This window comes from Ambystoma mexicanum, chromosome 7q, assembly GCF_040938575.1.
Source record: "Ambystoma mexicanum isolate Mex_15411 chromosome 7q, UKY_AmexF1_1, whole genome shotgun sequence".
In the NCBI taxonomy this organism is placed as follows: domain Eukaryota; kingdom Metazoa; phylum Chordata; class Amphibia; order Caudata; family Ambystomatidae; genus Ambystoma; species Ambystoma mexicanum.
In genome coordinates this window covers 730,755,356-730,827,444 of record NC_090941.1, presented here as the reverse complement: position 1 = coordinate 730,827,444, position 72,089 = coordinate 730,755,356, and positions in this window count along the sequence as shown.

The following is a 72,089-nucleotide window of genomic DNA, read 5'->3' as shown; positions in this document are numbered from 1 at the left end:
ACCTTTAGTGAACTATCAGGATTCAAGAGATTGCCTTTCTGTCGTACATTTGCGGATCTGACCCTTTGGATGGCCAGCAATCCTTGTCGCTCTGATGGGTTGTGAAGGTGCAAAATAAATCTGGCGGTTAGGAAATAACTAATTGACACTGACTCTGAACAATTGTTGACTTACCTTGCTACGAAGGCCAGTTCAGCCACTATGTCGGTCATTGGCAGTACTAACTGTTTGATGGCCTATCCCTATAACCAAATCATAGCCACCTACTTACGAATTAAGGTTAACGTAATAAATGCCTTATTCATTCAAGTGGGGATTCGTGGAAGTCACATTAACTGTCGGCTGAGCTGGGATAACACTTCTGAAAGTTTGAGACATCTTTTGATGGAGTGTGAGGCTCTGCGACTATTTCGCTTTAGGGCATTATTGCCATCTGGCTATGATTTTGATGAGGTGGGCTGTTTTATTGTATGGCAGTCTTATTTTGATGGAGACGATGTATGGGACTTATCTATCGTATGACCAAGCTTTGGAACATGGTGAGTGAAATTGTATTGTTTTACAGTGTTGAAAGAGTAATATGGTGCACTCTTCATGATATGATAGGTTATTTATAAGGTGCTTAATACCCAGAGGTTTCTAAGCGCAGACCCGGGGATCGAACCTGTGTTGCTCCATGTCGTCTTGCTTCCAAGGCGAGCACGTTGCCCCTGAGCTATCCACCCGATATCCATTCACGAGCCTGATGTTTGAATGGGAACATTATTGACTGTAATTTAAGAATGTAATGCTTATTTTTTTCATTTTATATTTCGTTGTATCCACTGGTCTATGGATTTGACTGTATGAAAACCATAATAGGCTAAATTATGCGATAAATAAATGCAAATTAAAATAAATATAGCCAATATAAAAATATGCTTTTGGTGACTACCCATAATAATGCCATCATTGCCATTATATAAGCACAGTCCCATGGTGCCTTCCCCTAATAATGCCAATAAAAGGACATACGTATGGTGGCTGTTGTGATGCTGGAAATGCATTGGAGGAACAGGGCCTCCAGATCCTTGTCCTTTAGTGCTTTATCATGTTTGTTCTGTCTTGTTTTCCACGCAGGAGTTCATGTGGGACTCCTGGCAGTGCGGCACTTCCTCTTTTTGGTTTGGTGAACAGACCCTTGGGATACCCTTATGGCACCCATGGATGGGAGTACGACCATGTACTCCTAGTGTATGTTTTTGGGCACCTGTGTGTGGCCCACAGAGCAGGGTATGGGCTGGTGGCAGCTCCATGCTGTATTTCACAGGTGCTTGAGTTTCCTCCTTTCTGGGATATCCAGGCCCTGCCATTGGAATCAGTTGATAGAAGACAAGATGGCCCCTGTGGCCTCTTGCTTTCTATTGCCTGTCACCTTGTTTTTTCCCAAAGTCCTGGGAAGCCCTGACTCTGTCCCTCCCTGGACATCAGACCCCTGTAAGGCTGCCGACCGGAGACGGGGACTGCCGCGGAATCATGAAGCGAAGCGCCAAGACATTGAAGTCCACCACCGTCGATAACCGTTGTCGCCGACCAGAGCCGCAGTGCTCCTTTGCCTAAGACATGTGATCCAAGGACTCCCTTGCTCATCACCGTCGTCCGCTTTCATCCTGCCAGAGAAAGTCAAGGCCGGCGACGACCGAGGAGAATCCGCTGGTCAGTTTCCCGCCACCTGAAGACCACAGAGACGCCGACAACCTTGCTGGGCCAAAGTTCTTCATCACCTCTCTGCGGCAATGATCGCTCATTGTCGAGGTGCCCGGCAAGCCTCAGCTTGCAGGATGTTTTTGACCGATCGTCAACGAGCTCTGCAAGAACCGAAGCTGCTGCCGCAACAATAGTGTTCACCCTTTTTCTTCACCGACTCTCAACAACCCGTGGCTCGTGCCTTAAAGGGAGTGCACTCAAGAAGGGACCATCGACGACTCACTGAAGAACTCTATGAAACCGGGTACTTTGGGCTCGTATAACCTTTAGAAGGAATTGGGACTATATTAAGCAAAATTGGACTGCGCTTGTCAATACTCTTTATTTATAGGTTGCCCAGGTGGGGGAATCCTTGCACCGAACTGTCTCTAGGTAGACGGGAGACTGTTCTGCCATTGCTTGATTTAACTTGCATTCTTTCTGTGTCTATCGTTGATTCATCTTACAATCTGATTCGTATGCTATTTGGGGCCTTTAGCTGTGGTCGCATTTCAAAGGAATTGATAGTTAACAATGGTACCACGTAGACCTGTATATATTTGCCATTATAGTGTTACCAGAGTACAGCGTGTATTATTGTGATTGTTTGTTTGTTTATTTTATTTATATAGCGCTCAGGACCCGGGAGTAAAAAGGTGCTGGTACAGGTTACAAAGCACAATACATGGTAATTAACAGTAATACTTTTTAGCAAAGGTTATATACAGAGAGTACAGGCAATGGCAATGAAGACAACCAATTAAAGACATAACTGGTACATGTACAGTATATACAGATAGTAACTGTGTCTAATGTACTAATTGACTTTGTGCCAATAGTGGTAACACTATAATGGCAAATATATACAGGTCTACGTGGTACCATTCTTAACTATCAATTCCTTTGAAGTGCGACCACAGCTAAAGGCCCCAAATAGCATACGAATCAGATTGTAAGATGAAGATCTGGTAATTCTGCTGGACTGCTTCCAGGTGAATTTATTGGTGAGGTAGGGGGGGGGCTAAGTGGTTGAGAGCTTTGTACGTGAGGCAGAGAGTTTTTAGGTACATTTTTTGTTGGATGGTAAGCCATTTGCATGTGATTCTAGTGTCGGAGATATGCTCTCGCCTAGGATTGTTTAGTGCTACTCGTAGCACATTATTTTGAATGACTTGGAGTTTACTATTTATAGCTTGGTTGGCACCTAGGTAGAGACTGTTGCAGTAGTCTAACTTGGACTGTATGAGGGCTCTCGCTAGAGTAAGGCAACTGTTAGTAGAGAGAAAAGGTCTGCAGGCCCCAATTAGTTTTCCTGTGTAGGCGGTGGAGGAAGCGGTAGAATTGACTTGCTTGGTGAGAGTGATGTTGGCATCAAGATAGAAACCAAGAGTTTTCACGTTTTTGGCGACAGGGATGGTGTTGCCATCGATGATGATTTTAGAGTAGTTGGGGCTCAGTTTTTGTAGGTTGTTAGGTGAACCAACAATGAGCAGTTCGGTCTTCTCGTCATTCAGGCAGAGGCCATGTTTGGCCATCTATGCCTGAATGACAGAGAACATTTCATTGATCCTAGTGACATCAGTATTGTAATTGCCAGATATGGTGAGGAGTATCTGGGTGTCATCTGCATAGTTTGTATAGGTGACACCCAGACGATCCAATTTATCAAAGAGAGGCTTTGTAAAAATATTATAAAGTGTGGGGGAAACGCATGAACCTTGTGGGACACCACAAGTAATGGGGATGGGAGGACCCATGACTCTTTCAAATTGTTAGGTACTGAGTTAGTAGAGAATGATACGTTTATAAGTTTAGAAATAAATGGGGAGAGGTCTCTTGCGGCATATTTTATAATCTGTGCGGGACAGCTGTCCCCTTTACAGTTTGACGGTTTGAGAGAAGATATCATTTTTTGCACTTCTAGTGCGGTTACCTTTTTGAAGGTGAAGCCACAGTTGGTATTGGATGTAGTAGGTGAACTCGGGGTGGGTAGGTTACTATTGGAGAGTTGTAGTCTTTTACTTTCAATTTTCGTTTGCAGGTCGGTAATTTTATTCGTGAGGGCGTTTTGGATGCTGGTGCACCATAATTGATCTTTCACGGACATGTCCCTAGGTGGATTGGGGTTTTATAGCTCCTTCAAGATAGTAAATATTTCTTTAGTATTGGAGCTAGCATTGTTTATTCTTACATTGTAGGCTTCCTTTGTGGTGCAAATTATTTCCTTTTTATAGAGGGAGGATGCATTGGTGAGATTATTTTTGTGTTCCTCAGATGGTTTCATTTTCCAAAGGGTTTCCAATTTAGTTTTCTTATTTCTTAGTATTTTAAGTTCTGGTGTGTACCAGGAGTTAAGATGGGCTCTAGGTTTACCTTTACGTAATTTTAAAGGGGCAATGATGTCAATGGCTTTGGTCATGGCGTCATTGTAGGTGTCTACAAGTACGTTGAGGTCCGATGTGTCAGGGATCGTGTTAAGGGTACATAGAACCAGTGGAATGAGGGTTTCTACGGTAATGTTACGCTTATTTCTAGTCAGACATGCTGGTGCCGGGGGGCACTGTATGTGGTTAGGGTTGTTGGTGCTGATGTCAAATGAAAGTAGGAGATGGTCAGTCCATATGAGAGGTTGGGGGTCCTTACAGGTGATGTTGCAGTTGTAGGCAGCGAGCCAGTCTAAGGTTCTGCCCTTCTGATGCGTGGGTAAGGTGATGAGTTGAGTGTAGTTGTGTTCGCAGAGGGCATTAGCAAGGGAAGATGCAGGGGTATCGTGAGGATCATTGTAACCCAGGTTAAAGTCACCTAGGATAATATTCTGTGAGAGAGGTTTGGATTTCTCTGTTATGAGGGAGGTTATATCTTCCTCAAAGGTCCCTGTTGGGCCAGGGGGCCTGTATATTAGTTCCAAAGTGATAGTGGTTTTAGGTGTAGTTTGTATTTTAATGGAGAGGTGTTCACATGAATTTAGTATGGGGGTGGTGACAGATCTAATATCAAGCGAAGATTTGAATATGAGAGCTACACCTCCTCCACGAGCATTGGGTCTGTCGGCCCTAAGGATGGAGTAGTTGTCAGGAACCGCAAGGGCAGGGCTAGATAGGGACCTGCTGCGGCATGAAGCCAGGTTTCTGTGGTGGCAAGGAAGTCCAGGTCTTCTGAGCAGATGAGGTTGGAGATTTCAGTAGGGTGAGCAACAAGGGATTTGACGTTGAGTAAGGCTCCTTTTAGTGAGCTGGTGTTTGCATGGGTATTTTTGTTGGTGGCTTTAGTCGTGGGCGTAGTTAGTATTTTACTCGGTAAGGTGAGAAGTCTGCAGCCTAGTCTGTTGTTGCGGGTGGTGATGTTGGGGTAGGCTGTAGGGCGCTATTCTGTTATTTTGGGCGCGTTTTGGTTGGTGTCACAGTGGGCATCTTTGGCAAGGTCAATGCTGTTAAGTGGAGGGTGATCTAGAGTGACGCCGATTTTAGCAGTATGGTCTGTAGGGGCATTATGGGGGAAGGGAGGCAGGGTGGGCAGGAAGGGTGTGGGGCAGGGAATGGGGTGATGTCTAGGACAGCCAAGCTTGGCTAGACCATTGCTAAATGGGATGTAGCTACTTATACTACAAGGCGTGTGATTGGGCATGACACAGAAGGCGAACATGATGAGGATGAGCCAGGCTGGCATAGTTCACGGCAATGGAAGGGCGTGAATACAGCTAGATTCGAGTTGTGTGTGAACTGGCAAAGTCACTGGTTAATGGAGCAGACAACAAGCTGGTTAAGGTAGCAGCTAGGCACAGTGCAAGTGTACAGTGGTCAGTGAGTGACCATAGGGCACAACGCAAGTCCACAGTGGTCAGTGAGTGACCATAGGGCACGACACAATTGCACAGTGGTCAGTGAGTGACCATAGGGCACAACACAATTGCACAGTGGTCAGTGAGTGACCATAGGGCACAACGCAAGTGCACAGTGGTCAGTGAGTGACCATAGGGCATGACACAATTGCACAGTGGTCAGTGAGTGACCATAGGGCACAACACAATTGCACAGTGGTCAGTGAGTGACCATAGGGCGCAACGCAAGTGTACAGTGGTCAGTGAGTGACCGTGGGGCAGAACGCAATTGCACAGTGGTCTCTAGACGACCATAGTGTACAGCACAGTTACATTTAGGCACAGGGCACATCAGACTAGGCAATGCGAAAAACACACATAGGCAAGGTGCAATTTTGGCGCGGGGCACATCAGACTAGGCAATGCAAAAACACACATAGGCAAGGTGCAATTTTGGCGCGGGGCACATAAAGACTAGGCAATGCAAAAACACACATAGGCAAGGTGCAATTTTGGCGCGGGGCACATAAAGACTAGGCAATGCAAAAACACACATAGGCAAGGTGCAATTTTGGCGGGGGGCACAATAGACTAGGCAATGCAAAAACACACATAGGCAAGGTGCAATTTTGGCACGGGGCACATAAAGGCTAGGCAATGCAAAAACACACATAGGCAAGGTGCAATTTTGGTGCGGGGCACATAAAGGCTAGGCAATGCAAAAACACACATAGGCAAGGTGCAATTTTGGCGCGGGGCACTTCTAAGCTAGTCAGCGTAACCTGGTAACAGTAATGGATTCAAATGAGTGAACCTATTTAAACAATGAGAGTACGTCTAAATATAGTGTACACAGTGATGCTACGAGTGCATGTAACTAGTAAAGCAGTGGTGGTTCAGCTAGGTGTTGTGGTCCACTGTGAGGGTTAATCATAGAGCAGTAGTAAGGGCTCTTAGTTTCATCATTGTAGGGACAATAGCTGGTAACAACAAAACGGGAAAGTGGCAGCAATTTCACAAAGTTCAAATAGGCAGTAGCTTCAGCAATAGTTTGACGGTTGTGATCCTGGTGGATGCAGCATATGCCATGACAGCGTGATAGTGCATCGGGTGATGGTGCCTCAGGGATCCAGATGCGTGATTTGGGCAGTCTACATTCTTAGGTGGTAAAGGCAGAGTGTTATGCCATGGGTCAGTGCAGTTAGGTGCAGGAAAAGGGCGGCAGTAATGTTTTAGCAGAGCAGGCGTGATTTAACAGTTCGGAGGGCAGGGTAAGCAGAATAAGGCAAGTATGACTTACCGGCATTGGGGTGACAGCGCTAGGTGCCCAGAGCCCATACGGCCTCAGACAGGCTCAAGACAGGGGCTGTGCCTTTGTATGGGTGCCTTCGTGTGGAGCCGACTCGAGCCTGCCGGCTCGGGATTGGCTGCTTAAAGGAGGCAGGGAGCCAATGGAGCAGGGCGAGGGGGTATGTTGTTCCTCCTCCTCAGAGCCGGGGAGTGCAGGCAGGCACTACGAATTCCGGGTCGGCCATTTTGGAGTGGCGGTCTCCTTGTGGGTGCTAATGGCGGTTAGCACAGATCTTTGGTAAAACGGATCTGGTTAGCAGGCGAGAGGGCTGAAAGGGGCATCCAAGTGCATACAAACACTTAGATGATGCAGCCTTGGTAATTAGGACGGATGTTGGCGGCGGGCGTCCAGCTTCGTGATGTGGTTGGCAAATTAGGCAGGCAGCCTAGCGATGAAGCGGGTGCACATCAAAGCACCTCTCCTCTGGCCACTACTCCTGTAGTTTGTGTACATAATGTGAACCTTATTTATCTAAAGACTGTGCTTTCACTAACATAGTGTGTGGACATTCATTTGGGGTGCTTGGGGACTAGACTGTACTTAAGAACCAGCCCGCATCACCTCCTGAGAGCTAAGCCTTGATTACCCATCCATTGCTACCAACAAAAGAGAATCTTGGCTGGGGTACTCTGTGCTTCTACTCTGCCATATAGAGAGCAGGAGTAGAGATAGCCCCCCAGTCTTTACACTGGTGGCAGCAGTGGGATGCTTATCGTTTTAAGAATCAGTGCGTAACCTTGCCACTTACAACATATGTACACTTTGTTAAAACTGAGGTTTATTTGTGTACTAGATAACTACATTACAAGCAATGGAATCTATTGCAAATGGTAAATTGACTAGGATGAGCTTAGAGGCTCTTCGGAGTGCTTGTAAAGCCAGGGAGCTAGACTTTGAGGATAGGTCTAGGGCTGAGCTGATAGCTGCCCTGGTGGACAACCAGACTGATTGTGAAGCTCTTGAAGTAGGGGATGCAAACACCGAGGCCGATGCCCCTGGGTTTTTAATTGGATCTGATTCTGGGAATGCCACCACTCCTGCTGCCTCTGTTCCGACCTCCAGCAATGCTTCTTCAGGGAATTCCTTGGAACTTGAATTATTAAGGTTGAAATTGGCCTTTGAATATAGAAAGTTGGTAAGTGAAGCTGAACTTAAGAAAAAGGAGTTGGCACAAGAAGTGATACTCAAAGATAAGCATCTTGAACTTAAAAACAAGGACACTGAATGTCAGAAAATCCAGTTAGAGAAAGCTAGAGTGGAGACTTCAAAGAAACCAGTCGAGAGTGTCAGGTTCCCTGTCATCAAGTTTATGAAAGATTTGGTTGCTGTGTATGTGGAGGGTTCTGATATCCTCCAATGGATTGAAGTATTTGAGATGGCTTGTGGAATCCATGATGTTGATAAAAGAGATTGGGCTAAGTGTTTGTTAAGCAGAGTGCCTCAGACTGGATATGACTGTATTCTGAAACTGAGTGTGGAAGAAAGGAGTCAGTATGAGTGCATGAAGTCTGCTTTGATTGCCAAGCTTGCCAAGACACCGACCCAATACCTTAAAAGGTTCAGGGAATTTATGAAAAGAGAGAATGTGTCTTGGGTTGACTGGGTGAGTGCTGCACATATGAACATGATGGGTGGATTGATGGATAGAAGGTGAAAACTTTTGTTGAATTGTCCCACCTTTTGTTTTTTGAGCATTTTTCTGAATCCTGTTACCAGAGCTGCGTCAGTATGTTGCTGACCAGAACATTTTGGATCCATTTAAGCTGGCCAGACTGGCTGACAAGTCGGTCTCCCACCGTGTGTCCCCTAAGGACTCCAGTGGTAAGGACAAGGACAGAGAAAAGGGGACCTCTCAGAATTCTGAGGAGTCCCAGAAGCAATCACAGTCGGGTAAACCAAAACCTTCCTCTCCTAAGAACCAAAAATCTAGTGGGGATAAGTCCTATGTGGGTGGAAGTAAGAGTAGTGGTCCACCTGCTGAAAAGCAGGCTCCCAGTGGTTCTAGTACCGTACCCTGCATTCCTGGCACGTGTTGGGACTGTGGGGCTTTGGACCACATGAAGGGTGACCCCAAGTGTAAAGGTAAGGCACTTGGAGTCCAGGCTGTCAGTCTGACCTACCCTTACCCCATGCCTGAGGTGGAGGCCACTGTCCTCTCCTCCTCTACAGCAATCACATTTGGTGCTCCTGTACAGATTTCCCTAGTGTCCCTTGGGGCCTGGGACCAGTTCGGAGAAGTATTGGCGACAATCCCACAAAACACCTGTAGGTTTTTGAGAAATGTCCTCTTGAATGGCCAGCCTTCTACTGGTTTGAGAGACACTGGGGCAAGCATGACAGTGGTGCACAGGACCCTGCTCAAGCCAGAGGACTATGTGGGTGCTACTCTGAGAACCACCAGGTTAGCTGGTAGGCCTCCCAAATTATCGCCTGTAGCCTTAGTCAACATTATGATTGGAGACAAGACAGCAAAGTTTCCCATCCTGGTTCAGGACAATTTACCTGCTAACATTTTGTTAGGCAATGATCTAGTGGAGTTGGGGTTGATCTCTGATTGTCTTCCCCTGACTGCTGCTGCAATCACTAGGTCACAGGTGATACCAGGTCTGACTGTGAGTCAGGTACCCGAGCCAAAGGTGAGACCCAAGGCAAGACGGAAGAGTACAAGGCCACCTCTGTGAATGGGGGCTCCTTCTCTTCCTGCTGCTTCATCAGCTGCCCCTTGGATTCATGCTCCAGACGGGCAGGGTCCAGTGGTGGACCCAAACTCAATTCCTGAGGGAGAAGAGGCAGAAGACCCTCCTGTGGGAGATTTGCTCAACCCAGAGGATCACCCTGAGCTTCAATGCCTGCTGGCTGAAGGGGGGCCCTCTAGGGGAGACTTCTGTAAGGGTCAGGGAGAGTGCCACTCTCTCGAGAGTCTGAGGAAACAGGCCATCGTCCAGGCGCAAGCAGAAGTGCCTAGGTCATTCTGGATTTATTGGGAGGGTGAGCTCCTTTGTATCCTTTGTAGTGAGCCCACTAAGGCTGAATGTGGTGCCCTCAAGAGGTTGGTGGTACCCCAGGTTTACAGGTCCTTCATACTGCAGTTGGCGCATGAGGTGCCCTTAGCTGGTCATCTTGGTACCAAGAAGACCAAGCAAAGGCTCTCTGCCCATTTCTACTCACCCTGGATGGGAGTAGAAGTGCAGTCCCACTGCAGGACCTGCCCCACTTGTCAATTGTCTGGCAAGACTGGAGGCAGTGTCATTGCCCCACTGCAGCCATTGCCAGTGGTTGGCACACCATTTGAGAGGGTGTCGCATCGACATTGTCGGTCCCCTTGATCCTCCCACTTCAGGTGGACATTGGTTCATTCTGGTCTTGGCACATCATGCCACCAGGTACCCTGAGGCTATACACCTTCGCACTGTTACTGCCAAGGTGGTTGCCCAGGTGCTCCTGGGCATTTATTACCAGGGTTAGAACCCTAAGGAGGTTGTTTCTGACAGAGGATCCAACTTCATGTCGAGTTATAGGAAAACAAGTCAAAAGAGTGCGGAGTAACCTACAAGTTCTCCACCTCTTACCATCCCCAGACCAATGGTCTGGTAGAGAGACTTAACAAAACTCTCAAAGGCATGCTTGGTGCTTTGGAAGAGCCACTAAGGAGGAAATGGGATCTCCTGCCATGCCTGCTGTTTGCTTACAGAGAGGTACCTCAAGAGGGTGTTGGTTTCAGCCCTTCTGAGTTATTCTTTGGACATCCTGTGAGGGGACCCCTTGCCTTGATCAGAGAAGCTTTGGAAGCCACCCCTCCAGGTCCTGCCAAGCAAGTGGGGTATCCTTCAAACATCTGCTATCCTGTTGATGTTAGTTACTACAACACACCAGATTGTGTGCATTTCACCATTCCCCTGCATCATAGCATTGGGAAAGACACAAGGCAACCTGCCTCCAAGATGGCCACCTCCCCGATCTAACCCTTTGCCTGTTTGTGTCCCTATTGTGTGCCTGTCCTACCCTGGACCGGATTGGCTGCAACATGTACATATGTCGATACACCAATAGCCGGCAGGCTATTAGCCAACCTATGAAGTAAGGCCTAGAAAAGAAGGCCTTTTCTGACCGAGCTGACAGAGCACTACAGGCGCTAAGAGCCATCATGCTGCCCGCATAATCAGCGGATCATCTAGAGGTTTAAGTGAGTCTCCACTACGCCTGCCCATCACATAGACTACAACCCTTTCAGGAAGACTCTTCCCGCTACACCTCCACAGACCATTGTACTTTAATGTCAATGAGTAGCGATATGTAAGCAGCCGTACTCGAAAACCAAAAGCATTCCCCTGACTCCTTTGTGATTCTCATATGTGATCAACATTAATGTCTATGCTATATCCACAACATTACGAAGGAGCATCCGCACTACCATAGTGTCTAACTTTGAAAGCCCACTTTCTACCAACAGCAGTCCGCAACATGTCTATGATAATGTGATTGTTTGCTAAATGTTTCACCGACTCGGACATGCTAGCGCTGACTACTGGCAATAGTGCCTTGTACATGCATTGTTAGTCTTCATTACTGCCAGCCTTGTACACGCATTGCTATTCTACTATACTGCCAGCCTTGCTAATCTTGAAAAGTGCTTCTAGTACTACCACAAAACCAATTTAAAACTGATCCTACCTCCGCTAATTTTACACTTTTCCTTAGTTGAACACCACATGCCCTTTATGGCACTGCCTAATGAATGCAATGTTATTGAATCTGCCTAACTAGATATACATTAAGCACTATACTGCAACTGTATCGCACAAATACATTCCTCCAGAACCCACTCAACTGCGCCACCATTCCTGCGCACCACACCTCACATTCTCTTCCATCTTTCTCATCACTCTCACCCTTTGGGCAACCTGCAGCATGTCCCATACGCACACATACCTCACACCACCATCAGGCCTCTGTCACATCGCACCTACCACTGCACTCCAAATTAATCACAGCTTCAACACCACCAAACTGAATCGACAGTCCCCTCCATAGGCTCTGCAGACTCAGAACTCGCACTAAGCCTCACTTGACTCACCGTAGCATCCCACCCACCACATACCTTAGGAAACACAGACTTAGCTCTCGCACCCACACACCATCTACTACACCTCCCACACCGCCCACACCATCCCATCCTCCAGTGCTCCGCACCCAACCCATACCACCCACACCCGTGCATACACTCACCCACTACCCCTCACGCCCCCAACACTTGCATTCACACACAACTCCCACCGATACCATCTCACACAGATTTAAAATGCATGCTCATCAACGCCCAATCTATCCCAGCCCACGCTATTGAGATCAATGACCTCATCTCCTCCCACAAATTAGACCTACTAGCCATATCCGAAACCTGGCTCCATGAAGCTTCCAGCCCATCCATTTCCCTTGCCCTCCCTCAAGGATACGCCATCCTGAGACAGTACCGCAAAACATTGAAAGGTGGTGGCATAGCCCTCATCTTTAAAAACACCCTATCCATTAAAATGTGCAAACAACAGTGGGAAAACAATGCTGATCTTCTCACTGGCAAACAATCACTCTCCCTAATTGTACCATAAACATCATAATCACCTATAGGCCACCAGGATCCCACCTGGACTACCAAAAGCAACTCCTCAAAATCATAGGTAACAACCTTAAAAGATCAACTAAAACCATTTTACTCGGTGACCTCAACCTTGGTTGACTTGACCCTAAGGACAAAACAGCCACTTCCCTAGCCAAAGAACTCCCCCGCATGAGGTTTGAACACAAAATCACAGCACCTACTCACTGCAAAGGCCGATCCAGTCAACTGCTCATCATCCATCACTGACATCTCAGCCCTCCCGTGGACAGACCACCACTATATCCAATTTGTTATTTCTACCACTCCCACCAACAAGACCCTCACTTATGCCCCACCCGCTAAAGTCAGAAGCTCGAAAAAACTCACAAAATCCAACCTCGCCCCTCTTCTCAATATCCCTGAACTCAAACCTCCTTTTAATAATGACCCCCACCTCTCTTACTAACACCTATGCCCACGTTCTTACCCAAGCCATTGAGTCCATAGCCCCCATAGAGGAAAAAAAAGAAAAAAAATCTATACACTCAAACTCTTGGTTCACAGAAGAGCTATCCGTTCTCCGCACCAAGAAACATAAAGCTCTAACCAAATGGTAATCAGCGCCCAACCAATCCTCTCTTAACGAATTTAATGATATCTCATCCGCATATATATCCTACAACCAAAGAATCTCTAAAGCCAACTCTAAATCAAGAGAAATGTTCTCTATTTTTAAAGAGCTCACCACTCCCATTTCCAGCTCAGATGAAATCATTAAGGACGAAGCCTGGTGCACTGGCATCCAGACTGCCATCATCAACAAAATTAAAACGCTTCAAGATAAAATAGCATCACAGTGCAAGGCTCTCTCTAACCAAGGCAGTCCTCACCCACCCTCCTCTCGCAGTCCTTTCCCTCAAACACCCCTCTTTGCCTTCACAGACGTCACAGAACTGGAAGTCACTGACCTTCTCAAAAAAAATCAAACCCCCACATGCAAAGGGGACATCTGCCCACCGACCATCATCAAAGAATGCGCAGACTCACTCATCCCCATCATCACAACATTTATGAATGCCTCATTCTCATCAGGAATCGTACCACAATGCTGAAAAGAAGCCTGGGTTTGCCCACTCCTAAAAAAAACTCCCTTGACCCTGCCTCCCCCAACAACTTTCACACCATCACTACCATCCCCTTCCTCCTTAAAATCTTAGACAAAGCCGCCCACAATCAAATCCAACACTATCTAGAAACTAATGCCATCCTAGGCAAGACAATCAGGCTTCCGCATGGGACAGGAACCGCCCTCTTAGACTTAAAGAATCAAATCACTAAAATAATGGACAATGGCAAACCTGCCCTCTTGCTCCTTCTCGGTCTCTCCGCCGCGTTTGATCTTGCTGACCATGACATCCTCACCTCCCACCTATTCAATGCAGCACACTTCTCTCACAAGGCCACCACCTGGATAAATTAATTCTTAGAAGGAAGGACCATGAAAGTGTACTCAGACCAGGCCAACGCACCCCCTGCCACCTTTAACTGTGGCATCCCGCAGGGGTCATGCACTGCACCTACCCTCTATAACCTGTTCATCAAACCACACCAAATCACTCTTTGACACAATACCCAAGTCCTCCTCCCTCTCACCGGAGACTATGACCAAGACACAGAAGCTCTCCTCCAGATATATGCCACCATCCAAACATGGATGGCTATTAATGGTCTCTGTTTAAACAGTGATAAAACCGAGATCATTATCCTAGCCCCCAAGGAAATTCTATCCAAACTCAGCCCTGAATATTCACATATCACCATTGACCAGACTAACATACCTGTCTCCACACCTGTGAAGACCCTAGGAGTATACTTAGACTCTACACTCTCAATGACAAGACAGGTCAGCACCATCTCCTCTGTCTCTGCGCTCACCACCAAACTCATTTATGCCATAAAACCCTTCCTAAACTCTCTAAACTGCCTCTCCATCACCAGAGCCACAATAGGAGCCAGACTTGATTACTGCAACGCCCTCCTAGTAGGCACCTCAACCAAAAACATAAACAGGATCCAAATAGTGCAAAATAACATGCTTCGCGCCGCCCTTCACATCCCCAAATTTGATCATTTATCTCAGGCCAAATGAAATGCCCACTGGCTCCCTGTCAAGGAAAGAATTAACTTAAAAATCCTCATCCTCACACATAAATGCATCAATCTCACTGCACCATCATACTTATCAGGAACCATAACCAAAAATTCCTCTGACCGTCCCAAAGAAGCCACTATGTGAACCAACTCTGTATACCCACCATAAGAAGACCCAAAGCCGGCGCATTGGCTTTCCCCATATAGCACCTAAGCTCTGGGACGCCCTTCCCAACTCACTCGGAGCAGAACCCTCTTTGTGCTCCTTTTGCAAATCCCTCAAAACCACTTTATTCATATAACCCATACTGCTGCCCTCACCCCAGCTGCCTCCCTTCCTACCTTAAGCTGTACTGTAACGCAACCTGCCTGTAATGCAATCCTGTGTAACCAAAATATGCTCTTGAAATGCAAACTTACATGTAACCACTTAGCTTTCCCCTGTAACCAGCAATGTTGTTATATCTGTAACAGTGCCACGATGCCCCAGGTGGGGGGATCCTTGCACCACACTGTCTCTAGGTAGACGGGAGACTGTTATGCCATTGCTTGATTTAACTTGCTTTCTTTTTGTGTCTATTGTTGATTCATCTTACAATCTGATTCATATGCTATTTGGGGCTGTTAGCTGTGTTCGCATTTCAAAGGAATTGATAGTTAAGAGTGGTACCACGTAGACCTGTATATATTTGCCATTATAGTATTACCAGATTACAAAGTGTGTAATTGTGATTGTGTACATAACGTGAAACTTATTTTTTATAAAGACTGTGTTTTCACTAACATAATATGTTGTGGGATGTTCTGACCCACTAGGCTCTGCCCTGCGACATCACTGTGTGCTGCTTTCATCAGAAACAACAGAATAGCCACCAAAAAGCTCTATGCATAAAAAATCTCTGAGAAGTGCGCAGGGAAACCTGAAAAATAGGCCGCCAATCCATTTTGCCGATGTCAGTGGTAAAACAGGAGACCACACTGCCAAAACCTGTCACTGGGCTGCCCGCAGAGTGAAATGAAACTACTTGAAAAGGCAGTGTTGCATTGCCAAGGAAAACCCAGAAGTGCTTTAAAATCTGTTTTTCCTTGGCTGTTGAAAGTGCAAAATCATGGTTCCCAAACATCAGAAAAAGATCCAACATCCTTGTTGGGTGTTAAACATCACTTTATTTAAAGAATCCACCTAAGAACAATGTCAGGAGAAGCACATTTCATCACATAAATATCCCCATTCAAAAATGTGCTTGCCTTGAAAAATAGGTCAGAATATGGGCGCAGTACCGCCGCCTGCCTGTGGCAAAGCTGTCAATTACTTATACTGACAGTTTAAAACGTGTGTCTTAAAATCAAATTCGGGAAAAGCAGAGACTTGCCATCAAAAGCAATATAGGTTGCTACAATTCAATTTCTATGTTTTAAAAAGACTGGAATGAAGAGATCTGAGGGTATATGTGTTGAAAATGTAAGGTTTATTTTACCAAAAGACAATGTTGAACAAAGTGTTTTACAGTGAAATGATACCAGCCAGAGGACTTCAAAGGCACATTCCAGAGTTTGCTCCAAATAAAGGGCATCTTTCCCCTGCTCTCTGCTCAGGAATGTCATTGAGTTGTTAATGTAGGTGGGAGGAGATGTTGGCCTGTTGCTCTGGGAGAGAAACAAAAGACTTCCTGCACTGAAAGGAAATGCAAATTTGGGTGTCAACAGAAACCAAATGCTAGCAGGAAGAAAGCCTGGGAGTGCTCTGGGCCCAGCCAAACCATGGAGGCGGGGCCTTACAGATTTGTGTATCTTAGATTACAAGAAAATATCCTTTTGGAAAAAGACTCATAGAGAACTATGCAAAACTGGTTAAAATCTGTAATTTATAGGTTGTTAATATGAAAATGCTGCTCACAGTTTGAGACTACTCTGAACTCTGTGCAATGTTCATAGACATGACTATCGAAATGTTGATGTTGTAGCAATTGTGATAATGCTAAAAATATGAAACTTCACAGGATTTGAACTGCATTGTAGTATCTCTTTTGCCTTTTCTGAATCTTTCCCTCAACCATATAGTCCTTTGTTAATTGTAGTGATAAATTCATCTTTGCGCTAATTTATTTGCTGAAGAAAGACAAGTGTCTTTATGGGCAAAAGTCATAGCAGAGGTGCCGCTGTTCTGGTGGCTGTCTCGTTGGGTATCTTGCATCTTCATAGCCTCTCTTAGTGTAAACAAAATTCTTGTTTGTAATTCAAAAGCTCATCTTTCATTTGAAAATCTTGACTCTTTCTGAGAAAAATTGACCTCTACTAAAACCTCTGTAACTTCCATACCGTACATGCTAGAGACTGAATTTAAGTGTCAGATTGAAGCTAATATCCTCAGCATTCAAACAAACCACATTCCAACTCCTTGTAGTTTTTCTGTAATCAAGTTTCTCACACGCTGAAAAGTGTGCCGCGGATTTGCATTTGGCTCAATTTCAACACGTGTAAAATAGCTATTCTTTGCATCTGATCTCAGAATTCAGTTTCCAATCTGCTAGTTATTCAATCATCAGTGCTAGTGTTTACCTGAACCCATCCAAATCGGCTCACACTAGTTTTGAATCCAATTTAGAGAATTTAATTCATTTTTCAGTGTTTTTCCCATTCATTACAAGCCACATTTAAAAGCATTCGACCTGCTTTGAAATCATTCCTGTTTCTCTCTATGCTTGCTGGGGGGAACTGGGACTGAAACTGTATTGGTTGAGATTGTATATTCCTGAAACCTGTTTTCTCTCCTTCCATCTCCGTATTGCATATTGGGAATTGAGTAGTGTACAGGGGGAAAACGTGACATTGCATTTGATTGAATCATTATCAAGCATTATTCTATGCTGCATTGTTTTCCTATCCATATCAGGTATTATTCTAGGCTGCATTATTTTTCTTATCCACACTCATTCTGATTAAAGAGATTGTTGATTGTTGTGAGATCACCCAATGCTGATCATTGTATAAAAATTAACAGTGTGATATCTAGATGTTGTTCAAATTCATAAAAGTGTGATATATATATTGTTCAAATTCCTAAAATAAATCTTTTAACTTTGCAAAACAACTTCTTCTTGGTTCAGTGAGACGGGGGGATTCAAAGAGAGGGGCGTGATATAAGGGTACATCATTCAGAAATAAAAGAACTTATAGACACAAATATATAATTAAGGGTTCCAGCTGTGCATCACTCGCTAGGCATTGACTTAGGTGGAATGCTGGGTTGAAATCACTTACAATGTGGACTTTCCTTTGTGAGTGCTTGGGGACTACACTGTACTTAAGAACCAGCCTGCATCACTGCCTGAGAGCTAAGCCTTGATTGCTCGTCCATTGCTACCAACAATAGAGAATCTTGACTGGGGTACTCTGTGCTTCTACTCTGCCATATAGAGAGCAGGCGTACAGATACCCCTCTCCCCCAGTCTTTACAGATATCCCTAACAATGCCGATATAAGAACATGCTTGAGGTGGATGTGCCCAATAATGGCAATAAAAGAACACCCTTTTGCTGAGTGTGTCTAATAGTGCCAGTATTTGCACAATACAAATACAAACTTGTGGTGGCTATGCCTAGTGATGACAGATGTGGTGGTTGCGCCCAATGAACCCATTATTGCTGCTATAAGCACACACACCTGGTGGCTCTGCCAAATAATGCTACATTGTAACTGTATTAAACCATTTTCACGCTTGCCCTTTTTTTTTTCCCAGTGACACTCTAGTCCTTAGATATTCTAAGGTCATGAACCCCCCGTACCTTCTTTACTTTCCTTCCACAATATCCCTCAGGCCCCTTCTTTCTGCCCCTGCAAGCACTGATGTTGGAGTCCAGCAAACACACAGGATCCTCATGCCCATACACATACAGTTGCACACAAACACATACACACACACACACATACACAGAAACTGAAACAACCACTCAAATGCAAGCCCACACACACATGCACGCACACATATGTGCGCGTGTATGCACACACACACACACACACACACACACACATTAATGTACCATCCGCTCCAGCCTGCCTTAGTCTTAATTGGTGCATTGCAAGCCAGCTCCCAGTCCAATCAGAAATGAGTACTGGCAGCATAAAGCTGGCATCCCAGACACCCCTAAATCAATGGCTGGTTGATCTCTCCAACACAACCAGGTCATCACCTGCCCGACATCTTCCATAGGATTCTGCACAACCATCTCTGCCACCACAAACTCCCCCCAGCATTCACACTTTGTCCCAAGTCCCCACCCCTGCTGCATCAGTTGCTGTAAGAAGAAAAAAACTGGTATGATAGTGTGCTCTCTCTCCCCCATTTCTGCTGCAGCGGAACCCTGCTCAACCCAGGTCGGAACAGAACATAAAGGATACATGGGACCAAGACCATTGTCATCATCAGGTTTGTATTTCCACTAGTCCAGATGATGATGATAATGTGTGTGTGCTGCAAAATTGAACGTCCCTTTTGATGGCATCACCACTCCACCAGAAGGAGAAAGGAGAAGAGGTTCTGAGCGGTTTCCAGCCTTTACCCTGCTTCACAACATCACACAGAGATGAAGAGGTTCCAGACTACTGGGTAACAATGAAGTGACCTTGAGTTGCTAAAAAAAAGGCAGGGGGAGGTGCAGCTGAGAAATCAGAAGAACCTTTGCTGAAAGAAAGGCACATCTGGTAAACTAGAAGACCCTTGCCCACATGACAAATTAGGTGTACTGGAACTGCCCACAGCAATTGTATGCACGGATACTCCTACTTTTTTAAACGGTGGGACCAAATATTGAACCACTGTTCGTTGGATTTGATTTTACTTACAATTGACTAATTATCTCTTTGTCTTAATAGAATTGAATCAGATAGCAAAGCATTGAAAGTGCTTAGCATTGACTTTTTTTACGAAGAAGGAATTAACTTCCACCCTGTAATCGATTAATTCAAAATTGGAATCTTATAAGAAAGAAATAGAGTAAAAAAAGATAGAACATTTGGACGAGACACATTGGACTATGAACATGATATACTAAAAGGAGGGGAGAGCACTAGAATGAACAGACAACTGCGCTGATCATGGTGGTTAGAAGTATGCCCCGCTGCCAGTGTGGGGTTCTTGTAAGACAGTGCTCCTCTGTCTCAGTGAGTTACCAGTTGATTTGAGGTAAGGGCCCTTTTCACCCGGGTGCTCGATTGCTAATAGTGTTTTTTTTTAGACTTGACTTTAGTTGTCACACATTAAATGAGGAGTCCTGTCATTTGTAGTTGTAGTATAACCGTGATTTATTACACATGTAAAGCCAACACGCATTCAGACCATGGGTCTTTTCAAGGCTGTGGTGTATTTATACAGATGTGCAAAAAATGTCATAATTATATGTGAATAGTTGAATGGTGCAAAGTAAAATGTGTTTACCTGTGTTGTACATTATTGTATTTAGTTGTGTTTGTGACATATTAGTGTGTAAGTGAGTCACTCTCTGCTCGGCCTCTTTTGGCCCTCTTCCCACTCCTACCTGTGAGGCTAAAAACCTTGGGGTTATCGTCGACTCCACACACTCCTTCTCTCCTCACTTCTATGATGTTTCTAAGAGGTCATACGTCCAGCTGCACCTCCTCAGAGGTTTTTTCCCACTCCTCCCCTTCTCCCTGAAGCTCACTGTCTCCAGAGCTCTGGTTCTCTCTAGGCTGGACTACTGCAACAGCCTCTTTGTAAATCTGCCTGCATCTACTCTCCGCCCTCTGCAACTGATCCAAAACAGGACTGCAACACTTGTCCTTGGCCTCAAGCCCAGGGATCGTATCTCTCCAAGACTGAAATCCCTCCACTGGCTCCCAGTGGCGGAGAGGATTACGTTCAAACCCCTCTGCATTGTCCACAAGGCTTTCTGGGGCCTGGAGCCTCAATACCTTCAAATCTCTCTCCCTAAATATCTTCCCTGTCGAGCTCTTCGCTCATCAGCCACCAACTCCCTCAGGGTCAGTCGCTTCAAGCAACGAGTTGCTGGTAGATCTCTTTCTTATGCTGAGGCCTCCCACTGGAACAGCCTCCCTGCCTCTCTGAAACTTGAGGAGAACCACCTCTGGTTCGGGAAGCACCTCAAGACCTTCCTCATTGCTTCTGTTTCTCTGCCTCCCTCCCCTGCTGATCTCCTGGCTGAAACTGATATTGCACTGGTTTACCTGGCTACCCTCTGATCACGGGCCCAAGTTGCACACCTGCACTGCCCCCCTGGCAACCCTTTCACTCAGGGACTGTTTCTGTATCCCTACAGCCCCCTACCAGCACTTTACACCTGATGTCTGCACTTACCCCCGCACTTGTTACTAGCTGGCCGCACTTCTATTTATTGTTTTTATTTATTTATTTGATTGTTTATTGTATGCACTGCACTGGCCCCTCTCCCTTTCCCCTTCACTTTTCTCCTTCCCCCCTCTCCTGCACTTGCACGATCTCAATGTCGCCTGGCCTTTTAAGATCGTTGTCTCTCTCTTCCCTTTGTCCCCCCTCCCTTGCTCAACGCACCTTGAAACACTTGTGTATAGGTGCGTTATAAATGCCATAGCATATCATATCATGTGGTGATAGTGACAAGAATTGGCATACAGAATGAACACATTGCATGAGTGTCATGGTGATGGTTGTGAGTAACAAGGAAGGTATGATAGCATTGTAAAATATGAGATTGCATACATTCGACAATACCAAGTTGGGATAACAGGGTTGAAAGCAAGGAGTAACGCATGTAAAGAATGGTCACCAAGCATGGAGGAGTAAAAGAGTGATACGTTGCGTTAGTTGTGACTTGTGTCAGTACCGGGCCAGAAAGCACATAGACATAGGTAAGTTGGTTGGACTGTTAACTTACCGTGTGTGAGTAGCATGAGAAATTTGAGGTGGAATGGAGCTTTTGTTTAAGGGCTCATGTTGAGTAATGTGAAGTAGTCTATGCATCGCAAAAATATTATTCTAAACTGCTGCAATCAAACCTGAGAGGCCATTCAAGTAACACCTCTTTGTATGTGTCTAGTAATGAATTAGAAGAGTATACCAGACATTTATTACCTCAAGGACAAACGCTATCTGAATCCCAACCTACACAGCTTATGTTGCCATGTTCAAGGGGCAGGAGAACCATAGACAGGAGAACCATAGAACCCCTTGACCTAGAAGGTGATTTTTTAGATTACGACAAACGCAAATAGGGCAGAAAAAGAAATCCACTCTCCAAACTACAACAGACCAAGGAAACTTTATTGTTAACATGTAAACAATAAAGTTAACATGTCAGACTATCGACTCACTAAGTTTCAAATAAAGACCCTACAGAAAGGACTCTCTAACTAGCTATCCTGCAACTCATCCTTTTTTCATGAAGCAATTGACTTCAATAAACTGATAAAGACAATTAAATTGAAACTATTTTTTGCTATTCTTCACCACTCTCAGACTGGTGAGTCAATCCATTTTCTGAAGAATTCAAATTTAAACCAAAGAGCGAGTTTACTCCTTCCATCCAAAATATATCTCTTGATCTGTTTGAAGAACTTAGAAAGTTTCAACGCCTTAACTTTAGTGAGAAACGTAGAGGTTACCTTGAGAGGAATCGAATATCTGCACTAAAATCGTTAGCTAATGACCATAAACTCGTGATCAAAGAGGCCGATAAGTGAGTGGGCCACTATCGTTATGAACTCTCAATATTACCATGGTGAATGTGTGCAGCAATTGATAGAGAGGGATTCTTTTTTACCTATATCTAATGATCCACCACAGGATTTTACAACATTGATGCAAACAACCTTGGAAGAAGCTGAACATCAGGAAATGGATTTTGGATACAACAAAAGCTTTTAAACGAACTCAATCCCAATATACAGGTGTTCTATAATATGTTTGACAGTAAAACATCTTTGTTTAATCCACCAGGCCACCATATTATAGCAGCAGCAGATAGCTTACTTGAGCCTTTTGCTCAATATGTTGATGATATTCTTCAACCCTTTTTGTTGAATAACGATATAGAAACAGCAAATCCAATTACTTACTGTTCTGAAGTTGATTCTTAATAACAATTTCTTTCATTATTATATTTTTTTATTTATAAAAATGTTATAGTTTAATAAAGAAACTTTTCATTTTCTAAGTACTTAATTCATTCTTTCATTAGTATTATTTCAACTTTATAAATCTCAGCATTTCCTCCAAATTCTGGGTACCTCAATGGGGCAATGATTGCACCATTATATGCACACATATTCATGTATTTCTTTGAAAATGGTCTCATCATTAACAATTTGACGTGGCAACACCACTTGAAATTCTATCGGAGATACGGTGACAGCATATTCGTTGTATGGCATGGGTCTCTAACTACACTCCTAGCCTTCTTTGAGTATTTGAATACAGCACATAATCACATCCAATTTACTTTGAACTCTGACAAGAACATGGTTCATTTTTGGGTGTTCAAGTGATGGTTATTAAGAACAAATTGGAAACAACACTCTTCTCTAAACTGACTGACCACAATCATTCTTTGTATGTTACTAGTTTCCATCCCCCACAACTTGTACAAAGTGTGCTTCTTAGCCAATGTATGAGAATTAAAAGAATGATATCAACTACTGAAAATGTAGCCTTTGAGAAATTACATAATAAGCTCCTAGCAAGAGGCCATCAAGAATCATGACTGACCAATACGGAAGTGAGGGTGGTAACCCTTGAACAGACCTCTCTGTTACAACCTAATCCCAGAAAGATTTCTTCTGGATTGGTTTATGTGATGACCTATTCACATCCGAGTTACAATATTAAGAACATTATAAGGGGGAATTGGAAGTGTTGTAATATGACAATTTAACAGCACAACTATTTTCAGATCTCCCAATGTTCGCCATTTCGTAACAATACCTTGCAAAGGATATTGTTTATTAAGGTGTACAATCAAATAATTGAAGCGATAAGAGCTGTCAACATTGAAACAACATAATGGAACCACTGTAGGACATCCCTACACAGGCCAACATGTATTTGTATGATACTATGCTAAATGCGATTCAACTATTGTTATTTATGGGATACAGTCCTCCGTGGCATCTTTTATTTTGGCTTGACTTCTTGCACAGCAAAAATCTGTTGGACGAAACATAAATCGGACATCAGACTCAAAAATCTAAATCTCCAGTTGCAACTCACTTTACTGAATTTCATCATACAATTGCACAAATGTAATGTCTGTTTTTTTAAGTTGTTTCTGCATCACTGAAAGGATGTAGCCTACAAAAACCTTTGGCACAAAGAGAATCTTTTTGGATCCACAAAATGTCAGCTCTGGTGCTGAAAGGGATGGCTATTGAACATGACTTTATTTGCTTTGTTTAATGAATTGTTTGCACTTTTGATATTTCCTTGAAAAACATTTAGAATGTTACATGGTTCTTTTTCTTTGATATCACCATTAACCCAGTGTTCCAGTTTTGTGAAGAGGTACATGATCTGAGCTCTAAGACTGCTCTTTGTTTCATGAAAAGAGACCCTATTGAGAACTAAACACTATTTTATTAAAACACCCTACATGGGCTTCTTTATGCATTTATTTTTTGGTCAATGCACATCATTTTTTTATTTTTTTAAAGTTTGGCAGCATTATACTAGAGGTTTTTTAGAACCAAATTCTTACATTTTTACATTTTTTGTCACCCATTGCCTTCTATTAGACTTACCATTTACCGCTAGACGGTGGGTTGTTCTCAGCGTGAATTATACTTAAGATGACGACAGTGGTTTGTAGAGAGTTCAAATTTCATTTACTTACTAGCTTTTGATGTAACCAAGAACGTGGGAGATTATCTTGCTTTATGTAAGCTCAACTCATTGAAATGATGTGGCTCTTACCTGTGGGTAACACTGCCAAAATAATGTAGAATGCATAACTAGAGTTTGGGGATGAGGTTGGTGTTGTAAGGAAAGACTATCAGCCACTTCAGATGCGTTACAGGTAAGAAGCTTTATTCCAGTTCCTCTGAAGATACAGAGAGGGACCCACTGGCTCCCACCACCCAGGCTACACATCTCCAACTGCCTAGGTATTGAACACCAGTGTCCCAACACTCACCTACGCATCTCACACTGTCATAGGAGAAGACTGGGATGAACCAGACATGCTTTCAGCTGCTCCCTAGATTCACAGGGAGAACACTACCTGCTCATGGGTGTGCAACTATTTCTCTGGTAAGATTAAGCCAGAGTTTCAACCACAAGAGCTTGTGCTGTGCTGAAGAGGAGACCTAGGGACAGGTCCTATCCCCAGAAATTGATACCAGAGGTGATGCCTGACGACAAGGTGCTTCCTCAAGGAACCTGAGAAGAAACACTTGTGACAGAGATGGTGTTTTACAATAGTGATTCTGAAGTCCCCATGTGGAATGGAGTCTGAAGCCCTTGCAGGACAAGGCTGCAGTGTTGAGCAACACAGGTTCGCAGGATACGCTGCCTGACGGCATGTAACCCGTTTGGTACGTCCACGCAACCGAGCCTATAAAATCTGAGGTTCAGACCCTCTGCAGCAAAGACCTCACAGGACAAGGCTGCGGTGTTGAGCAATGCATGATCGCAAGATACGCTGTCTGACACCATGTTACAAGTTTGTTACATCCACACTACTGAGCCTATAAAATCTGAGGTTCGGACCCTCTGTGGCAAATCCCTCGCAGGACAAGGCTGCAGTGTTGAGCAATGCAGGTTTGCATGATACGCTGCCCAACGACACATAACACATTTGTTACGTCCATGCTACCGAGCCAATAAAATCCATGGTATGGACCATCTGCGGCACAGCCCTTGCAGGATAAGACAGCAGTGTTGAGCAATGCAGGTTTGCAGGATATACTGCCCGACGGCACGTAACACGTTTGTTACGTCCATTGTACCAAGCCTATAGAATCTGAGTTTCGGACCAACTGCGGCAAAGCCCTCGCAGGACCAGGCCGCAGTGTTCATCAACGCAGGTTCGCAGGATACACTTCCCGACGACACGTAACACGTTTGTTATGTCCACGCTACCGAGCCTATAAAATCGTAGGTTCAGACCCTCTGCAGCAAAACCCTTGCAGGACAAGGTTGCAGTGTTGAGCGACGCAGATTTGCAGGGTAGACCGCCCGACGACACATAACACATTTATTATGTCCACACTAACCTAGCCGATAAAATCTGAGGTTCAGACTCTCTGCGGCAAAGCCCTCGCAGGACAAAGTCACGGTGTTGAGCAACGCGGGTTCGCAGGATAAGCTGCCCGATAACATGTAATACGCTTGTTACGTCCACGCTACCAAGCCTAAAAATCTGAGGTTCGGGCTCTCTGTGGCAAAGCCCTCGCATGACAAGTCTGTGGTGTTCAGCAATGCAGGTTTGCACGATACGCTGCCGATGACATGTAACATGTTTCTTATGTCCACGCTACTGAGCCTATAACATCTGAGGTTCAGAACCTTTGCGGCAAAGCCCTTGCAGGACAAGGCTGCAGTGTTGAGCAACGCAGGTTCGCAGGATATGCTGCCCGATGACAGGTAACACATTTACTACATCCACGCTACCAAGCCTATAAAATCTGAGGTTTGGACGCTCTGTGGCAAAGCCCTCGCAGGGCAAGGCCGCAGTGTTGAGCAACGCAGGTGCTTGGTGACAAAGGGGTCTACGGCATAGACAGTGAGTGCAGACGATTGACCCTCCTGTCTGTGGCTGCCAGGGAAGGAGTTGTGGAGTTAGGTTGGAGTGCACTTCTTAGCTCCTCTCCTGAGCCTTTCACCTATCTGCGTCCCCTACAACCTTTGCCTCTGTCCCTGCCCTGCTGTGTGCACCCATTCCCTGTTGCTCCCTACCTGCACTGTCCCCTCTCACCTCTCCTTGACTTCCCCTCTCGCCCACTCCAGCCTGAGCCCCCCTTTTCCCTGTCCTATCTCTCCCATTCACTTGTGTGTTTGTATTCACGCCACTTCCATCCTTGGCTATGCACACACTGTGCGTACCTGACTTGCGTAACCCCTCGCATCCTTCTATCACGTGTGCCTCTGTGCTCCTTCCATCCCGGTCTGTTTGCACTGCACGTTCTCTCCCTGCGTGGTCTCTTGCATTCTCTTACATCTGTGGGTCTGTGCCACTTCCATCCTTGGCTTTGCACACGCTGTGCATTCCTGATGTGCGTGGCTCCTTGAATTCTTCAATCACGTGTGCCTCCATGCCCAATCCATCCCTGTCTATTTGCACTGCGTGTCCTCAGCCTGCCTGGCCCTGCCTGCTTGTCTGCTTGTGCTACTAATCCTCGGCCTGCGTTGTCCCTCGCATTCCGATAATCGGGTGTGTTCCAGTGCCTCCTCCATCCATGGCCACTTTTTGTGCCTGCGCATCCTAGCCCACGTGGTCCCTTGTGATCCTCGATTGCATTGGTTCCTTGCACCCACCTTCCTTGGTTGCTAACACTGTGTGTCCTTTGCCCGTGCGTCCCCTCCCAATCGCTTGATCTCTGATGCCTCAGACCCTTCCCTCTCCAGATCGCCTATACCCATGCTCCCCTCCTTGAGCGTCCTTGCTCCTCTGCTGGCCCTTTCCCTTGCCCTCCCCCTGCCACTTCTCTGGCCTTCATGTTTGCTCTGTGTCTGCTGGGCTCTGCCCCTTCTATGGTTTCTTCATCAACAGCTCTGTTTTGCTCGTATTGCTCTGTTTTTCTGCTGCTCTCTTCTTTCTTCTATGTTCCCTGGTCAACTATCCTATTTTGTTGTTTTTGCTGTGCACTGTTCTGTGTTCTGCTTTGTTTTTTTTCCCTCTTCTAGGTCTTCTTCCGCCATCTGTTCTGTTTTTTGCTGTGAATTGTCTTTTGTACTGCTGTGTTCTTCCTTCCTCTAGGTTCTCTTTCATTGACTGCTCTGGTTTCTTTTTGCCCTGCTAACCTGGTTGTTGTTCATCATACTGCCATGTGTTCTTTTGTGCTCTCTCCCGAGCCCTCCATCTTGTTCAGTTTAGTTTATCTATTTACCACTTGTTCTTGTGTTGTTCCATCTCTTCGGCTTGCACCCCCCGGTGTTCTCCTCCAGTGTCTCCCCCCACCCTTTCCATTCTTTTCTCACACCTTACCCACGCCCCTCTCATCTCTCCTCTTCCCCCTCCTCCACATCATCTATAGTGCTCTCTGTTTCTCCTATCTTCCCCAACTGCTTTTTTATTTACTATCCTACCCTTCTGACTAAGTCTGGTAGGAAGAAGTTCAAAAAGGATGTCCTGGTCTCCAACCCAGGCCTCCCTATCGCTGATACCTACACCAGCACATCCTCCAGACAGACCCTCACCAACATCCTCTTTGTCGCTCCTTCACCAGACCTAGCGACTCTTCATATGGTCTCTGTGCTGTCTCCCTTCTCTTCCTCTCCCATTAATGGTGGCACCCGGTGGGAGGCCCTCCTGGACTCCTTCCACTCCTCTAAGGTAATCATTAATGTTTACCTGAATGGCACCGTCTTGGTCCAAGGCCCTCAGGCCAACCTCTTCCTCTTTGATAGAAGCTTCCTGCACCTTATCAATTTCCATTCCTCTTCCGCTGTCCCTTCTCTCCCTTCTTCAGCTTCCTTGCCTCCCTCCTCTGCCACTTCTCGACACCCTCTTCCTCCTCCTTGGCTACCTTGCCCTCTCCTACTACCTCCTCTGCACACCCTTGGGCTCCTTCTACACTCCAGCACAGAGTACCTCTGATTTGCACAGCTTCCTGGAAATCTTTCAAGGATGGCAATCTTCTCCACCTCGCCACTCTTAACTCTCGCTCAGCTGTAAAACACGCCTCTGACATCTGCCATCTCCTGGAAGAAGTCGACCTTGATGTCCTTGGAATCACCGAGACATGGTTCACGCCAGCTCTGTCATGAGCTTTGACACTTTCCTCCCTGATGGCTACAAGGTCTTCTCCGCGCCCAGATCCAACCGTTCCGGTGAGGTGTAGCCTTGATCTTCTGTGAGTGGATTCCTGCCTCCATCATTCATATGCAGGCCTACTCCTCCTTCAAATGCCTGGTCTGTAGGGTTTCTCTCTCTCCTGGTCACTCTCTCACAGTGGCTACTATCTATCGGCCACCTGGTCAGTTCACCTCCTGGCTTCCCCAAGTGGGCAGACCTCTCTTCCTCCCTCCTGGCCTTGAACACTCAACTCCTCCTCCTTGGAGACTTCAACATCCACCTGGATGCTTCCTGTCCCACCACAGGACTTTTTCGTGACCTTTGCGACTCTCTCTCTCTCTCTCTATTCTTCCCTCTGGCCTGACTCACTCTGATGGGCACACTCTTGATGCTCTGATCTCCTCAGACCACCTCCTCTCTAACCCTCACACTGTCATGATCTCTGCTTCCAAAAGGTCAGGGTTTTCCCAACTCCCTTGGAAGCAGATCCATAACCCAGGTTCCGAGTGCCAACCAGTCCCAATTGGGACCTTTTGGACCCAGTCCTGGCGCCAGTGGCACCAGGCTCATAAATATGCCCAGTCCCAGCGCTGGAAGCGCCGGGCTCATAATGCTTGGGTGGTCTTACCTGCAGCAGACCATGCTGCTTACTTGCCTGCCAGTTGAGCCTCTGATCCTCTTCTGTTTGGAACTACTTTTCCTGTTGGGTGGGGCAGGAGCCACTCCCTAGATTCAGAACACTGGAACTCTTCTGGAAAGCAGGAACTCTTTTCTTACCTAGGCGTGGCTGTGGAAGGAGACACCTAAGCACTACAGGAGGCTATTTAAACCACACCCGATGGATGAATCTTGCTTTGCGTTATTCTGCATCCTCTGCAGCAGAACGCTCATCGTGTCTTCTGCATCTGATCCTGGGCCTAAGGAAAAAGGCTTACCATCCTGAATCCAGTCTTCAGCAACACCTATAAAGACAAGAAAGAACAGGTTAGCATTACGGTCTTTAGTGACAGCTCTTCACTTACCTGGTCCATCGGCTGTCACCAACGCCTCGCGCTGCATTCCGGCATCTGAAAGACAAAGGCTTAGCTACTCTTCGTACGCTCCGGAGGTCTTCACACTGCATTCCGGCATCTGGAAGACAAAAGCTTACCAACTTTTCGCACGCTCCGGAGGCCTTCGGCGCTGCATCCCGCATATGAAAGACAAAACAAGGTGCGTTTAAAGACATTGGGGAACTTTAATATTCACGTGCCATTACTCATTTCCACATCCAACCCAGTGGGTATTCCGGCACCCTGCAGCCGCTCCGAACTTGTACCTGCAAAATAAAAAGACAGTTAGAGCGCATCGTGAAGCAGGCAACAAGCGCTTACTTACGTGCTTCCAGGCGCTTCTATTCATCACACGAGCTCCATCTTCAACTCACTTCAGCCCGTCATCCGCCATCGCCGGAACCCTGCAAAACAAGAAACATCATTACTAAAGACTTTAAAGACATTAGAATTACTCGAAACTTACCGTTCGTGCAGTAAACGACGGACAGCAATCCTCTGAAGTTAAGAGGCCTGCTCCCCTTATCCAGTGAAGAAACTGGTTACAGCACCCTGCCCCGAGGCATATGGAGAGCACGGCGTTCACTTACCTAAGGTGAGAGCGTTAACCTTTCGGGTTCTACAGGAGAAGAGAAAGGGAAGAAGAGAGAGACATTCAATAACCCAGTTCCTTAATCCCATATTTTCTATCTGCAGACATCTTACCCTTCAAGTCAGACATACAGTGCACAGAGGTCCAGCCCAAAGAGCCAGCCGTGTGTTACACATCACCTTTGAAGATACGGTATACGCCCAGTCAAGACCGGCGCCTCTACGGGAATCAGGTGAGCGTTACAGAACGCAAAGCCTACCGCAAAACTCCCATCCAGGCGCTATGGAAACCTCGGATACCGACCAGCTAGCCCAGTTACTTGGGGAACTAAGCGCAGAAGTGCATGCAGCCCGTCAGGAAACGAACGCTCTAAGAAGGGAACTGATTATTTCTAAGGAGCGAACAGATGATCTCGCTAGACAATTGCTACAGTCACAAGCCGGACAGACCCCGTTACCCGCATCTGGGGGAAATCTTCCTTCTACATCCTCTATGAATCCAGTGCAGATCAACCTACCTGGGAATGTACCTCTGGCTCCACCCGAACGACTTTCTGGTGACCCAAAGAGGTTTGCAGTATTTATCAATCAGTGCCAGTTGCATTTCTTATGCCGGCCAGCAGCCTTTCCAACTGATCAAGCTAAAGTAGCTTTCGTGCTTTCGTACCTTAGTGGCAATGCGGCAGACTGGTCGATCCCTCTAGTAAATCAAGATGATCCGGTCCTCCATGATTTTCAAGCTTTTCAGCTCAGTATGGAAAAACTGTTCGCAAGACATTCACAGGGGCAGGCCTTGGACAATGAGCTTCTTTCGTTGCGACAAGGTAATCAAGACCTTTTGGCTTATATTGCGTCTTTCAACAGACTGATAGTGGAAACTCAATGGCCTGAGGACAAAAGGATTACGCTGTTTTATAGAGGTCTACGTGGAGAGCTCAAAGATGTGTTAGCCCAAGTACTGAATCCCCCACAAGATTGTTCGGACTATATAGACTTAGTCGTTCAAATAGATCACAGACTGCAGAACAGGAAGGCCGATCGTTCCAAGTTTGATGCTCGAGTATTTTCCAAACCGCCAACTCCTTCCAAAGGAGTAGACTCCGGGGAACCCATGCAAATAGGGGGTCTGAAAGGTCCTCTAACACAAAAGGAGCGGGAAAGGAGAAAACAGTTGCAATTATGCCTCTATTGCGGAAACTCAGGGCACTTTCTTCGAGACTGTCCGGTGAAACCTGCCAAGAAGGCAGTAGGAGCTGCAGTTACCAAAGTTACAAACTCTGAGCAGGGAAACGACCTTGCCCGACAAGAATAGAGGTCCTCTTGCCGAGCGTGAAAACCAGTTCCGTGACCTCGCATTTCGTGATACCTATGGTCCTCATTAGCCCTGATAATCCGGATCGATTACATGCAATTGAAGCTTACGTCGACAGCGGTGCCATCGGCAATTATGTGGATCATGAAATGGTTTTGAGGATGAATCTAACTCTTTGTCCCAAGGCTGTAAAGGACGTCATTACTACGGTGGATGGTACGGAGATAGCCTCCGGGCCAGTAACGCATACCACTCAAGAGGTGAAGCTAGTAAGTCAAGATGGACACCATGAGAAGATCGTGTTCGATGTGATCAAGGCCCCTCAGTTTCAGATTATTCTAGGAATGCCTTGGTTAGAGAAACACAATCCTCTGATCGATTGGCGAGCAAGAACGGTCCAGTTTCCAGAATGTGTCTCTACTTGTCACCCTCCACCTGGTGTTGCACTGGCAGCAATTTCTTCAGAGACTCCCCAGTTACCTCCCGAATACCTAGAATACCAAGATGTTTTCCGGAAGGATCAGGCTAACTCTCTACCTCCTCATAGGTCTTATGACTGCCAGATAGACCTGATACCTGGATCTACTCCTCCTTGTAGTAGAATTTATGCCCTCACCGAGCCTGAGAACCTTCACCTTCGACAATACCTGGATCAATACCTGGCAAATGGGTTTATTCGTCCTTCCAAGTCCCCTGTTTCTTCAGCTTTGTTCTTCGTTCCAAAAAAGGAAGGAGACCTTAGAACTTGTATAGATTATCGCTCCCTGAACCAGATCACCGTTAAGAATAGATATCCGTTACCTTTGATCCCTGAACTCCTGGACCAAGTCAGAAAAGCATGCATATATACAAAGCTGGATCTTAGAGTAGCTTACCACTTGGTACGAGTAAAAGAGGGCGATGAATGGAAGATGGCCTTCCGCACCAAGTATGGGCTATTTGAATATCAGGTCATGCCCTTCGGACTTTGCAATGCCCCGGCCGCCTTTCAATATTTTATGAACGATGTCCTCAGAGAGCTCATAGATGTGTGTGTTGTTGTTTACATTGACGACATCCTCGTTTATTCTTCATCGGAATCTGAACATCGGAAACACGTGAAAATGGTCCTCGAAAGATTGCGTCAACACAAACTTTTCGCTAAGTTGGAAAAATGTGTTTTCAACGTGACTGAAGTTGAATTCTTGGGATTCATATTATCACCTGGCGGAGTGCGTATGGATTCAAAGAAGGTCGATGCAGTTCTCAAATGGCCATCACCATCCTCCGTGAAAGGTGTGCAAAGCATGTTAGGCTTCACTAACTTTTACCGCAGGTTTATCCCCGAATTCTCTCGAATAGTCCAGCCCATCACTGCCTTGTTAAAGAAAAACAAACGTTTTGAATGGTCTACCGAGGTGGAACAAGCTTTCCAGGATTTGAAGACTAAATTTATCTCTGCACCAATCTTAAAACACCCTCGCCCCGAACTCCCCTACATCGTGGAAACTGATGCTTCAAGCCTTGCCATGGGAGCAGTTCTATCACAAAAGGACCCGGTAACCAATCAGTTGCATCCTGTGGCATTTTGGTCCCGCAAATTCTCGCCTCCTGAAATCAATTACACCATTACTGACAAGGAACTTCTGGCTATCAAGTCTGCCTTTAAGGCTTGGCGGCATTATCTGCTGGGGGCCCGACACACCGTTACTGTGATTACGGATCACCGAAACCTGCAATATTTGAAAACCGCAAAAGCCCAATCCTCTAGACAACTCCGATGGGCATTATTCTTTGCCGAGTTTGACTTCATAATTACCTATCGACCTGGTACAAAGAACGGTAAAGCTGATGCCCTTTCTCGAATGGGAGTGGAAGAACACTTGATCAACCCTAAACCTGTACCAATCATTCCCGAACAAAGAATTCTGGGTGTAATCGCCACAGAATCCATAGAGGAAGTTAAGGATAAAGCCAGGCAACTTGTAACTCCAGCAGACATACAGAATTGGCATCTGCAGGGAAAGGACTTTGCAGTAAAGGACAACTTATTGTATTTCCAAGAACGATTATACCTACCCAGCACAGATTTACAGAAAAAAGTAATCTCTTGTTATCACGATTCTTTAATGGAAGGACATCCCGGTATGGCCAAGACCTCAGAAAAGATCAAGCGCTACTTCTGGTGGCCGTCTTGGAAAAAAGATATCAGAGACTTTATAATGTCCTGTGGAGTATGCGCCCAAAACAAGAGTCAAAAGGAAAGACCAGGAGGCCTCTTACGCCCTATTGACATCCCACCTCGCCCTTGGCATACGCTTTCTACGGACTTCATCACCGATCTACCTCCATGCTCCGGATACAATACAATTCTAGTAATCGTGGACTTATTCTCCAAGATGGCGCATTTCATTCCGCTCAAAGGCTTGCCAACAGCAGCAACTCTGGCCCGAGAATTTCTCGAAAACATCGTCCGACTGCACGGTTTTCCTTCGGTTCTAATTTCGGATCGAGGTAGTCAATTTATTTCTCATTTTTGGCGAAGTTGCTGTCGGTCGGCTCAAATTGATGTGAGACTATCGACCAGTCACCACCCTCAGACCGACGGACAAACCGAGAGGACCAATCAAACTCTGGAACAGTATTTACGCGGTATGCTGCAACAAACTGAAAAAACTTGGAAAGACATCCTTTGGATAGCCGAATATGCCTAAAATAACTCTGTCCATTCGGGAACTGGGAAAACCCCGTTTTTTCTTTTGTACGGCAGTCACCCTCGAACCTCGGAGTTGGATCCCCTCCAAGATCTTGAAACACCAGCAGTAGACTACCTGCATTCTACAATCACCCAAGCCTTTAAGGAAGCTGTTTCTCACCTTCAAAGGGCTAAAGAACAATACAATAAAGGAGCAGATCAACATCGGAAGGAAGCCCCTCAATATCAAGTAGGGGATCAAGTCTGGTTATCCACCAAATATCTACCTCTAAAAGGGCCACGCACATTCAACCCAAGATACCTTGGTCCCTATTCCATCACTACCATAGTAAACCCAGTAGCGGTCAAGTTGGACTTGCCCCCGCACATGAAGATACATCCGGTCTTCCACGTCTCTCTATTAAAACCCGTGCAACCTCAAACCCGACTAACTAAATCTCCAAAACCTATCCTAGTTGATGGAGAACTCGAGTTTGAAGTCAAAAGCATTCTGGACTCCAAGATCTCCAAATCTAAACTATTTTACCTAATTGACTGGAAAGGCTACGGCCCCCAAGAGAGATCCTGGGAACCTGCTGAATATGTCCACGCTCCTCGCCTAATCAAAAGATTTCACCGAGCATTTCCTGACAAGCCAAAACCCCCGGAGAAGCCCGGTTTGGAAGGGGCCTTGAGGGGGGATACTGTCATGATCTCTACTTCCAAAAGGTCAGGGTTTTCCCAACTCCCTTGGAAGCAGATCCATAACCCAGGTTCCGAGTGCCAACCAGTCCCAATTGGGACCTTTTGGACCCAGTCCTGGCGCCAGTGGCACCAGGCTCATAAATATGCCCAGTCCCAGCGCTGGAAGCGCCGGGCTCATAATGCTTGGGTGGACTTACCTGCAGCAGACCATGCTGCTTACTTGCCTGCCAGTTGAGCCTCTGATCCTCTTCTGTTTGGAACTACTTTTCCTGTTGGGTGGGGCAGGAGCCACTCCCTAGATTCAGAACACTGGAACTCTTCTGGAAAGCAGGAACTCTTTTCTTACCTAGGCGTGGCTGTGGAAGGAGACACCTAAGCACTACAGAAGGCTATTTAAACCACACCCGATGGATGAATCTTGCTTTGCGTTATTCTGCATCCTCTGCAGCAGAACGCTCATCGTGTCTTCTGCATCTGATCCTGGGCCTAAGGAAAAAGGCTTACCATCCTGAATCCAGTCTTCAGCAACACCTATAAAGACAAGAAAGAACAGGTTAGCATTACGGTCTTCAGTGACAGCTCTTCACTTACCTGGTCCATCGCCGCACCCTGCAGCCGCTCCGAACTTGTACCTGCAAAATAAAAAGACAGTTAGAGCGCATCGTGAAGCAGGCAACAAGCGCTTACTTACGTGCTTCCAGGCGCTTCTATTCATCACACAAGCTCCATCTTCAACTCACTTCAGCCCGTCATCCGCCATCGCCGGAACCCCGCAAAACAAGAAACATCATTACTAAAGTCTTTAAAGACATTAGGATTACTCGAAACTTACCGTTCGTGCAGTAAACGACGGACAGCAGTCCTCTGAAGTCAAGAGGCCTGCTCCCCTTTGCAGTGAAGAAACTGGTTACAGCACCCTGCCCCGAGGCAGATGTAGAGCACGGCGTTCACTTACCTAAGGTGAGAGCGTTAACCTTTGGGGTTCTACAGGAGAAGAGAAAGGGAAGAAGAGAGAGACATTCAATAACCCAGTTCCTTAATCCCATATTTTCTATCTGCAGACATCTTACCCTTCAAGTCAGACATACAGTGCACAGAGGTCCAGCCCAAAGAGCCAGCCGTGTGTTACACATCACCTTTGAAGATACGGTATACGCCCAGTCAAGACCGGCGCCTCTACGGGAATCAGGTGAGCGTTACACACACCACTGCTCTCTCCTGGAGTGACCACTTTCTCCTCTGCTCTCATCTCTCTCTACCCCTCAAGCTAAGCTAACCCCCACACTGCCACCAAATTTCGTAGTTATTCAATCCATGAAGCATGTGTCAGTTGAGACTTTTGCCACCTCTTTCGATCCCACTCCTGCACCTCTGGCTGACTCACACCCTGACCCAGCCCTTTCCATGCAACACTCTGCTATCTCAGACATTCTTGAGGTACTTGCCCCTGTCATGAGGATACGCATGAAGCCTAAAGCCAACTGTAACTCCTGGTACGACTCTTTCCTCGTCACCCTTAAACACAAGTGTAGGGTGGCTTGGAGGAAATGGTTGGCATCTTGTACATCCTCTGACAAACTGGCATGCCGCCTGCTCTAAAGGCCTTACTGACTCTCTGTCCTCACTAAGAAGAGAGCTCCCATCCAAGCCAGCATCTCTGTGGCATCTAACAACTCGGCTGAACTCTTTAAAATTTGAAAGGAGCTGGCCAATGCTGCTGCAGTCTCTACCTCTCCTGTCCCCTCTCAGGCCCTCTGCACGGCCCTGGATTCTCATTTCATCTCTAAAACCCAGGACATCCTGTCCACCCTTTTGTCCTCTCCTGCTTGCTTCTCCCTCCACTCTCTCCTCTTCCTCCGGCCCGCGATCAGCCTCCCACCCTCCCTTCTTCCCTTTCTTCTCTTCACCCTTGGCAAGGTTTCTAGACAAGTCCGATCTTTGAAAGCCTTGCCAAAACAGGTTCTTCCCTGTTCTTCCAAAAACATCAAGGACCACATTGACACCTTCCCTCTATTCTTTCTCCACTGGAACCTTCCCTTCCACCCTGAAGCACTCTCTTGTGCACCCTCTTCTCAAGAAACCCTCAGCCAACCCGTCCTGTCTGGGTAACTAGCACCCTATATCCATCACTCCTTTCCTGGGCAAACCCCTGGAAAAGCTCGCCATTTCCCAGCTTAATCTTCACACTGAATCGGTTGGTTGTCTACAAGACCATCAGTCTGGCTTCAGGGCACTTGATCTCTCTTCTGCCTTTGACACGGTCAACCATGCCATCCTGCTCAACCAGTTGTGTGATAACCTGTGTATCACTGACCAGGCTCTGGCCTGGCTGACTTCTTTCCTCTTGGACCGACCCTCCCAGTTCCAACTTGTGTCCTTCCTCTCCTCTATCTCTCTCTCTCTCTCTCCTCCTGTGATGTTCCCCAGGGGTCTAACCTTTCTCCCTGGTTGTTCAATCAATACCTGGCACCTCTCACCCACCGCATTGCTATTCTCTGCTCACTTTCAGGCCCCCCTCTGCTGCCTCTTCTCCTTCTCTCATCCCGGGTTGTCTGTCTGCAATCCAGTAGTGGTGTGCCGTTAATGATCTCTGCCTGAATGCCAGTAAGACAGAGATCCTCCTCATCGGCAAACCTGCACCTTCTTTTCCTCCCATTCTCTGACCGGCCTCACTTGCCCTCTTCCTGCTCCCACCTGTGAGGCTCAGAACCTTGGGGTCATCTTCGAATCCACACTCTCCTTCTCTCCTCACATCTCTGACATCTCTAAGAAGTCAAACTACCAACTGCACCTCCTCAGAGGTATCCTTCATTTCCTCTCCTTCCGCCAGAAGCTCTCTGTCTCCAGAGCTCTGGTTCTCTCTGGGCTTGACTACTGCAACAGCCACTTTTAATCTGCCTGCCTCTACTCTCCGTCCTCTAAAACTCATCCAGAACAGGACTGCGAGACTTGTCCTTAGCCTCAAGCCCAGGGATTGTATCTCCCCAGCCCTGAAATCTCTCCATTGACTCCCAGTAGCTGCAAGGATCAAATTCAAGACCCTTTGCATTGTCCACAAGGCCTTCTGGGGCCTGGGACTGGTGCCTCCCTCTGGAACAGCCTCCCTGTCTCTCTGAAACTTGAGCAGAACCATCTCCAGTTCCGGAAGCATCTCAAGACTTTCCTCTTTGCTTCTGCCTTCTGTCTTCCTCTTCCCTGCTGATCTCCTGTCTGATACTGCGCTGATCACTTGGCTACCCTCTGAACTTTAGGCCCAGGCCCCTGAATGCCCGTTTGCACACCTGCACTACCTCCTGGCAACTCTTGCACTTGGGTCTGTTTCTGCAACCCTACAGTCCCTTTACCTTCCCCTATCAGACACTTGTTGTCTGCACTTAACCCTTGCACTGCCAGCTGCTGGTCGTACTACTATTTTTGATCCTGTGTCCTGCACTTTGCCTTCCTCCCCCTCCCCTTGCCCCTTTCCCCTCCCCTCTCCCATGCAATCTCAATGTCACTAGGCCTATTAAGATCGTTGTCTTTGTCCTCCCTTTGTTTCCCTTCCCTTCCCTTGCCTCGTTGTGCCTTGAAACAGTTGTGTATAGGCACATTATAAATGTTATATCATATCATATCATACATCAACATTCTCTCTTTGTCAACACTCTCTCTGACATCACGCATTCTAGTCCAACTCGTATCCATCCATCAAGCACATCAAGATACAACACACCTCCTTCCTTACTGGGCACACAAATAATTTATTCACATTCACACACTCAATTTCAGATAAACATAACATACACCACATTCTCACAACACCACATCATACTAGATCAGACACTCACACATTCATACTGCATTACCCCGCAAAAGGGATTTAAAATGTGTTCAATCGAACACAATGAACATCGGCTAGGTCTCCATTCATCCTTCATCTGTTTTACCTTCCACTACCATCTATCTAGAGACCTCTTTGTCTTTGCCAGGAATATATGTTACTTTCTCTAGCATCTTCACCCACACACCTTATATCTCGCAATCACCAACTCAACATATTCTCATGCCCTATATCTCTGCATGCACCCGGCACACTCCCCATGACAATCAACAACCCAAAACAGGCATATACACATAACACACTATGGGCCTCACTACGAGTTTGGAGGTAGCCATGCCGATATTTGAATGAGGAATTACTGGGCCATTCCAACCTTGGAGGACCCGGTAATTCCTCATTCAATTTGCCCATCCCCATTCCCATTAGAGCCCCCATAGGGCTCAATGGGAATGGGGAGGGAGCTAACAACGGGCCCGTTAATAACGGGTCCGTTGTTAGCTCCCTGGTCCTCTCACGGGACCCGGAAAGGACATCTGGTCTGAGCAGACGTCCAGAGCGGGTCAGGCGAGGGAACCTCGTAATAGGGCGGAATGGGTTTAACGGCACCGGCACCATTACCAGCGCCGTTAAACCCATTCCGCCTGGGTTGTAATGAGGCCCTATATCTTGGCGTGCTCTTGGCAATGTTCCCAATCACCAACTCGATGCAGGTTTATATGAATGTCCCATTATCTCTGCCCCTACAAAGCAACTCGCCACATCCCCATACCACAAACTCACAGCAGGCATGCACCCATACCTCCGCGCTCACACTGCAACATTTGCCATCACAGTCACCAACTCAATACGTGCATATGCGCATGCCCCTACAATTCACTAGCATACTACACAGCAATTCTGAGATTAAACAACATTTTCATGACCTCGTTATGCTTGCCTAACACTGGGCCTCATTACGAGATGGGTGGTAGCCATGGAGCTATTAGCTCCATGGCTGCCTCCCATACTGTGCCCGTGTCTGGTTTCGTTCAATCGGGACTTACCGGTGTTGTCCGACCCTGGCGGGACCGGTAAGTCCCCATTGAACAGACCATTCCCCATTCCCATTTGAGCCCCCATAGTGCTCAATGGGAATGGGGAGGGTGCTAATAATGGGCTCACGACTTGCAAGCCCGTTATTAGCGCCATGGTCCCTTAGCGGGACCCGTAGGGGACGTGTGGTCAGACCAGACGTTCCTACGGTCCCTGCCAAGGGACCTTGGAATAGGGCGGTAAGGGATTACCGGCACCGGTCTCATTACCGGTGCCCGGTATCCCTTACCGCCCACCTTGTAATGACCCCTACTGTGATACTAACATGTACGGCTTTCATCTAAACATTTCAGCTGTATTGGAACATATTATTTACACATATCTAATTAGATATACTAATACTTAATTTCTCCCCTGCAGTCCCTATTGCTGCAACATTAGCCAAAGTAAATGTATTTTCTAAAAGTATATGCTGCCGTAGCAGCAGTAAACCTTCAAAACCTCAAAACGATAGGCTCTAACATGAGTCACATATTAAATAGGCTAATACAAACACAAACTACATGCACCCAGGCATGTGTGTATGCCGTATTATCATCAACAAACCCTTCTTGCCTCAGCGGCCAAACTCATACTGATTCAGTTTCCCAGAGGGAGCACACCTCATGAAAATGCTGCTACCCCTGCAACTCAAACAAGGTAGATGTTTCCTTCTACAGGTCCATTTGCTGTTAAGTTAGCGCAGTTCCTGCAAATCCTTCAAAGCATTAGTTCATATGCAAACATTAGGATCTCCCAACACATTAGCATTCCAACTCTCCAACAGGTCAATGGTTTCACTATATTTCTCTCTCCCCAAACACACGGCACATCTACTAAAATGACAGACCACTAAAGTACAACATTTTTCATAAACACAGGATCGCCAAACCAGTTGCAGCCATTCTACCATCTCCAGATTAAGTATGGAGCCCTTATGCAGGACGAAGTAAAGAATCAAGTGAACTCTCAAATGTAAAAGAAAAAGATTACACGTGCACGAAATGCTGTAGAAAATCAACCTTTCAATAAATGTACAGATGCTGAAATGCAAGGTAGACTAAGTCATCATGGAAGCTGGCTATACGTTGTGAATAGAACACAGGCGAAGCCGGCATTGTGTAGAAGCTGGACATCAGTATCATGAATTTAGTAAGCCTGGGCCCATGAAGCGGGATGTAAAAGCTGTGTCGTTGCAAGAATAAGCAGAATCACGGAGCTGCAAGATGAAGCTGTCTGGCCTGGAGTCAAGATTGAAGCAGACAAGGTCAGTTATCTATTCTGGAAATGAGCTAACGTGCGAACGATTAATTATCCCTTATTAAGATGCAAAGAAAGAATAGCAAGAGTGCCAAGTGTAATTCATTTAAAGCATTTAAAAGCTGCAAAATGGACCAAAATCGTGGTCTCCTGTCACGTGTGCCAAGGATGAATATAGAGTTTCAATATGGAGTGCCAGAACACAATAGTGAGTGCTCTTACTCCCGTGTTTTCCGAGAGAAAAGGATACTTTGCAACACCACATTCAAAGACAATCTTCATGGCAGAAGACATGGGCGTGGGGAGATGCTGGGCTAATTGGGTGAGGAGGTAGCGTCATGCCCCATCTCCTTGCACCTGGGTCTGGGCTTATGTGCTGCTAAGTGAACCGAATGTTCCAGACTGGCACAAGTGTGCCAACCAATTTTAATGGTCCATATAACGAAGGATCTTATAGTTTGAAAACCAATGACAAACTGTGTATCTAATGTTTCTGATGATGACATATTTTAGAGGTAGGCATATGTTGTCCACCTGACAGTGGGCAACCAATCACAATCCTATTCCTTATAGAAAAAAATACTTATATGTTCCCCTTAGCCAATCCCAACACGTGATAGGTTTTTCAGTATTGCCACATAGTATGACGTCATCTCTGATGTATTTTCGATATAAAAGGTATGATTTGTGTTAAGATTGTTGAGAGAAACTGAGCGTAGGTCCATTGATGTTTACTGTAAACTCCCTGTTTTAGATAATTGTTAATAAAACATTACTTTGCCATCTTCCTGATTTGACTTGATTATTTGGACTCAGAATTACACTGTGATCCCATCCATTACACATGCACGTTCCTAAAGAGCCCTAAGCTCACCAGTGTTGTAACGAAAGATCGTCAGCCACTTCAGGTATGTTAAAGGTAAGAAGCTTTATTCCAGTTACTCTTAAGATAAAGAGAGGGACCCACTGGCTCCCACCACCCAGGCTACACATCCCCAACTGCCTAGGTATGGAACAGCATTGTCCCAAAACTCTCCCACTCATACATCAACATTCTCTCTTTGTCAACCTTCTCTCTGACATCATGCATTCTAGTCCAGCTTGCATCCATCCATCTAGCACATCAAAACACAACAGTTGGATTAGTTATCTCACAATACAATAGGTTTGTGACTTACATTTTATTCCTTGAAGGGACACGAATATGTGTCTTGTCACACTAGAGACGTTTGAGTCTCATTGGTTGTATACTCGGCAGGAAGCCCTGCAGGTATTTATTACTTTTGAGACTGAAAAGTGTTGGACTTGGGGCACATTCTTAAGTGATACTAATTAGTTTTTCTGTATTTGCCTGAATTGTGATACTTAACTGCTTGCCCTATGGCACAGATTTTCCATCTAGAGTTATACAAGTTGGGGAACACATTGAGCTTTGTTTTACATATGGCATTTCAAACACAGGTTTGGTTCATGGTGAATAATATATACATTATTAAATTAGGTCTTTACTGCTGAATTGGATATAGTAATGCTTAGTTTATTTTCCATACAACATTACAGATTAATGTACTAATTGGAGGGTCCATCTTCCTGATGAAGGGATTACCAAAAACGTGTTGAAGAGATCACTCTATGCGATATCGCAGATCCCTGTACGACAACTGTTTCACAGATTGCATTTTTTGCAATTACTATGTATGTGTATTTCTTTTTGATGGACATATGTATCAATATTTAGTTTGATTTTTGCCATTGATGTTCTTACTTCACTTGAGTACACACTTGCTTTGTACTTATGTTGTTGGGTCATTAATTATACCTAGTAACATTCCCTTTACTTCTTTCAAATATTTATTTCAAACATGATTTGCCAATATCGCTGATTGTTGCAACAATAGCCAGATTTTACAGGCAAATTTGACTTTCCTATGAAATCACTTATTGGCTTGTGATATTGTCGATTGCAGGTTTATATTTGACCAATTACGTGGGCAACACAGTTTCACCAGTATCCGTAGTGGGACTGCTCTATAGTGTTCGAATGGGCCAATGTTACAGAAATAAATGACCAATTCCTCTGTGAGGAGAGTGGGTAAAGATATATGGATGTTGGCGGCACTTTGTATATCTCTTTTGTCCACTTCAGAAATCATAGGTTGCCCAGGGGTATCATGGCCAAAAGGGAGGCGTCTATCTATAAATATAGTCATCCCTGTTTCATCTCTGAATTATTTTCATGAATCACTGTCATTGCATCCATTGGAATCCAGGTCTCTATGCATATAACAACGATTTTAAAAAAGCCGGCTTCCACAGCTGTCCATTGTCATACATGACTGAGTTAAATGTAATTTACCATGGTTTGTGCATGATACATTGACTTTTGGTCTCAGTAAGTAATTTTTCTTGCCAATCTCAACAAATGATGTATCAAACAATCTTCCTGGTGCACTGGCTATAAAGATTATCCCTAATACGGCTGGCTTGATTGATAATACCCTAATAGTATGTTTATTTTGGAATCCGGGATTCTTGAGAACTAGGAGACCCCTGTCAAATAAAACCATATTTTATCTGATTGTTCTGTTAGTAATCGTTTTGGGAGTCTGTGGCTGTTTCTAGACAGGTATGCCTTGCAAGCAAACGCAAACGTGACTCTGATGTGTTCCTATTCAACTGATCGTGGTACTAACCTCACACAATTAATGGAAGAATGGAATTTGGTCCTACTTAATGGGAACATTGAAGGAGATATACCAACCAAGGGTACATGCAAAAGGGGTACCTACTCCTTTTCGTACGACTACATGTTTGCAGGTATACTATTTCAGAGGTGAATTCACTTTGATGTGGCAGATACTAATTGGAGTGACCACAAAATACTCACCTGTTCTTTTAGGTGTCATTCTCCCATTTTGGAGAGATGGATGAGTCCTGCAGGTTGGACTCTAAACATTACGGGGACCCGTGTGAACAGGAATGATACACATGTTAGCATCTTTAATAAGAAGGTGCAAGACTTTTTTTGAGAAAAGTGAGACATTTTGAAGACACCTTCCTTTTTCAATACCTTTTATTTCTTTAAACAAGACCTCAAAGGAGGAACTGCTTCTATATCATCTAACGGCATTACAATTCGGAATCATGTATGAAGAAATAGTTTATAAAAGGAAGAAAATAAGATTTCTCTTGCGCATACTGAAGTTAACACACATTAATTCTGATAGCATCTCCAGTTAGAAGCTGAAACAATCATACAGAAGTTGGTTGAAGTCCCACAAATTCCTAATATACCAGAAGGATAGTGGGACTATGCTTCAGATTCTTCCATGGGCAAACTTGTTCCTTTTGGAACCTTATCAATGGTCAGCAACTAAGACAAACTAATGTGCAGTTAAATTAAATTCCTGAATCAGCATGGGTTGCGTATTATTCTGATCTATGTGGCAGGAAACAAACTATTCCTTCATCTACTTGCCTTCCAGGCACACTGCTTGCGGGAAGCTTGAATGATCTAATGAACAAATGGTCTAAGAAATCTAAAGCAGCTGGCCCGGATAGTGTTGTACTAGGGGACCTAAAACTAGACTTCAATGATCCCCACGACCTTCAAGCCCCATCACTGTCCAACGCCTTCAAAATCCTGGGATTTAATGTTTGTATTGACAATTATACCCATGTGAAAGGCCATACATTAGACTGGATCACAGAGCTTAATTGCAACATCACTGTTGACTCCAACACCCCCTGCCCTCATTCGGATCACAATATTATTGGTTTTACCCTCCCGTACCACAAGAAACCCAAGCCTATTACTCTGCCCCTATCACCTTTACTAGCAAGTAGCTCACGTAAGCTAATAAAGGAACACCTACTGCCCTTTCTATCCACCCCTCCTTTAAAGCCACCTCTCTCCAGAGACCCTGAAACCCTTGTAGATCTCTATGCCACCACCCTAACATTGGCAGTGAACACCATTGCCCCCTTAGCCCCCCGGAAGGCCAAAACTGCCTGGCACTCAAACTCCTTGTTTACCCCAGACCTCCTCCAACTCTGCAATAAAAAATGTGCAGCAGAATCTGCATTAAAAAAAACATCTGACACCATTAAAGCAGGGATTTCATTTCACCAAAATGCCTGGGGTAGTGGAAGTTACATCATACATCCCTTGACCTCTGATGACATCACAGGAAGTGATGTTATTTGACCACACCCCGAAGGGACATCACGGGAAGCGATGGAACACGACCTTTCACGCTTGACAAAACAGAAAGTGCAATCACTTAGCATTGGTGAGGAAGGATAGCTTAGGTGCAACTCGTTTGTCTTGAAACAGACAACGCTGCACAACACAAGTTCGAATCCCGATCCCGCGCTTAGAAACCATTCATTGGTATTAAGCGCATTATAATTGTTATTGTTCCTAAATGCACTACAAAAATAAAATATGGTTACAATATCACTGTAATGTGAGCTGTCTTACTGGCTATAGCTATCTTACTGGCTAATGGAAAATGAGCAATTACATGTCTGAAAGTCCTCAAAGTCAGAAAGCAAATTACACTCTGTAGTGGATAGCATTAAACTGGTAACTGAGATTTAACAGCATGCTAGTTCATCTGCAGGTCTAGTGCAAAGTGTGCCACATGTCAAACCTTCGTGGATCTACTTTACAGACTTCAGATGTTGGCAAAATACATACCATTGTGAGGGTTCATAACTGTGTATCAAAGAATTTAGAGTAGGGCAGGGAAAGCAGAGCACTCACACGGCATCCCGTACTCTGGGAACTCGTTACCTTATACATGCAAACAAACATCCTGAACAGCATGCCAGGGAGATAGGAAAGATAGACACAGTACATCAAAGCATTAATTGTGACACAATGAAATCAAGGGGCGCTTTATGTGCTATGGTCAAACATTTCTGAACTGTACACAAGCTTTTAAGCACAATTATTTTGTCAAGTAACCGAGGACATCAAAATGGAATGTCTTGTGATGATTGTAACAGAGACAACGGGAGAGAAAAAGCACGCTATAATTGCAACTTACAAAAAGCAAAATACATAGTAAAAAATGGATGCTTATTCTACTCTAAATGCTTTTTGGAAGTTTTTGTCTGCATTGTGAATGTGAGGTGTTTAAGAACAGGCTAGATCAGTGACTCACCCCGTAAAGTGTGCCTGAAATAAACCTTGAATGAGTCCAGCAATTATTGTTTAGAATTCCAGAACGGCAAATTATGTGTTACTCCTATTCTTTCTTATTTAGGGTCACTGCAAGGGAGACCACAGGGGTAGCCAGGGAGACGCCCAAATGTCGTCCCTGCCTTAAAGCCGAATTCACAAAACTAGCAAACCCTTATAAGCAAGAAATCCTCAATGCAAAACACATCTCCTACATCTCTAGAATCATGAAGGCCAAGTCCAATACTAGAGAAATGTTCTCCATCTTCAGAGAATTCGAACACCAGCCACCCCTACCCCCAGCCTGAGCAAGTATGAACCCTGGTGCTCTAGCATCCAGTCAGTGATGATCAACAAAATTCATATGGTCAATAAAACAAATCACCAGCAATCAAGCCACCCCGCTCACCCTGCGGCACCACATTCAACACACCAACATCATTCCATGTATGTTGGGATACTCCCCAGTTCCGTTTTAAAGATATCACAAAACTTGAAGTCATAGCTATCCTTAAAAACTTAAAACCTTCTAGGTGTAAGGTAGATGTCTGCCCCACTGCCATTATTAAAGACTGTGTAGAGCCCCTAGCACCTTTCATTGCCTCCTTCCTAAATGCCTCCTTCTCAACAGGAATAGTGTGCACCAGCCTCAAACAAGCTTGGGTGTGCCCACTCCTAAAAAACTGTCACTGGACCCTGTAGTGCCCAACATTTACAGACCAATTACTGAAGTACCCTTTCTTCTGAAAATTTTGGATAAGGCAGCTTACATACAAGTTCAATAATTCCAAGAAGTTGAAGGATTTGAGGCTAGTAGCTATCAATAAAATACAAAACTGTACCATAAGCTAATGAGTCTTTGTTGCTAAATGAATGTGTAGATGACAAATATTTTAGGGTGTAGCACTCTAGTTGCATGGCACTTCATTTGCCAATTCCTAGAAGTCAACCACATTTTAGGTATGCCTCAGTCGGGCTTCCGCTCGCGCCACAGGATAAAAGCAGCACTACTCACCCTAAGAAAACAGCTTGACGAGATTAGAGACAAGTGTACACCCATACACCTCCTCCTCTTCGATCTCTTGGCCACCTTTGACTTTGTAAACCACAACATTCTTTGTCACAATCTCACCTCCTCAGCCAACTTCTCCATGGAAGCCTCCTTCTTAGAGGGGAGAGTGATGAGAGTCTTTGCCGATCACGCCAGTGCTACTCCAACCCCTATCCCATGTGGGGTACCCCATCGATCATGCATATCTCCTACTCTCTACAACATATTCACCAGATTCATCTAGGAAATACTCAACACCATCGGCATAGTCTACACCAACTATGTCGATGACACCCATATCCTCCTCCCACACACAGGGAACTATGAAACAGACTCCAACACCCTCAACTCTGTATACTCTACCATACATACATGGATGCCGGCTAATCGCCTTTGTTCGAATGGAGATAAAACTGGTTTCTTCTGGTAGGCCCCCGATCTCTACTCAACATTTTTGACAAACAATACTCTGTGTTTCACATAGACAACATTCTTGTCCCAGTCTCTCCTGCTGAAAAAACTTTAGGGGTATACTTGGACGCCACCCTCTAGCTATCCCGCCAGGTCAATGCAATTGCACCCTCTGTAGGCTATGCAACTAAACTCATGAATTCATCCAGACCTTTCCTTTCATCGGACAGCAGCCTATCCATCGCCAGAGCAGTCATCGGCGCCAAGCTCGACTACTGCAACATTCTCTTTGCCTCTGCCAAAAACATTCACAAATTACAAGTAATACAAAACAACGCTCTGTGAGCAGCCCTTAACATCCCAAAAAGGGACGACATCTTTGCAGCCAGGATAGCAGCTCCCTTTGGTGCAAGAGTTTCCAAAATGGTAGTTTGCAAATATTGCGATCGCGTCTCGTACCTCTGAGTACACAGAGTGTGTGAGAGCTCCTGCGTGCAGTTGCCGGGCAGAATCTCGGACTTCCGTGTTAGGCGGTTGCCAGAATAACGGCTCATTTATGCTGCACGTGACCATCTCGAACCATTAGGTGGCCGGTGGTCACGAAACGAAGTGCATAGCAGGTGCAAGCCTGCATGGTTCAAAAAAGTGAATTTACGGGCATACCTGCATGATGTCCTGTGTGAAAAATGTATTTAGCCCAAAAAAGAAGATCAATGGAAATAGAACATAGAAATACAAAAAATACTCAAGTGTTAACGGGACCACAATAGGATCCGACGTGAACAGAAAGAAAACAACTTGACATACTGAGATACATAAAAAGCAACATACAATTAATAAAGCATAAAACATGAAAATTAACCTGGAACTCGTTTGTGGCACTCCTTTTTTGGGATACTACACATCTCTAACTAGTGCATTAGTTTGCAATTGAAAAGATGATAATACATGGAATTACATGAAATCCGCAATGAATGAAAGTACTTCACAACCTCGTCGCGGGTGGTGTCACCCATTACAGGCGGCACCTTGAGTCCCAGACCAGGGTCCGGGACTTGCAGTGAGGTTGTTGTTGGGGTAACACAGGATCCAAGATGGTACAGGATATGGAAAACATGTTAGTCAATTGCAATAGAAGCAGAGCAGTGTAAACAACAAACATCACGCTTGCAGTGCATTTTCAGGACATTGGGATGAACAAAGATGTTGTGATATTTTAAATCAGATTCAAATGTAACAGTGGTAATTAATTTCTTCATTCAAACCATTTGGGACCAGACTACAAAGTTTATCGATCCAAAATGTTTCCCTTTGGTTTAGGCGTAAGCCTAAATCCTCGTGAGGGTTATTTCTGGTTAAGGGGTATATAAACTCTTAAAATCTATGGTAAACATCAGTTGGTTTTGTTGAAGGGTGGTAGAGTTAAGTTTCTGAAGAAAATGGGTTGTGTCTCTGGTTGTGTCTTTGGTTGTGTCTCTGGTGTAGGTTGGAGTTTTCTGTATAAGCGGTTGAAGAAAGAAATCAATGTAAATGCCCAATGGCTGGTTAATACTGTCCATCCCTGCGACTATGGGTCTGCCAGGGGGTTTTGTGGAATCCTTGTGGATCTTAGGAAGTGTATAGAAGTTAGGAATTCTAGGGTGATCATTTAGCAGAAACTTGTGTGTGTGTTCATTTATCCATTCGAGTTCTAACGCCTTGTCAAGCAAGATGACTAAGTTGTTTTTGATGGAGATAGTAGGATCATGGTCTAATGTGGCATATGTGGTATTATCTTGAAGTTGTCTCCGACATTCTGAAACGTAGTCCACAGTGTTGAGAATCACAAGGGCACCTCCTTTATTAGCAGGTCAATTGTTATTTTTGGGTCACTATACAGGTCTTTAATAAGCCTCATTTCATGGGGTTTAAGGTTCTTATGAGGTGGGGTTCTGTAACTGATCCGTTCAAGATCGCAGGTGACCAATGTCTGGAAGATATCAATAGAGGGTACGTTGATCGGTGGTACAAATCCGCACTTGGCCCTGAATTCCTGGAAATCAGACATTTAGGTTGGTTTATCAAAGGTTTCCAATTCCTCAAAAAACACTTTCAATTTCAGCTTCCTTACAAACTTATATAGTTCAATCTTGCTGTTAAATAGTGTAGTACCATAAGTCGGAACAAAACTTAGTCCTTTTCCAATGTGTCTTCTTCAAGCTTGTTGAGGATTCTGTCTGAGATGTTAATGACTAGGTTTTCCATAGTTGTAGACGTGTCTGTGGTTTGGGTCTTAAGTTTCCTCCTCCCCCTGCGGGTTCTTTTGGGCGGGCGCCTAAAAAAGCCGAAGTGGAGGATGCTTGTGCTAAAGGACTAGCTGTGCGATCAGAATTATTGGTTGCTTATTCCGTGGGTATCTCTGAATCTCTCGGTGCTCCTGAATCTGAGCTGGAGGTGTTTACATGTTTATGGAACTTCTTCGGTGCTATCGGGCCATATTTCTCCATCCACGTATATACTTCATCTTTGATGTAATCGTACGTGTCACGCTTACATTTCTTGACTTTCTTTTGTTCCAGTTCAGTTTTGTACTCTTCAAGTTTAGTATTTATATCGGAGAGAATCAAGTCATATTCTTCTTTTCCCAATGAGTCCACAAGTTCCTTTTCAATCTCCTGGATTTCTATACTGAGAGTGACTACATTTTTAGCAAGTTCTTGAATGGTGAGTAAGATCAAGTCAAGGGAGCATTTATTTAAGATAGCCTCCCATTTGCGAACACATTCCTTGCTCTCTTTGCAGAGGGTGGGACGCAGTTGTATTCGAAGTCCCCTTGGAATGCGTTGGTTCTTAAAGTAACGCCCCAGGGTGATTGCATGGAGTTTCCTATTGATCTCCTTCCGTACCAAGTATTCTAGTTGTTTAATCCGTTTTGCTGGATCCTTTGGTGTGGTTCCATATGTACCTATTGATGTTTCACTGATGAGTTCGAGGATTGCGGTTGCTTCCTCCGTAGAAAACCCTAAGGTTTCAGCGCACTTCGACGAAAGACCTTCTATGTCTTCAAACGACATATTAATGTAATAAATTCTTGAAATGAACAAATATTAGAGTAAGAAATTGTGTGCCTCCACTGTTTTGTTTTTCGCAATGGGAAGAAAAAGAGCAAACAGAGAAGAGAGTGGGCACCACAGGTTAGAAGTCTTTCAAATCTTAAAGTCAATGTGAAGGTAAGATTTTTCTTAAGACATTTGGCACCTGCGACAGCACCAACATCATATATGGCATTAAATGCTCTTGTGGAAAATACTATGTGGGCCAATCCACCAGAGCTGCTAAAATACGGTGGAACGAACATCGGTCCTGCATCCGGAACTCCAACCCGAAATCAGCCGTGGCACGACATTGGGCCGTGAATAACCACAACCTTTCACAAATTAAGTTTCTGGTTTTGGAGGTCTTAACCAGAAATAACCCTCAGGAGGATTTAGGCTTATGCCTAAACCAAAGGGAAACATTTTGGATCGATAAACTTTGTAGTCTGGTCCCAAATGGTTTGAATGAAGAAATTAATGACCACTGTTACATTTGAATCTGATTTAAAATATCACGACATCTTTGTTCATCCCATTGTCCTGAAAATACACTGCAAGCGTGATGTTTGTTGTTTACACTGCTCTGCTTCTATTGCAATTGACTAACATGTTTTCCATATCCTGTACCATCTTGGATCCTGTGTTACCCAAACAACAACCTCACCGCAAGTCCCGGACCCTGGTCTGGGACCCAAGGTGCCGACTGTAATGGGCGACACCACCCACGACGAGGTTGTGACGTACTTTCATTCATTGCTGATTTCATGTAATTCCATGTATTATCATCTTGTCAAATGCAAACTAATGCACTAGTTAGAGATGTGTAGTATCCCAAAAAAGGAGTGCCACAAACGAGTTCCAGGTTAATTTTCATGTTTTATGCTTTATTAATTGTATGTTGCTTTTTAAGTATTTCAATATGTCAAGTTGTTTTCTTTCTGTTCACGTCAGACCCTATTGTGGTCCCGTTAACACTCGAGTATTTTTTCTATTTCTATGTTCTATTTCCATTGATTTTCTTTTTTGGGCTAAATACATTTTTCACACAGGACATCATGCAGGTATGCCCGTAAATTATTCACTTTTTTGAACCATGCAGGCTTGCACCTTCTATGCACTTCGTTTCATGACCACCGGCCACCTAATGGCGCAAGATGGTCACATGCAGCATAAATGAGCCGTTGTCTTGGCAACCGCCTAACACGGCAGTCCGAGATTCTGCCCGGCAACTGCACGCAGGAGCTCTCACACGCTCCGTGTGCTCAGAGGTACGAGACGCGATCGCAATATTTGCAAACTACCGTTTTGGAAACTCTTGCTTGTCACGCTGTTCTACTCACTCTGGTCCTTTCCCTTCATCAGATTCTATTCACAAACACGATTGTGTTTAACAATATAGCCGCTGTATCCACGGCTCATCGTTGTGACCCATGCTGCTGTCTGTGGGCATTAATGACGAACGTTTTCGTCTGTGCAACACTATTAAGGAAACCACAGTTCCTCGCATACCTTTCTGTTTTTGTTACTCACAATACAATCAACTCATTATTTATTTCCATTTATTTCTCTTAATTTCCTTTGGAAACTCTACTGACTGGTATGTTGACATCATTATTATTTTTACAAATATATGCAATTGTTATGCTGACATTGGTGCATTATGTTATTTACGTGCAATTGATTAGACTTGCCCTGAAGAAGGAAATAATTTCCGAAATGCATTGGCTTTAGTCTGTATTACGTATGAGTTTCTTCGGATAAATTACTACTTAAAAATCAACAGACTCCTTTTTATTTTTTACTTTTTACTTTTGATACCTGAAAAAGAACTACATTTTCAAACTTTGAAAGATTATTAGCCCTTGTCTGGGCCCCATTGAGAGCGGCTGTGTGACCTGGTATTCCTACTTGGTATCTAGCTTTTGTTGTTAGAGGCTAAAAGGAGAGCATTATCCATACCAAAATGTGTCCCATGTTCAGCAATTAGATATGAATTGGGGCGCACATTCTTTGAGGCAATAATCAAATGGTGTAAACTTTCTTTATTTCGCAAGATATTAGATTGCACCCCCATGCGTTGTTACCCTACCTGAGTTTGTTACTAGAAGGAAAGACCTCTAAAACATTTCCTATATCGGTAAACATATGTGTTGAGGACTTGAAGTAAGTGGATATGCCTAGAGAAACATTGTTACATAATCCTTTGGCAATTAGGAGCAGTATCTGTCTGGGAGGACAGCTGAAGGTCAACGCGTTCGTGTTGGAAGCAAGACAAAGCAGAGCATCACAGGTGCGAATCCTGGTCCCCTTCTTAGAGACTGGTATCGGGTATTCAGTGTGTTATAAAAGAGTAATTCATTAATTAATCTGGAGCCAACATTAGTGTTGCACAAGAGATTCTGTGACATGCTATAAAATACTCTGGGATTTGGGCACTGGTGGAAAGAAAGTGCTATGCTCCATGCCCATTTAAGCAAACTACCTTTGGGGACCATAAGAACATTTTTCACGCGTATTAGATTAAACTTATTTAGTACAAATGAAATTTTAGGTTCTCGCTTGAAAAAAAGCATGGCTCAATGAATTGTAGATTGTGTAATTTAGATGGAAAAAATGAGACTATGGAGCATTAATTTATAGAAAGTCACGTACTTCACAACCATAGGTTTTCCATTTTTGGCCGCTTTGTTTATGACTAATCTTTATTGTATTCAAAAGAGTTGGTGGAGGATTTTAGGGGGAATTCAGACGTCATTAATGATTTGCTGCATTTAACTATATTAAGGACTGCACTTATGAGATTAATGAACTATCTATTCGATGTAATTATTTAATCTTGTTTTATATTAACTGTGTAAAACGTGTGTACTAAACTGTAACACACATAAATAAATGAATACAAAATAAAATAAAATATATGTCTGTTCTTCTTCCAGACTTAAACAAAACCCTGTTGTATCTGTGGGATAGTCAACTGCTTACAGTCATTGCCTTAACATTGGTACTAGGTATATGCATAACATTTGTAAATCCACAATAAAATGTGTTACGTCTCTTGCAACAAATTGCCAGACATAGTGCCTCATTACAAGGTTGCCGGGCCGGTAACAACGGTACCGGTAAGATTGCCGGTACCGTTGTTACTGGACCGGCAAACTACGAGGTCTACTTTCAGCCTGGCAGGTCTGACTTGCCGGGCGAAACGGCACCCGCGAGCAGACCTACACGGTAGCATCGGCACCGTTATTAACAGTGCAGGTGCTACCAGCCTCCCCATTCCCATTGAGTGACTCAGTGGGAATGGGGAGTCATTTTTACTGGCACCCATCGAAGGGGAATTACCGAGTCTGGCGGGGCTGGAATGTCCCGGTACATCCCAATTGCGGCGTGCCATAAAAAAATGACTCTGGCGGCAGCCGTGTCGGTATTTACTGGCACGGCTACTGCCTAACTTATAATGACCCCCATTGTCTCCTGCTTGACCCAGAGCTGGGAATATCAAAGATACTGCTGGGCTGTATTTGTGTTTACTTTAGCAACAGTTATCAGTTTTCTTTAAGCTGTAACACACATACATACATGAATACAAAATAAAATATATGTCTGTTCTTCTTTTAGACTTAAACACAACCCTGTTGTATCTGTGGGATAGTCAACTGCTTACAGTCATTGGGCCTCATTACGACCCAGGCGGTAAGTTACCGCCTGGGTCGTACCTTTACCACCATGGCGTAAACTACGTTTACGCCATGGTGGTTGGCGGACTTACCGCCCCATTCCGAGGTTGGCGGGGCGGTAAGTCCCCAATCCCCATTTACCCTTCCCCATTCCCATTTTTGCCCCATAGGGCATAATGGGAGTGGGGAAGGCGTTAATTACGCCACCGTAAATTACGGTGGCGTAATTAACATCAAGCTCCCTTAGCGCCATGGATTTTAACACCTGCTAAAAGCAGGTGTTAAAACCTCCATGGCGCTAAGGGACCTCGGAATCAGGCGGTAAGGGTCGGCGCTGTTTACGCCGCCGTAAACCCCTTACCGCCTGAGTCGTAATGAGGCCCATTGCCTTAAACATTGCTGCCTCCGCAAATAGCACCATGGCTGCCTCCAAACCCGTGTCCGGGTCCGTGGTGTCAGATTGGGGACTTACCGGGACATTCCGACCTATGCGGACCCAGTAAGTCCCCATTTCGAAAACCATTCCCCATTCCCATTTGAGCCCCCATAGGGCTGAATGGGAATGGGAAGGAGCTATTAACGGGCCCGCAAACAGCGGGCCCGTTATTAGCTCCATGGTCCCTTAACGGGTCCCGCTAAGGGTAGCTGGTAAAACCAGCCAGCCCTAGTGGGACCCGCTAAGGGACCTCGGAATGCGGCAGTAGGGGTTAACAGAACCGGCATCCTTACCGGTGCCGTTAACCCCCGACTGCCATACTCGTAATGACCCATTATCTGAATCATGAGTGTGTTAGTTCTGTGCTCGAGGTAAATATTACATCATATTAGACCATTACACTTATGTAAAAACCAGCTCGTTTTATTAATACGACAGTTTGACACAAAGCCAAGAAAGCTAATGATCAAGTATTTCATTGTTACAGTTTAAGAGGAACATGCTTGAAACCTGTAATTAGTCCAGGTGGGTGCTAGTCTGTCATCTTAGTCAGGTGCTTTGGAACTGGACAATGCTAGAAGGACCAGGTTAGGGGTGGATTGAATGTCCCAACAGAGGACCACACCGTTGGTCATCTTAGTCAGGCTTTGGAAGTGGACCTTGCTAGAAAGACCGGGTTAGGGGTGGATTGAATGTCCCAACAGAGGGCCAAACCATTGGTCTACGCCAGGGGGAGAAGCCCCCTAAAGGTTTGAGTGGACTTGGGAGCTTGCTCTAAGCTAGGTCCACAGGCATTTCAGCTCCTGGTTGGTAAGCCTTCTTCTGGGCCTCTGGGATAGTCTCTCTGGATAGAGAAGGGGGAGAAAAAACAGAGAGAGGAGATTAAGGGCCTCATTACGAGTTTGGAGGCAGCCATGGTGCTATTAGCACCATGGCTGCCTCCAAATCGGGCTCCTTTACCGGGTTCCTGCAATGGGGACTTACCGGGTCATTCCGACATAGGAGGAACCGGTAAGTCCTCCTTGCAAGAACCATTCCCCATTCCCATTTGAGCCCCCATAGGGCTCAATGGGAATGGGGAGGGAGGTAACAACGGGCACATTGCAAGTGTCCCATTGTTACCTCCCTCTTCCCCTTGCGGGACCCGTAAAAGACGTCTGGTTTTACCAGACGTCTGATCCGGGTCCCGCAAAGGGAACCTCATACTCAGCCCTGATGGAATGAAGGGGGCCGGTCCCGTACCTGCCCCCTTCATTCCGTCAGCGCCAGGGTCATAATGAGGCCCTAAGACTCTGGGTAGCCTTCACGAGTAAATGTACAAAGAAGCATATAAACTTCTGCAACAGTGAGGACCTATGCAGAACAAAGGATACTCATTGGTTAAAAAAGAAGCCATGACTAGTCTGGTTTGTTGGGCTGGGACTGTGCTGGTACTGACCTGCGGTGGGTCGTGCGGGGCAAGCTGTGGGCAGATGTTCCCTGCAACCTAGGCGGTGGTATCCTGGTTGGGAACCGAAGGATGTGTTGATCCTAAAAGGGCCGGTTGGTTTGGGGAACCATGCAGGCCATTGGCCTGATTCTCGCCGGTCTGATAGGGAGAGGAGAAAGCACATTTTAGTGTTTAGTGGAAAGACCCTCCAAGGCTTAGCTCAAAGTAATAAGAAATTCAGGCCACCGTTGCCATGTTAGCATACCTTAGTGTCTAAAGGGTAGCTGGATCCCTGGTCCGGAGCGGTGGATGAAACATAAAGAGGGGGATCCTCTTAGTGAATCCTGCAGTGCGTGGCACATGGGCCGGGGTCGCTGCTGGTACAGAACCTGTGGTACAAAACCCGTTCTTGCAATTGATCCATCACAGCAGTTTTAAACCACCATGAGCGGTTGTGAACGTGGGAATAAATATGATCTCATTGTCTGAAGTTGTTGGATATTCCACTGCCTACTGCCATCACAGACAAGCCGTTTCATCATCTTTGCTCACATCGTAAGAATGATCAAATAGATAGGCATGGAGCCTGTCGGAGTCTGTGACAATGCTTGTGTGGGGCAAATCAACTCTTTGCGCAAACTTGCCACACAGTAAATTAAGGCATAGTTTTGCCAACAACCGCCAAGCAGGGTTGTCCTCGATGTGTTCCATACACAAGCGTGTGCCCTGATGTTTAAAATAATTATCTATGTAGGTCTGTTTAGCGGCATCATCCACACTACCGACAGGAAAGTCAGAGGTTTCCTGTATCTGCACTAGGAACATGCAGACATAATCACAAAAGAGATTGAGGGTGATTGTTTTAAAATGCCATATTTCGTGTGTGCGCCCTAGGCGATATCCATCTTTCAATGCCATCTGTAGCTCGATCATACACCAAGCCCCTGTCAGCCTTTGCTCTTCATCTGTGTACCCGCGCCTGGTCTGTTTTGTTGGGATGCATGTACGGCAGAGTGTAAACATTAGTTTACCATTGCATCTATAGGGTAACGCAGGTATTTAAGTCCTCGGGGTGGGTAGACCTTGCATCTGGGTATCACTGGTCAGGCTCTGGCGTGGCTGACCTCTTTCCTCTCCAATCGACCCTCCCAGGTCCAACTCGGGTCCTTCCTCTCTGACATCTTTTTCTCCACCTGTGGTGTCCCCCAGGGATCTAATCTCTCCCCCTGGCTGTTCAACCAGTATCTGGCACTCCTTGCCCACCGCATCGCCGCTCTCTGCCCCAACTTTCAGTGCTATGCGGACGATACCCAGCTCATTTTCAGGCTACCCTCGGCCTCCTCCTCTCCCTCCCTCATCTCTGACTGTCTGTCTGCTATCCAGGAATGGTGTGCCGCCAATGACCTCTGCCTTAATGCCAGTAAGACTGAGATTCTGCTCATCGGCACACCCACTCCCTCCTTCCCTGCAGCTCTCTGGCCGGCCTCTCTGGCCCTCTTCCTGCTCCTACCTGCAAGGCAAAAAACCTCAGGGTTATCTTCGACTCCACACTCTCCTTCTCTCCTCATAGATCTGACGTCTCTAAGAAGTCACACTACCAGCTGCACCTCCTCAGAGGTATTCTTCCCTTCCTCTCCTTCCCCCAGAAGCTCGCTGTCTCCCGAGCCCTGGTTCTCTTAAAACTGGACTACTGTAACAGCCTCTATCTTAATCTGCCTGCCTCCACACTCCGCCCTCTGCAACTCATCCAGAACAGAACTGCGAGACTTGTCCTTGGCCTCAAGCCCAGGGACCGTATCTCACCAGGACTGAAATCTCTACACTGGCTCCCAGTGGCTGCGATGATAAAGTTCAAAACCCTCTGCATTGTCCACAAGGCCTTCTGGGGCCTGGTGCCTAAATACCTTCAACTCTCTCTTCCTAAATATCTTCCTTCCCGAGCCCTTCGCTCATCCGTCTCCAACTCCCTCAGGGTCAGCCGCTTCTCGAAGCAACGAGCTGGGGGTAGATCTCTCTCCGCGGCAGGGGCCTCCCGCTGGAACAGCCTTCCTGCCCCCCTGAAACTTGAGGAGAACCATCTCCAGTTCCGGAAGCACCTCAAAACCTTCCTCTTTGCTTCTGCTTTCTCTCTCCCTCTCCCCTGCTAATTCTTCTCTGAAACTGCACTGAATCTGCAACTGGGCCACTCTCACCGACCTCGGTCCTGGGCCCAGCCACTTCCACTTGCACTGCCTCCCTGGCAACCCCTGCACTGCGGGACTGTCTCTGTATCCCTACAGCCCCCCTTCCCAGCACTTGTTCTGCACTTAACTTGCACTTGCCACCAGCTGGCCCTTTTATTTATTTATTCTACTTAACTTGTACTGCACTTCCCCCCTCCCCTTCCCCATGCACCTCTCCCCTCCCACTCCCCCGGCACTTGCGCGATCTGAATGACACCTGGCCTAGTAGGATCGTTGTCTGTCTTCCCCTTGTTCCCCCCTCCCTGCCTCGTCGCGCCTTGAAACACTTGTGTATAGACGCGTTACAAATGCCTTATCATATCATATCATATCTGATTACACCAAGATACTGGTCTATATCACCAAAATTATTACAGATGATTTTGGGATGCCCCACAGGACAGGGTTGTCATTATTTAAAGATGGTTATAGACTGGTAAAATCAAGGTGGTGTATTTGCTCACCCTCAAAGATGCAATGATGTAACTTTAAAGCATTTGTGCGGTCATCATATAATGCATCTCAGGGTTTTAGGGGGTTGGGCAGATCCCTCTTTTTAACAAAACAGCACACATTAGGATTGTTCTGCACCATCACCTGCCACTCGTGTTCCTAGATACTGATGATGCGAACACCCCGGCTGGCAAGGAAAGTCTGTTTAAACAGGGTGCATCTATACAACTGTTCATAAGTAGTACTGTGATGAATCAAATTCTGGGAGACCAGTGTTCCAGGGATGGATATCGGTTTCTAAACCATCAATCAGCCCCACACCTCTAGTACACAGAAGAAATCCAAACAGATTGGAAACACAAGCAAATTATAAACCTCTTTGTCCAATATTGGTAACGTGGATGGAACGGCAGGCTTATCTCTACAAGGTTGTGGATTGTTGGTTAGTTGCAACACAGCGAAAATACAATTATTACCCAATGGTAAAAGGGACTCTCCAGTCAAGGGTATATACAAATATCTACTTTATTATTATTCAATAGACAGTTCTAGCACACTACAAAATACAACCCACCCTGTAAAGGAATGCACAGAACAGACAGTTTCAAGAAGGAAAAGGGATGCACTCTGGATACTGACAGGAGGGTAGTCAGTAAAGTAATTAATCGCAATAGTTCAAGGATACTTGGTTTCAACGCAAAGGGAGCAATGGGTCGTAAAATGTCACTAAGGGCCTAAGGAGAAGAGCCAGGGGGACATAACCACAATGTACTTTGTGCTTGTAGACGTACCTGGTGCTCAACAGTGTAGGGTCAGTTTCAGGGCGCATTGCAGCTTCTGTGACAGAGTTCAAGACGGGAGACAGCTGCGGGTATCAGGCCGCAAGGCAGTTTGGCGAGAGAGACTGGATGGACGGCTGCAGGCTGGCCTACATGGCGGCTCAGGGTCAGGAATCATTGTCTCAGTGCTGGTAGGCAGGTCTGAAGCACTGTTCGAGATGTCTAAGACGGTGTGAGTGACTGCAGTGTAACAACAGTCAGCGGTGCAGTCGGTTGCAGCTGAGAGGCTCGACTGGCTCAAAAATATCCTTTAAGGTGGATGCTGGTTGATGCTTGTAGATGCACTCCTAGCTTCTTCACAGGGCTCATGTCGTCCTTTAAGATGGATGGGCCAAAACTGAGGAGAGTGTTGCAGGCAACGGCCTTGGCCTTGGTTTGGTTCAGTGAGACTCTAGCACTTCTCACCTAGGAAGCTTGCTGCAGAGCCTAGCAGGGCACTCTGTGTTCTGGCTGGGTACCGGTTCTGGAGCTGCTGTAGAGTCCTCTGGATTCAGTATCTGAATGGGGTCCCTCTGCGGGGATGACTATTGTAAATACATAGTGCCAGACATGACAGTTCACTGCCCTTGATACTGAGAGGCGGGAGCTGGCTTCAGGTTGACACAATGCATATCAAAGGTTGTTGGTGTTTTCCTGTCTTTTATTAGTCCTGTGACCAGGCCTCCCGTGGGCTTGTTTGAATTAACTCTGATTAGTAAGCGAGGCTGCCACCAGCAGCTAAAAAGGGAAAGTGCGGATCCATGCAGTCTTTGGGCCTGATTCATGGAAGTGTTTTATAATGGCGCAATCCCATAGCAAAACACTCCATGAATCAGCCACTTTATTATTTAATTAGGCTAGCTATGGCAGAAGGAAGGCTTTGCCTTCCCCATGCTGAGATGCCTTGATGTACTCTTGGCTGTCATATTCAAACTAAACATGACAGGGGGGACGGCGCCTGTAGGCTGTGTCCACCCAGAGGACACAGGTCTATGTGTATGTCATGCGGTGAGCATAGAAAAATGTGTGCAAATTATCCCCACACATTTTCAGGAGGTTGATCTACCATCATTCAATTTCATTTTAAATGTCAGTATAGCCCAAGTGAGTGCACACCCACCATGCGGAGGGTCGAATTCCTCACAAGAGCCCATCAAAGTATTGAAACCCCCGGCAGGGTAACAATCGGGACATAAGTGATAAAAGCAGCTGTTGAATTCGTAGGCTGTTTCCAGCCCCTGAACCACCGCCCAGCCGTCTAACCAGTATTGTCCGTAGCATTTCTCACGACCACCAGGTAGAGCGTGTTGTATAGAGAGGTTGTCGGTCGCTGAGATCTATAAGAGACATTGAACTGATGCTGTGGAATAACATTTGTCCCCCATGATAAGAATACTGGGGAAGCAGTGTAACTGTTTTAGGTTTTAGATATAGTTGTCTGTAGATCTGCATACAACCAATAGCCAACATAGTGGGCCTCATTACGACTTTTGCGGAATGGGTTAACAGGCTCTGCTAATGGAGGCGGACCCGTTAAACCCATTCCTCAAAATTACGAGGTCCCCTCGCGGGACCCGGTAAGGACGCCTGGTAAAACCAGGCGTCCTTACCGGGTCCTGCGAGGGGATCAGGGAGCTAACAACAGGCCGGTCGGAATCGGCCCTTGTTAGCTCTCATTCTCATTGAGCCCTACGGGGGCTCAATAGGGAATGGGGAAGGTCCGGGCCGGATTCCCAGTAGGAGGAATTACCGGGCCCTCCGAACTCAGAATGGCCTGGTAATTCCCCATTCAGGGAACCCGGACCCGATTTTGGAGGCAGCCATGGCGCTAATATCGCCATGGCTTCCTCCAAAGTCGTAATGAAGCCCAGTGTTTTGAAAAAGGATTCATGTATGACACGTGTATCTCACCATTTAAAGGTGTTTCACGATGAGTCATTTGAATCATCCCATCCCTGAACAAATTACAAATTTGTCTTAAAATGTTGGCATCTTCTTGACAGTAGGCCCTTAACTCTTGGCAAAAGTCAAACATACCGTGTTCAATCACCTTGTACCATGCCATGAACTGATCTTTCTCGCTAGGCATCATGTATTGAACGCTGTACTGGTTCGGGCTTGGTATCGGGACTTTGTAGTTCTGGTTAGCTGATGTGCTGAAAAGATAGGGAAAGAAACCATTTGAACCAAGGAAACTAAAATCTCTTGGGAGTTTCATGAGTTTTATGGTTAAACAGTTCAAGGAGTCAATAAAGCATAGCTATAGAGGTACCACAAAGACAGCCATAAGCTTAGCACCCTCAGGGATATGGTTTACTTTAATTATTTCCCAAACCAATTGTCGCAATACAAAATATCCATAATAGCCTAAAGGGTATAGTCAGTGAATTTGCCTGTTATAAAAGTGCTGAATGTTGCTTAAAGGTTTATACGCCCTGTCAGAACGAGGTCTGATAACTAGTGCCATGTTTCTTAGTGGCGCAGAACACACAATCTCGGTCTTACTCTGCAGAAGTCTCTGCAAATTCTCTAGAAATTGCAAAACGCAGAAAGTATCACAAGGCGATCACCTTGTCAACAAGGGGCTGTTTAAACTCTCAGCCTCCATTCTTATTTGAACAAAATCATTGGGACCAACAGTTTCGAAAATCTGTCGAACCAATGTTTCCACAGCCTTTTTTATGACCATTAGGCAGTACCCCAGAGAGTGCAACGGGTCCAAGTTCATGTATCTGAGCTCCTCATAATGCTCCATGGCAGAGAATGTTTTCTAACTTCTTTCACAGCTTTGCAACCTCTCAAAATAAATCACAGCCTCCGATGTTTAGGGTTTTGGTGCCTGTGTTGTACTAGCCCAATCACGTCTGGATCTTACTAAAGAGGCCTTTTTTAAGTTTTTAAATAGCCAACACCTCTGAGCTCGAGATCAGCCCATGTTCTGCGCCCTGTCTTTATGGCACCATCAAAATGAATGCTCACCCCAGAGATGGACAATCACTTTGTCTGTGACAATGTCTGTGACTATGGTTGTGTTTTTTATTTGGCTCATGCCCCTGGAGCACAGGGGGCTGTGTGCCTGTACTTGAGTGTTTTTTCTATATTATAATAGGGCTGGTTTGAGGGGGTTGTTAGGTGCTAGTCATAACTCTTTGTGGTCACCTGATATGTTTGGTATTTGAAATATCCCTGGGGTGAGTATTTACTAGGGGTTAGCTGAGTTAGAACCCACTATCAGTGTACTAGAACAGGTGAAAGCTGTGGGTTATCGGTTGTGGTATAATTTTCTGAATTTGTGGGGTCCGCAGAGGCTACTGTGCTGCGTTCACATGCGAGTGTCTCTAGCACAGTATCGGGCTGCGTCCCTGTGGGTGTTTCACAAGGCAGCTAACAGGGTACCCTGGGGACTAGTGTGCTGTGTTCAACAACTAACCCGTTGGCTATCGTGTTATCAGGCTGGGTTTCGATAGCTGCCACACAAGTTCCTGCTGCTAAGGCAGTAGTATCGCACACCTCAAATCTTTTATTAGTGTAAAAACTGGCCCTTTCACTTCTTCAAAATCGCCCTGAACAACAGATTGCACAGTCTCCTTCCTTTTGCATTTTGGCTTTAAATGTTTGACCACGGCAAGCATTTTCTTGTAACTTTGTTTTAAAGTGAGGCCCACCAGTCTTATTTTAACAACTCTTTCATACTCTGTTGGGGTCATTTATTTCTTGTTCTTTTGAATAACAGATAGATGCATACATGTAACCGTAGTAATATTATTGGGGTTGACAGCATTTGAAATGTTAATGTCACCAGTATTGTGACCCGTCCTTGCATCATGACCACTGCCATTCAGAGTGTCTGCATTGTCATTCATACATACACCTGTTTCACTGTCTGTGTTACTAACCCTGGCTCATGAACATCAAATACAGGCACTGTCACATAGCCCTGCTGTTCAGTTGTACCAACAGTATCACTAGCCATAATTGTCAGTGGGCATTAGGACGTGATTCAGCGGCTGTATCGCTGCTAGTGTGCGATGTTGATGCAAGCTCAGAGGGGTCATCAGTCTGAGGCTCAACACTTACCACCTGGTCATTTGCAATATTAATGACTCCAGCACTGTGTTCCTCCCCATCATTGTGCACACTCCCCTCTTGAGTACCAACAGGAGCAATGTTAACAACCCAAACACTGTATTCCTCCCGATCATTGTGCACACTACCCTCTTGAGTACCAACAGGCGCAATATTAATAAAACCGGCATCTTAAGTGTCAGCAGTAGCGATACATACACCTGTTTCAATGGTACTGCCAATGCTAACCATGCCAGCATCCTTAAGAATTGTCTCAAGGGCTGCATAACAACTAGTATACATAGGGCCTCATCACGAGTTGGGCGGTAACGGCAGTGCTATTAGCGCCGGCGTTAATAGTCCTACCGGCAAACCCCCCGGCGCTAATAGCACGGGATCACGGGTTTGGCGGAACGGGTATTGCCCATTCCCCACTGAGCCCATTCGGGAATTCCTCATTCCCGATTGGGCTCAATGGGGAATTTTCACGCTCTTTCCGCTGGTGGATTTCCCGCCGGCGGTAATAGCGCGAAATTTCGCCGGATTTCCCCCCAGCTCAGAGCTGGGGGGAAATCTGCCAGACCCATGATTTGGCAGACCCTTAAATGCGGCAGTAATAGCACTACCGCCGCATTTAAGGGTTACCGCCCAACTCGTGATGAGGCCCATATTGGCTGAAAACTCCAGGGGTGGTGGTGTGCTATTAGTTTGCACCTCATTCCCTTGCAAAGCGCTCATCAACGCATCTAACTTGCTCAATGTGTCAGTATGGATAACAGAGGTAATACCCAGTTGCACATAGCCCATTCATCCATCACCCATCACCACCCATGTGTCTTCCTGCAGAGGCTGTGCAAACTCGCCCTGGTGGATAGATGGAGAATGGGCAAAGCAGATGTCGACAGGGTTCACTAGTTCATTAGCTAGATTATCTAAAATGTTAATAATGGCCTTCTAGACTAGCAACAGCTACATTATCAGAATTAATTATAGGTGCAGCACCTTCATCATCGCTAATCACAACCATTTTGCTCATGACAACCCCCAGCTGTACACAGTTTCCTGCGATGAACACCCCATTCGGCCCAGGTGTAACACCGCATGCACCTCCATAGCGACCATTTTTCTTGTGCATCAGTCGGAACACATGACACTGTGGCTTTCTTACACCATTAGGCTCATTCTCAACATTGTGCCATATTTCTTCCGCTTGGAGCCTCCAAAATGTACATTGAAACACCCCTGCTCCTGCTTTAAATTCAGTCTGGCCTGCAACTGTACACTCTTAAAGCAGATTTTTACCCCCAAACAAGCGGGAGGTGTGTCTTAAGCCATTAATATCATCGGGGCCCTCACCCCACCCTAGCCTAAGAAGTTTGGGGCTTTAAGGATCCGGTAATATCTGCCAGAGCCCTCGATCGTGCTGGGTGTAAAGAGGCAACTCCATGGACAGGGTTTGAAACCAGACCACCCCCCCTGTACCGCTCCAGGGTTGGCAACATATTAAATATGCCACCCGACTGCTCAGCCCAAGTTTCTGGTAGAACACTGGGAGGTGGCTTGCCCCGTCAGACCTCCGGTTAGGAGTCCACTTGTCAGGCCATTTTCAAGTTATTGGTTGTCACAGTCCAATGCAGTTACAGCACAGAAACCATAATAGCCCTCCTGGATCTTAGACACTCCTTTATCACTCAATGGGGCCCCCAATCTAGCCATGCCCATTCCCCCGTGTGAAGAAAAACATTGCTGCTTTGAGCCCTCAATCCAGCCTGCTGCAACATCCAGTTGTTGGAAGACACCCTGGCTCTAAATAGAAATAATATGGAATCAGAATAGGCCATCTTTTACACAGAAACAGTCCTCCATTAATACATAACATATCACCAAACACCTCAAGCCTGGTATAACAGCCTGGTACTTGCCACCCTTAAAAGAAATCCACCATTCCAGCGTCTTGTCCGAATATATCGTGGCTACACCACTTCATCAAAGGTGTGATCTTTGACACATACTGAAATCTGCTGCATCTATACAATATTGTATGAAACATTGTAAAAGTTAGAACCGTATTTTAAATTGCTAGCATACAATTAACAAAGCGCTGCTTTAAAAGATGTAAAGATGAGAGCCAACACTCTGTGCTTCCCTTGCAGAGAATGGAGATATTCTGTTTTACTTTTTGCCACTCTGCGCACAGAATAAAATAAATTGTAGCCCCTACTTGGAAGTAAAAAAACAAATCCAGCACAATCTAAAACATGCACTGGTAAAAGAAGCCCCAAACAGCCCAAGCCTGGTATAACAACCACCTACCTGCCACCCTTTAACAAATCCACCATTCCGGAGTTCTTTTATTAAACACAACATGTGTGATCTTTAAAGGCACATAGCTGTTTAGTTTAAAAATGAACAGCCTACTGCCTTTAATAGCATTCTAAGCACTATAACACATCTTTAATCGGCCTGGCTCATAAAAGGCCTAAGTAGTACACGATCCTGAAAACACAACACAGATTGTACATTTTTGGAAAAATACTTTAAAGCTATCTTAAAATTCCTGTGTGTTCACCTTTTTAATGTTGTTGAAACCAACTTGGATAAACACCAGGCCCAGTTGCCAATTAAAAGGCTTTGCAGGGGGTCTCCCAGTACTATGATGAAATCCAGCCGAAAATCAAGGCCCCCTTCAGAGTTCCAATCAGCTCTTCCAAGTTAATTAGTGGCACCACAGGGGATCATTGGGCCAGCACTCTGACAAAATTCCCAAACCCGACAAAGGGATACTCTGATGGAGTCAGACTCCCCTTTTAAGAGGTGGAAACACAACCCTTTTCCTGTGCACTTCGCACTTTTCATATGAACAATGCACAGATTTATGTATTTCTGCTTACTGTGCAGAAATGGGTTTTCTTATAAACAAAATGCAGCATCCTATTTCATGCATACTCAGCAAAATTAGAGAGTGGTGCTGGACACAGGAAAGATATCAAATTAACCTCAGCATGCAGATGTTTCCCGTGCCGTCCTTTCTTCAGCTGGGTTTAGTTGATAAACAATATCTGTGTGTATTTTCCTGTGGGTGTGTTTACACAGCTGTCACAGAACATCCTGTATTCTGGGGAGCTAAATATAAAGACCTGTCTGTGCTTTCTGATGATGTGGATAGAATGCTGCTCTGTGAGTCACCACATTCCTGGGATTTCACAGGCCTTGTCATAGATAAAACCCCTCAGCCACTGTTTGCTGAATCACAGAGCGGCAGAGGGACACATGCAGGCTGCGAGAGAGATGCTATAGATTCAATAAAACAATAGTTTGACTTTTGTATGGGCTCTGGAAAGCACAGTTTACTTATAGAATAAAGTTTGAAAGGGTTGTTTGCTTTCACACTGCGCACTTTAGACACCAAAGTCACTGTGATTTTATACAATTTAATTGAATTTGAGACAGCCTGACACGTGTTTCGAGCTGGAGGGCTCTTACTCATAGGCTGAAAACAATAACAAAATCGAAAAGCAGAGTTGCACAATAACACATGAATAGTACAGGAATGAACCAACAAACAAGGGGAACACAATTGGTGGGCCGGGTAATGCATTAGTGTGCCACACAAGTATTTAGATAATCATACAGTGGTACCATGAAATTATCAACAAATTTAGAACCACATTGGAGGGCACGTCAAGATAATTTTTAGAAACATTCCTAAATAAACGGTCATTGCATCAATTTCTCATATATAAAGGATATTTGGCCACCAATACGGCATTGAAGAGTTGTCATTTTACAGTAGAGGCAAATTTGCCAGAGAAAAAAAAAATTGAAAGAAAAGGAAAGACAGTCGATGCCTAATTAGCAACAACACCTTGATGGTACAAACACGTGTATCTACAATGATGTTTAGAAGCCATATTGCAAGTATACAGTTCTAAATAAGATCGTACCTTGTAGTACTTAGTACACGTGTATGAGGCTGGAAAGAAAAAAATAGGAGGATCGAAAATGTGTGAAGTATGCTTATAATAGCCAATTTATGCTTACATAAATAACAAGAAAGTTAAACCACTCATTGAGCTGTGTCCACTTACCAATTAATAAATGTAAGGTATACCATTCTTTGTAAATTCTGTATTTGGCACCACTGAAACAATAATAATTAAGGGTATTGTCACTTGGCATGAATTGCAGAATCATGCTTAGAAGTTGCTAATTAATTAAAAATTGATCACATACCTATATTTGCGCAGTTGCGTGATAAGGTCACTTATGACGAGAAAAAAATGTAATCTTCTATCCATTGTTAGGTACAAGAGCACAAAATGAGGCCGAAAAGAGAAGGGAGAAAGAGGTTGACTGAATTAATTGATCTATTGCATATAGACAGTCACATGCACATTAAGAGCCCCTCATAAGTGGGGTAGGGACTAACGCAAAAGACCTTCTCTTACCTGCGTTTCCGCGTAAGTACTTGTGAGGGAGCCCATCGCGGCGGCACTTGCTGCTATTTTAATCGATTGCAAGACTAGCGCATGCGATAGGGCAACTAACGTGCGGTCAAAGGAGGTGGCCATATTGAAAGTATACGGACTGAATTAGGTTCTGAACCTTGTAATGCAGCTGAATAGCTGAATCAGGGACATGTAGTTCCACATATGGGAAGCCGTGTGTACTGGATAGAGTCCTGTGAATACAAGGAACATTGTTTAGACACACTAAGTAATAAGCAAATATCCTAGGGGTAAAATAGCCTGAGATAAGGTAAAAATTAAAATGAATAGTTAGTGTGAGAAGCTACGTGATTCACACATTGAGCTATTTGGGGCCAATACCGTTTGCAGCCAGCGACCTTAATATCCCTTTCTCTACGGCTGGGATAGGCCACTATCATATGAGCTCATTACATCTATGTTCCAATTGTGCAAAACAACCTAAACTGGCTTTCTGCATCACATAGGTACCTCATGCTTGCCCAGTCAAGGGCACATGCAATCACATATAAAATGGCTGGCCACATAGGCACTTATGATTTGTGGAAACAGTTACACAACACAGATTGTACAATACTCTTATTGCTTCACAGAAATACAGATAGTTCATGGTCTGTGTTGAGGCCATGTACAACAGTCCGATATTGGCATATAAGCCGGGTTTCCATTTGCCTGAGTTCAAGGGTCAAATTGCCACCTCTTTGGGGTAAGGTTAATTTCACCATACCTACAAATCAGATCAGTTGCTTATTGTCCATTTGATGAGATTTTTGCCAGTGAGTGGCAAGTGGGTATTTAGATTCTTGATTAGAAATGGTGGACAGGTGTTCACGTATTCAAATTTTTAGAGGCCGAATTGTACTGCCAATATATGCTGTCCATATGTACAAATAATACAGTAAACACAGTATTTAGAATTGCAGTTAATAAAGGAATTGATAATGTGTGTCCCTAGTTTGCCACAATCCATTTTGCTGGTGTGAGAGCATAGGCACACATTGAACAGCAACCACATTTGTGAAAGCCGTTACGTGGAGTTTGGCCAAGCCAGGTTGATGAAGGTTGTGGGTTAGACAGAAATGATGGGCTCAACATATTTTTAAGAGTTGCCGCTCGATTGTAACCTGTCCAACATTTCTAATCAAGAATCTAAATACCCACTTGTATTAGCTTAGAAAGGGGAGATGTATAAGGGATGAACAAATCATTAGAGCAATCATTTACATGGATGTTTTACCTCCTCAGATTTGTCTAGCTCACCTCTAAAATAAAGCCAAAATCCTGGCATACAATGAGCACCATGAATTACTTTTTTAACCCTGCAAAATTTAGAAAATGTTGACTCTATCTCACTTGCTACATTAAAACAGTTCTTAGAGTCTCTGGTCATGTTAAACGATAACATTGTTAAGTCAAAACTCATTCATGCTCCTTGAAAGAATTTGGAAAACAACTGAAAAGACTGATAATAGAATCGCTCAGATTCAATCAAGTTCACCCCGAAGCAAATTGAAAGACCCTGATGTAACACAGAAGTCTGACCACGACAGAGAGAATTCTAATCTGTTTGGGACGGAACATCGAGATTGTACCATCATAGACTTGGAATGCTACCCTAGTGAAAAAGGAAGCAATAGCCAGCCGCTCGTAGTAAATAGGCACTAGAGACAGTTGTTCTAGTATCATCTTAAATTGGGAAGGACGGTACCTTATGAATAAAAAAGTAAAAGCACTTACGTCCTAATAAATATAAGAACTTAAGCAAATTCCTGTCTTCTTTGGGTAATGAGTGAAATTATATCATGGTGCTTCCAGGCCAAGCAAAGGAAAAAACAAATGGATCATCTAAATTTAAGAAAGTAAAAGAAAAAATGAAGCACTCAAAATGGAAGACGAACAAAAAGCAAGTCATCTGGAAATCAGGAAATGAGTAATGGAATGCTTCCCTCATTGGTTATGAGCAATCCTATCAGTTTTCAGAGAACATTGCCCAATAAGCAACTACCTATGACAGCGTTGGACCATTATGGGCTAGATGATTCAGAAGTCGGTGATGCACTTGTTCTCGAGGAGTTGCAAAAGAAAAGGTTCTTAATGTGATGAGGTCCTCATAAAGAATGCATTATTAGGTTTAGAAAGCCTTTTTAATGAATCGGACAAAATTATTTTGAATTGCTCTTTATTGATTTATTTATTGGCAAACATACCTGATACCTTCTCTCTGTGTGTTGGAATCTAATAACATTGAACAAGTTGAATATGCGATGCTAAATAGAACAGACCTTGTATTTTACATATGCAATCGAGGGCTTTATTTAATGTGATTTTAGCAGAGAGGGCAGCCTTCCAATTATTGAGTTGTGATGTTTTTCACTATGAAGAAAAGGTGTGCCAGAGGGTTCCTGTTATAAAAACGATTTGATTTGAACAAAAATAATGAAGGGGTTAGTGAGAAAATATAAAAATACACTATATGAGATAACTCTCGTAAGGTGCAATCATTGTAATCCATTGCCAATAGTGAAGAAGAAGATGGGCCATCTGAGGTTCTCACATCATCATTACTACAAAAAGCAGTATTATTTCTTGGCACTGTAGCGGTCACCTGAGTTTAATAAAAGAGGAAACATTGTCCCCCATTCTAAGTAATTACAACTTGATAATACTTCAAGAGGTGTAGTTTCTGGAGACTCCACACTTATAGGGTAATTTACAAGATGACCAAATGCCCCTGAGGACATCTGCCAAGGGGCTTATTAATTGCTGTGTATAATACCTTAGGGCTCAATATGCATAGATGGGACTTAGTCTCTGAGAGTGCACTTGTAGTGAGTCTGTATTCAAGGTATTTAAATTGTTTTTTGGCCAGATATTATTGAGTTGGGGTCACCTGACCGTCAAAATGCAATAGCTCTGTCAATAGTAAAGCTAAATTGAATCCTGGCAGTTATCACTGGGCCAAATGTATGAATGGAAGATGAATGGTATGGTGATGGGTGACAGGCCTGGTCAACCTACATTGAAACAAGTAAGTTGTCCCTCTACAATTTACTTTATGTTTGGATATTTGGAAATATTCAATCATTGTGAAGTGCTAATGATTACCCCATGTCCCCTGTGTTGACTTACCATATGGCTTAATTTGCCCATATCTAGATTAAGTAGGGATTCAGATCTTCAGCAGCTGCAATGGAATAGCTCAAGAAATCGACTTTTAGGTCATCTGATGATATCTGATAATATAACTAAACATAACCGGATTGTGCAATTAAATTACTATACTAATACCGACCAACATTCTTGTTGGTCATGTCCATTTAAGTATAATGAATGTTTGGAGAAGGCATATCAAAGGCCTGCACCGTACATAATGCTATTAGATTCTAGAGTGGCTAGACAATTGCATGTATAATGATATGGCGGAAGTCATGAAAAAGTAAGAATATCACACAGTTTCTAGAATATCAAGCACAAAGTGTCATTTGCCTCTCAAACAATGTTTTACTAATCCATAAACAAACAAAATTATAAAAACTGGCTAAAGAATAAAAGATATGATCTCAAGTTAAAGAATAGATAAATTATGATGGCACTCATTAGTGATAAGAAGTCAGGATAGCTCTGGAAGTACTTAAATGGACTGGGAGATAAACCAATTAATTCCCCAAAAAAAAAACGAAATCGTTTAATCCTTA